General features: G+C 34.3%; 2 protein-coding genes, 1 long non-coding RNA gene, 1 other non-coding gene and 2 pseudogenes across 4 annotated transcripts; 3 read left to right on the top strand and 3 right to left on the bottom strand.

The window, feature by feature from the left end:
• Positions 1 to 1,148: 1,148 nt before the first annotated feature.
• On the bottom strand, positions 1,149 to 2,480 carry LOC147555385 (late embryogenesis abundant protein 1-like). Its single transcript, XM_086662906.1, has 3 exons — positions 2,242 to 2,480; positions 1,884 to 2,006; positions 1,149 to 1,498 (listed from the first exon to the last, which is right to left on the bottom strand). Exons 1-3 carry the CDS (start codon positions 2,293 to 2,295, stop codon positions 1,406 to 1,408), a joined length of 270 nt encoding a protein of 89 aa, XP_086519032.1. The 5' UTR covers positions 2,296 to 2,480; the 3' UTR covers positions 1,149 to 1,405.
• Positions 2,481 to 3,113: 633 nt separating this feature from the next.
• TRNAR-UCU (transfer RNA arginine (anticodon UCU)) lies at positions 3,114 to 3,186 on the top strand. Its single transcript has one exon. It is a non-coding gene; the product is annotated as a tRNA-Arg (tRNA).
• A 1,103-nt stretch (positions 3,187 to 4,289) lies between these two features.
• On the bottom strand, positions 4,290 to 5,064 carry LOC147555383 (uncharacterized). Its single transcript, XM_086662907.1, has 3 exons — positions 4,909 to 5,064; positions 4,696 to 4,818; positions 4,290 to 4,598 (listed from the first exon to the last, which is right to left on the bottom strand). The coding sequence occupies exons 1-3, from the start codon at positions 4,960 to 4,962 to the stop codon at positions 4,506 to 4,508; spliced, it is 270 nt and encodes an 89-aa protein (XP_086519033.1). The 5' UTR covers positions 4,963 to 5,064; the 3' UTR covers positions 4,290 to 4,505.
• Positions 5,065 to 20,522: 15,458 nt separating this feature from the next.
• LOC147555380 (uncharacterized) lies at positions 20,523 to 47,232 on the bottom strand (annotated as a pseudogene).
• On the top strand, positions 22,788 to 23,203 carry LOC147555382 (vacuolar protein sorting-associated protein 28 homolog 1 pseudogene; annotated as a pseudogene).
• On the top strand, positions 30,332 to 31,542 carry LOC147555381 (uncharacterized). Its single transcript, XR_015234865.1, has 2 exons — positions 30,332 to 30,795; positions 30,923 to 31,542. It is a non-coding gene; the product is annotated as an uncharacterized LOC147555381 (long non-coding RNA).
• Positions 47,233 to 72,089: the final 24,857 nt, after the last annotated feature.

Raw genomic sequence — 72,089 nt, 5'->3', positions numbered from 1 at the left:
AATCTTCATAAGACTTTCGTGTTTATCTATACAAACTAAGAAACATAATGTCTTAGATCATGTCGTTTTGAATGTCTAAACAATGAAATTCAATCTTAAAACTTCAACTTTACGGCTAAAGTATAGATCTTGATCGAAGAGTCATTTTACCTAAACAATCCGAATTTCGTTCACTTCTAAAATCTGCAAAATTTACTTCAAACTTCGAAAACTAGCACAAGAATATGTTCAAAACTAACGATTTTTCGACTAAGCTCAAAGGATATCAAACACTTTATACTTGTATGAGACCATATCCTCGCTTAACGAACAAAAAAGTAAATGTGGTTTTGAATGTCTAAACAATGGTAGTCGGCCTTAAAAGTAAAAAGTCTTCATGGTGAAGCTACGCATCTTGATTGGAAGGTCATTTTACATGAATCGTTTGAATTTCGTGCGATGCCAAAAATAACGAAGTTCTTTTCAAAATTCGCCATAGTACATGAATTTTGTCAAAAATAACAATTTTTGGACTAAACTCAAAGGATATGAAACACTTAATTCTTACAGGAGTATTGGCCCCAACCTAAATACCAAGGAAGTAAAAAGATTCTTAATGGCAAAGCTACCGAAAGTCATTTTACATGAACCGTCTGAATTTCGCTCAGTTTCAAGATCAGCAAAATTTCCTTTTAAGACTCAAATGATATAGCAGGCGAATATTCTTTAATACTAACAATATTTTGAGTTTTGACTAAACCCAAGGGATAGCAAACATTTTATGCTTCACATAAATACATAACCTCGGCTTAAAAATGAAAAAGAATAATCAATGTGATTTTGAATGTCTAAACAAAGTTATGGATGTTGATCGAAGAATTATTTTCATAAAGGATCCGAACTTTTCTTCCACACTTACGGAAGCTCAAATAAGAATTCATAAACGATCCGAACTTTTAATAAACAAAGTTACAAATGTCTAAACAAAATTTTTTCAAAATTCAAATGTATAGAAACCGACTTTTCTCCCAAACCTCAATCAAATGATAGCGAAAGTTTTTTGCTTCATCTTTTTCATGTATAATTTAAGTTTGTTGAACAACACAAAAAAGAAAGTGAAAAAAAACAGAATGAATATTTGTATATAAATTTGAAAATGAAGAAACTAATTAACACAAAGGATTTCTTATTTTCATTATGAAATTTTTATTACAATCTCAATATATTGAGATAAGATATAATCAAAACCCTACAAAGAATTCAATCTCTTTACACCTCCCTCCCTAATCTTATTCTAATGAAACAAGATATTTAATAAAACAAAGAGAAAAACAAAATAATTACAATTTCCGAATCGAGAGAGAAGAGACATAAGCAAAACAATTGTTGCATCTTAATTATTTGAATCATTTGATTGATGTGAACTTCATTTCTTGTGGGCACTGTCATTACCAACACCAAGAGTGTTCTTCACCCCATCAATTGCACCTTGTGTCATATTAGCTATCTGCTCACCAGTCTATTCCGCAACAACAAAATCAAATCGGTCAACAAAGGACTGATATGTGGTCTGAAAAACTGGATCAATCCAGACCGTAAATTGATGTGGTCGGTTCAGATTGGCCAGACATCTTTTCTCCATAATATTTGGCCAACTTGGGTCGATCCAGGCCAAGAATTGATGTGGCACCGTGGTTGGTTTAGATTGGCCAAACATTGTTTCTCTATTGTGTCTTTCGCCAACCTGGGTCTATCCAGGCTGAGATTTGATGTGGCCGATTCGGATTAGCCAGACATTTTTGGTTATAATTTCTTTGGCCAACCTGGGCCCTCTATATTCACATTTTGACATGAGATCAACCCTATTTTCGAGATGTTTATCATTTTTGTATTAGTAAACTTACCTGTTGGAGAAAGCCATGAGCTTCCTCTTTTTTCTGTTGGGCTGTGTCCCCACTGGATGTTGTCTTGTCTATGGCTGCATTTGCTGTGTCCTTAGCCGACTGGGTCCACTCCTCAGTCTTAGCCTACATAGATAATAATGGAAATTTTTTGACTACCTTATGTAAAAGAACTCAAATAAATGATAAAATAGACAATTAATACTATTTTTGTGAGTCAATCAATGAATAAAAAAAAAAAAATGTTACTATGTCCAAAAAAACAGTCGAATCCGACTGGGATCTAATGTGGGAGGTTGGTTTTCGCCAAATTTCCCCGCTCTTGATGGTTTGGCCTATATCATTTATTAAGTAATCTTACCTGAGCGTGGCCTCTGGTTGAACCAGCATTGAAGTTTTGTTGAGAGTTCGACATTGTATATTGGAATTACTAGAACTGAAATGGGATTGAAACTGATTTTCTTGATTTACTTCTAATTTCTTGATTAGACTCTTTGATTGATCTGCCTTTAGTTCTTAGATAATGAGGGTATATATAGTTTTTCCTCTCTTGTTTGTCTGATTTTTGGGGTGAATTTTTGTCTAAGTTCTTACATGGTGAGGCCGGGTATTTCTGCAATTTCATTTGAAGGTTGGAATTAGATGGATGACTAATTCTACTTTCCTTAATAATTAGACACATATGTATTTGTTCATTTTTCGTGGTAAGGGTGGATCCTATTTTTTCGACCAAACATTGTAGCTGAAAAAGAGGTCAAATGACTACTGCAAAACTCTTGAATTGCAATTGTAAGGACTAAAGAATCGGGAAGACGGCTAATGTGTCTATTTCACACTTTTGTTTTGTGTCTACCGGTAAGGTATTGTTTATTTATTTTTTTTCCATTGTCATAGTCTGAATCTTACTTGTTTCAACCAAATATACAAAAATCGACCACTCACTCAAAATATAATGATTCTAAAGTCTGACTCGAGTCAATTTACATCTTAAATCAGATTTCAGAGCCAACTTCAAAAAATAAGGAAAAACAAATAAGTAGTCGAAGTGTCGAACCTTGACATGGGAATACGAGTAGGGCCTTGCGCGGTCGCATACGAGAGGGGTTTGAGAAGGACCCCCACGCAAAGAGCTTCATGCACCTGGCCAAGGAGGGCAAGAATTGGTGATTCTGGATCAAAGATGGACTTTAGTTCACACACCTATAAAGACAATTGTGTACAGTTAATACAAGAGCACCCGTGGCCTAATGGATAAGGCGTCTGACTTCTAATCAGGCGATTGTGGGTTCGAGTCCCACCGGGTGTGTTCTTTTTTACTTTTTTTGTTCTTACTAAAATGGTTTAATTCTATTTGGCCCCTAGAAAACAACTAACTCGCCAAAATGGTCCCTTAAAATAAGACCAGCTTTGCATTTTTTCTTGTACTTAAAAAAATATATATTTTTTTCTTAATACTTTTTTCTTCGTCCGAGTTGAGGTTGTTGGTGATGTTCCGTCGTAAACTCGTTCACAACCTCATCAACAGAAAAGAAAAAAATTTTCTCCTTCCACCACCTTTACTACTAGCAGTCCACCACCATCACCTTCACCATTATTTATCCATGTCTATCTTATTCTCCACGTTTCTCACATTGTCCTCTTGTTTTTCTCTCTTTCACTCTTCACATCTTTTTTACATTTTCTTTTTCATAAAATGATTAATTCTATTTTGAACCCTAAAAAAGAACTAACTCACCAAAGTGCCCCCTTAAAATTACCAACTTCCAATTTTTTTCCGTTACTTTTTGTCTTCGTCAGAGTTGAGGTTGTTGGTGATGTTCGGTCGTAAACTCGTCAACAACCTCATCAACAGGAAAAAATTATTCCTCTTCCTTTCATTTCCTTCCACCATCATCTCCTTCACCATTGTTTATCATGTCTCTCTTATTCTCCACACTTCTCACATTATCCTCTTCTCCCCCCCCCCATCTCGCTCTCCACCTCCCACTTTCATTTCGTCTGAGAAGGGAAAGAAAAAGAGAAAAGATTTTTCTTTCATGTCAATGGGGTTGGCGACAAGTCGTCAGTCGGACCTTAACTCTGATGAAGACAGGAAAGGATATAGGTGAAATAATTTTTAGAATGAAGGGTAGAAAAGAAGAAAAGTTCAGATACTTTTGAGTTGATTGTTCTCTTGTTCTTCTTGGTTATAATTTACTAGTAAGTCCAATTGTTATGTTGTTTACCTCTATAAACCTCTCACTTGGGACTAAACCAAGTCATATTAAGTTCAAGTAATTAAGTGTCTAATCCCTAATTGTTTTTGCTCGAAAATTATGTTACTTTTCAAGTAATATAATTTTCATAGTGCATCAATATTATATAATGTAACGAAAAAAGTTGAATGTAATTCTTACAAACCAGGCAATCTTTGAATAGGAAAATTATTTGATATTGCATTTTATAGTGCATTATTAGGGCCTTGCCCTTGTTACAATCTCAACAAGTGAGGTCTTATAAGAAAACAAAAAAGATCATAAACAGAGAGAGCTCTATCCAAACCAAACATAAAAGCTCATTTCCAAAACAAAAACCCTAAATGGATAACGAAGAGGGATCAAACAACAAAAATAGATTCATTTTTATTTATTTCTTGTGGGAACTGTCAGTGCCAACACCAAGCGTGTTCTTTACGCCTTCTACTGCACCTTGTGCCATATGTACCATTTGCTCTCCAGTCTACACAATAAGCACAAATATCACAAATTATATATCAATGAAATGCTAGTCTATGATTTATTTATAGTTATTTCTTCTATATATTTATATAATTTACCTGCTGGAGGAAGCCATGAGCCTCTTCTTTTTTTTGTTGGGCCGAGCCACCGCTCGATGCTGTCTTGTCAATGGCTGCATTGGCTGTATCCTTAGCCGATTGGGTCCACTCTTCGGTCTTGGCCTATATTATACATATAAATGACAAAAATAAACTAAGATGATGTAAAATCAAATCAAATGAAAGGGTAAAATAGACAATAATTAATCTAACCTGTGCATGGCCCTTGGTTGAACCAGCATTGAAGGTCTGTTGAGGATTTGACATCTTTCTCTCTCACACAACAAAAAGTGAAACTAGAAATTTGAGATGACAGATGAGTTTAGGGCTGGTTAGGGTTTCTTTCTTCCTCTCTTACTCTTTGTATCTTATGGTTCTCAATGTCTTGGGTATTAATAGTGCTTGGGTAGCTCTATGTGTGCCAAGTGGCTTATTTTCTACTATTTTAAATGCCACATGTCGACTGTTGAAAGGTGATTTTGACCACAAAATATGCTAATTTCTTCCATGTGTTGTGTTTTGAGCTGCTCTCTATGTTTTACTAAAAACAAGGCAAAAAATTACACCTATCCACACAGAGCCCGTTGGATTGCATGTAAAACATCTTATGTTAGTTGGGTTAATTTCATTTTAACCCCCTAAAGTTGACCAACTCACCAAAATGCCCCCTAAAGATGACCTACTTCCATATTGGCCCCCTAAAATCTATTGCCGTCAACTTTTCATCCACATTAACAACTTTATAATATAAATCCCAGCTTTGCCCTTTTTCTTTTCCTACTTTCTCCCACCCATTAATTTCTTTTCTCTCTCTTATTAATTTAGGCGAATGGTAAGGGGAGCTAAGGATTGTTGTTGGAGAACTATTATGGTTGGGGAGCTGCCAAGATTAGTAAAGGGAGATGTAAGTTTTGAGTTATTATTTTAAAGACCTTCTAAGATTCACAATTTAAGGGACTCAAGTGTAATATATGGAAATATACCAGAATTAAAGAAAAGAAAAAAACGATGTCTTCTTCTTTCACTCGACCTCTCTTCAAATCGTCTCTCCTAATCTCTGTCCGACTTCTCTTAAATCTTTGCCGGTCATCAACTACAAAATCCCAACTAATTCTACCCAAGTATTTTCTCTAATGAAGAAGACATGAACCAAAATCTTGTGAGTTTTTCTTCCCCGTTTGATTTCTAGGGTTTTTCTAAGTTTTATATCTAGAGTTTTAGTGAGTTTTATATCTAGGATTTTGCTGAGAATTTGTCATAAGATGATATTAGTTGCTTATTTGTTTTCCCCCTTTTGTTATACTAAAGATGGTTGTGTTAGCTTCAAAACCATATCTAGGATTTTGGTGGGAATTTATCACAACTTCTATCATGCAATTTCTGTATAATTTCTAGGTTCTTTGATTATCTTCACCTTCATCACTTGTTATTGCAGTATGTTCTTTGATTTGGCTCTGGTACTTAGGCGTTTGGTAAGCTAAATCTTTTATCAACTACTGTAAACAAATGTAGAGTACTACAGCATGTTATGTACTTAGAATTTTTATGTTTGTTCTTTGCAAAACAAGCGAATTGGTAAACTCTTAGATAATATGAAAGTTTGTGGTGGTGGAGACACAAATAAACCGATAAGTCCGAAATCGAGGAAGAAAATGCAAGACACCCTCGAAAGCATATATCAAGATTCTGCTGAAAAGGGAAATCAAGTCTCAGACGAAGAAGATGAGGGTGATTCAATCGATGGCGGCGGTTCAAACGATGAGGATGAAGATTATGAGTAAAATTGGCAATAGTATAATTAGATGAATCTTTTTGTGACTATTTTGTAAAGAGAATTGATATGTTACATCTCTAATGTAATCATACTATTACAGTGTGACGAAATCATGAATATGTGGTTTCCTAGACTGTTTTCACTTCTTTTTTTGTCTCATTTCCCTCAACTGGGGGGAAATTTGTTAAAGAAAATATCATGAATATGTGGTTTCCTAGGGAAAACTTACTGTTTTCACATTTGTTTGCATCTCCAGGCAAATATCTGAATGAACCGAACGGTTCTGCCTCTTTTTAGACAAATTTTTAAAGTTGAAGGAAGAAAGAAAAATAAAATTTAACCAAAAATATTTGTCTTGGAAATTTCTTACATCTTGAGATAGATCTTCATTTATAATAACATTGTTTGATTGAGTTGGTGGTTGTTGGTCCAATTGAAAAATATGTTCTTCCTCCATTAAAGAAGCAACATCATAAATATCGTGAGACATAATAAACGTTAGTATCCAATAGAGAAAAGAGTGAGAATCAATAAACTAGTTGCTTATCAGTAATGACTCTTGTATAACTTGATTGTGGGGAAGAAAGAGAGGTATTGTTATTGAAATATTTAGGGTTTAAGGAATAAAAAAAAAGAAAAACTACTATCAAGATTTTGAGTTATATAATTGTTTTTTCTAATCCATCTATATTTCATTATTTAGTTTCAGATAAAAAAAATATCTCCTAATACCAAATTGGTATAGGGAGATGTAGTACAAAAAATTGATTTTGTACTACAGCTCCCCAACAACAATCTCTAGCTCCCCTTACTTCTAGTATCATGATTTTTTCATAAAAACCCATATAAAATAATTACCTCAAAGAATATCTATTTAGTACTCTAGTATCACGATTTTTTAATAAAAAGTTTTACATTTTATTTTAATAGTAATTTAAATACAATTTTATTCAAATGAATAATCAAGCTACGTAATTAGTGTAACACTCTAAATACATTAAAAAAAGCAAATGTTGTGCAAGAAAACAACGACTTTATTTTAGAGAGGAGATAATAAGAAAAAATTGATCTACTCAGTAAATTAAGTTTACTAAGAAACCAAAAAACGGGTCCTAATAGGAAATATAGTCCTCTCTAATCCTATAAAGGGTTTCAAAACCAAAAAAATAATATAAATGGATATATAGTCCATTTGGTCTCATCTAGAGAGAAAACACAAATCCCTAGATTACATATTAATTTATAATACCTATACTAACCTTCTTTATATATAAAATCTTATTTACATTCTAAAATCCAAAATATCTTTTTTCTATTTTTATCTCCACATTCTCTCTCCAATCAGGTGCAGACCCACCAAGGGGCCTGTGAGGGCACGTGACCGCACGGCCCAAAGATGGGTTCCTAGAAACTACGCAAAGGTGTGGTGTGACTCTAGCTCTGGTCATAAGAAAATTATATTAAACTTGATAAGTGAGAATTATAACATAAATAGATGTTAGCCACTTGGTTCCTTAGTTGGTTTTCCACTCTAAAGAAGGTTCGAGTCCAACAAGTTGTGTTTTTTTTGCTAATTCAGTTTTGATTTCTATTTTATTAGATTTCATCTAAGTTATTGGTAATATTATATATTTTTGTCCGAAAATTATCTATGACTTCTATTATGTAGCTAAACCAACAAACATTAAATGGTTAGTTTCATGCATTTGTGTGATGATTCAATCATCCATGAAATTTGCGCAAATCTTGTTTATTCTCGTTCATTTTTATGTGAAGGTCTAAAATTAACTTGTTTTGAATTTAAATTTTAAATATATGCTAGAATAATGATAGAGATAGTATGAACACCAAAAAATGTCTTTGAGTTATAGTTCACAATGCATATATGTGACAAGTGAAAATGTACTCTCTACTAATTTTAGGTTAGCTAGGGTTGACTTAAGATCCAGGGTCCGTCCATGGTCGGTTTCTTTTAGTCAACGGATTTATATTTATTCTAAAGTCAACTCTTTTAGCCCGCTTTTATTTCATGGATAGTTTAACATACACTTACTCTTTTTTTCCTATCACACTCACATCTCTTTAATCAACGAACAATATTTGATAGTATAATTTTCATTGTTTACTTTGTTTGGTTTTTTATTTTTGTTTCTCATTATTTCGGCGAAATAGTATTTTTCATATTCATATTATAATAAATTGGATAAATATACTAAGTTTTTAAAATTTGAGAATGTTCTAAACTAGTTTTGTGTCAAAAAATGAAAATTCCGTGTGGTCGACTCTATATATATATGTTATGAATTTTTTCCAGTTCATTTAGATCTGTTTCTTTTACTACTAAAAGGTGCCCCACATACAAAAATTTCTGGGTTCGCCACTGTCTCCAATCACGTTTAAATTCAAAGTAACCATTATCTTCAATATCTTTCGTAACTGAAATCTGGAAACTTTCTTTTTCTCTAAAAACGAAAGCTCCAATAAACCTCTATTAAACTCACCACCAGCAGTACAAACTTCCATTGTTTCATCTTCATTACAACAACAATCTAAAAACCTCCATTGTTTATCAGATTTTAAACTGTGAAACTCTTTGTTCAAACCATTATTAAGATCTAATAGTGCTTCTCAGGTTAAAGAATCATATTCTCTCTCTCTAAAAACATCAGATTTTGACAGAAATCTTGTTTGAATCTGTTTAACTTTGATTATTATTTTCATTAACATACTCGATTTGCTGTTTATTTTCTCTCTCTAAGATATTCATAACTGTTTATGATCTTGATGTTTAATCTTTCTTTACTGATTCCTTCAAATCGATTATGTTTTGTTTTCATCCGATTATTATATCATTTTTCATTAGATTTAGGTTTAAGCTTCTTGATTTTTTGATATTTCTTCACCTCAGATCTTTGGTTTCGTACAATTTTATGAACCAAGTGTTATTTCGTACCTTTATCATAACAGAATATACAACATAGGTAATTTACAGTAAATTTTCATACTTTCTAGTACATTACGCAAACATTTTCCGAACCATGTTTTTATAAGACTATGTAACATATGCGTAATTTGTTATACATTATATATAATTTATAATAAATTCTAAAATATCGTATAAGTGAACATAAATTATGTATTATTTATTTACCATTACACGTACTTTTCACACAAAACATTAGCCTCGTTAAGCTTACCAAACTACTCAAAACCTTCAAATATTGTCAAAATTTGACAAACAGTTTCCGGGGTGTGAAGACTTGGTCAAAAATTGGTCAATTTTGTTTGACAATTTTATTTAGGGGGAAAGCAAAATAGCTTCTCCACCTCAGCTCTCTCTCTCTCCACCTCAGCTCTCTCTCTCTCTCCACCTCAGCTCTCTCTCTCTCTCTCTCTCTCTCCACCTCATCTTCTCTCTCCCCACCACTATCTCTTCTCCGACGGGAAAATTTTCCGGCCGGCGACCATTAAAAAAAAAAAATTCACTCTATCTCCCTCCTCTCTCTCTCTCTAAATTTTTTTTTTGCTTCTTCTCTGTTCTAGAGAGAGAGAGAGGACCTGTTGAAGGTCCCGAACAGGACCTTCAACAGATCCTCTCTCTAGATTTGTTCTAGAGAGAGAGAGAGAAGAAGAAAAAACAAAAAAAAAGTTTTTTAGAGAGAGAGAGAGAGGAGGGAGAGAGAGTGAAAATACTTTTTTTCTTTTAATGGTCGCCGGCCGGCGACCTTGTCGGAGAAGAGAGAGGGGTGAGGTGGAGAGAGAGTGAGGTGAGGTGGAGTGTTTTTTTTTTAATTTTCCCCGGAAAATTTCTAAAATTCTACATATTCCCTTTAAAATTTCACACCCCGGAAACTATTTAGCTTTCCCCAAAGCGCTGGCCTTATATATAATTTACGAAACTTTACATATAGTTTATAATACAATATATGATTTTTTTAATGTATGTGTATTTACGTGTGTAGATTTGATATAATAAATTTCAAACGGAATCATCAAATCAAAGTAAGTCAACGAAACTAAAACCTGATGGCTCGGATAAAATATTTATTGAAGTTGGTCAGTTGTTTCCTGGTGGTGCAAAAGCATTTGGATACGCTCTTCGACAATATAGTGTAACTGTTGATTGTCCTGCTAAAGACTACAAATGGAGAGTACATGGATGAACTCCATTTTTGAACCAGAGAAGATTTTGTACGTTTTTTTTAGTAACAGAATGTAAACGATGTGTAATGTAAAAGAAATTATGTGTAATTTATTGAACAAGACCCACATACATTTGATAAATTACGTTGTATACATGACAAATGATGGTTTCCTCATCATAAATAACAAATAATTTAAGTATTTGTTTCATAATTTGTATTCGATATGTATTTATGCATGAGTAAAAACGAAAATAAATGGTGCTTTAATGTACCCTGAAAAATAAACTATTTTCAAATCTGAAAGTTAAGTGAGAGAAAGTGATATATATGTTTTGTATATTAACCCCCAAATCACGCTAAATTGATCCCAGAAAATATACTCTTTCTAAATCTGAAAGTTAAGTGAGAGAAAATTGATTTGAATCGAAAAACATTTTACATAGTAAGATAGAGAAAATTGATTTGGTTTTCAAATCTGTAAAGAAGAGAGAGAAAATTGATTTGGAAATATTCGTAGTGATGGCGTTTTGTTTCGGTTAGGATTTTGGTTTTTGATTAATTCGGATAATAGGAAAGAGAAAATTTGATTTCCAAATCTGTTTAGAGGAGATAGAAATTATGATTTGTTTCAATCCATTTTTTGCTAATAAATCCTCCAAATCACGCCCAAATCTATCTTTCCAAAACGCGCGAAATTTGAGCGTGAGACATTGACGTTTCTGTGTTTAGAAAGTGAGGGTTTTTATGTCTATAATGTAAAAAGGACTAAATATCCATATTTTGGGAAGATTGGATCATAAACCTTTTTTGAACATTATTTTGGTCTATATACCCATGGACCCTTTTATTCAAATGAATAATCAAGCTACGTAATTAGTGTAACACTCTAAATACATTAAAAATGCAAATGTTATGCAAAAAAACAACAACTTTATTTTAGAGAAGAGATGATAAGAAAAAATTGATTTACTCAGTAAATTAGGTTTACTAAGAAATTAAATTACAAAAACACACAATGCTATATATCATTTCATATACGAAGAATGAGATTATAATGATGTAGGTAAATAAAAAAAGTGGATTTCTCTTTAATAACTATATGATGGACTTTCCAACAAAAATAGAAAGTACTGTGGACTTTTTACAAAGTTAAAAATAAACAAAACACTAAAAAGTAGAGTTGGAGTAACACTAAAGGTATGGCTTTGTAGCTTGTGGGGGCATCCCCACATGCCCCTTACTGGCCCCGCCCCTGGTCATCTTTAGGGGGCTAAAATGGAATTAACCCTTGTTAATTTGATAGGCCTTGAGATTGGCGCATAAGTCTATGTATGTGCATACTATGTTAGATTTATACATGAAATAAGGTGTATTTAATTTGGTTTTGCAAGTTTTATAGGAATTCCTTCTTTTTTTGTCACTACCAAAAAGAACAGTTTTAGCGACGGGGAAAACTATCACTAATGGAATAAGATCCGTCTCCAGAACTGCCGTCGGAGATATTATTACTGACAATTGGTAATAAAGACATAAATCATACTTAAACGAATTGAATTTAACAAATTAGGTTCACCCGATTGAAATTCAGAATTGCGTTATGGACTATATTGTAGTTAGCTCTATCAGCATACGATTTTTCATGTTGAACACGCCTCGTTTGTGGGTCGTCATGCTACTTGGGCTATTTTTGTATTATCTTTTCGTTGAGGATCGTTTCATAATTTCTGGTAAAGATTAGCATATCTCCTATTCTTGTAACTCACTTAAACTTCATAGGATGAAACATTTTTTAAAAGGGATTCTCAATTATTAAAAAAAGAACCTTCAAAAGTTAAAAAAAAAAAACAGTGAGTAAAATAGAGTAATGAATGTGATGACATAGGAAGATGACAATAGAGTACTAAAATTGGGAATTCTAAAGCATCATTTTCTCATGGACCTGCAAAACTTAGGTAAAGATTCTCCCTTTAATCCCTTTCTGAACTATATATAACATATGAAATCATTACTCATGCATTCATGTCCTCTTATGGGTTTTTTTTAACTATCCACTCAACCCTAATAATTGAAGAGTTCAAGCAATACATATGAAGTGGGAAATAGAAACCTAGAAAAAACAGAACACAAATTGTAGAGGGTAATAGAACTAATCAATTCAAGCTGTCCTTATTATCATTATTGAATCGAGACTAAATTCGTCGAATTAATAGTATTATAAAAACACTTGAGGATAAAGGTTTCAACTACAACTAGTTGTCTCACGACATCAAAATCTTAGTTTATATTGAATTTACTATAAGAAACCAACAAACAGGACAAATCCTCTACTAAACTGGGTTATTTGGAACTTTCTCTTACCACTCATTTCATGGTAATAAACAATTTGGAAAATTTAAACTCAGATCCACACACAGACATATCAAAATATTGCAATATATATTAATTTAAACTCGGATTCTAGCTAACACAATCACATTAGTTACAACATCAACAACTTCGTCTAACCGTAATTTTCTAGGGTTTACACTGCATCAGCTTCATCTCTTTCTCCCTCTGCGTATTTCTCTCTCCCCCCTCCCCCTCGACTAGGCAGACCAGTAGAAACTAGGACAAACGGGAAAGAAGATTCAAACTGTTAGATTTTGAAACACATAACCCCTTAGTAAAACAAGTGCCCCCAGTAATTAGTAATTTTTGCAGACGGTTTTACGAAAAACGTCACTAAACATCGTCATCAGAAGTCTCTATTTATGTAGTGGCAATTCCCGAAAAAATTGAAATTTTTTGGTTTTTGGAGACCAAAACGAACTGCCTAATATTTACTGGGCCAAAACGGCGAGTTAGTCACGAATCAGGGACCACAACAGAATTAACCCTTTAACATGTAATGATGTCTGCAAATTCTTATATCTGAATATTTGGATTTCAAGTTTTCATCAATTTAGAGTACTGAAAATAAAGAGTTTTCATGAATTGAGTTAGTATAGATGGTATAGATGGTGAAGATGAAATTGAGTTAGTACAGAGGGGGAGGGAACCTAGTATTTATGCATATATAATCAATTTTGTTTCTATAATGAATAGATTTACTGTTTTTTATTTTATAAAAAATTATTATTATAATTAATTTAGAATCGCCACTCTTTATATGTATAGATAAGGAATATATTTATGTATGGGTGCGTCTATAAGCGCCTCCCAAAACTACTGTAGGGGCCTCCCCTCTGTAGGCGCCTCCCTAACCGACTATAGGGGCCTCCCGAGCACCTCCCTCTTCTCCTCTTCTTCTTCGTTTTTCTCTTAATCTCTCTCTACTTTCAATCTGAAAATTAACCAACTAAAACTCATTCATCTTCAAAAAGATTAACACAAGATTAAACACAAAACGATAATCCATTTTCTATCTCCTCTGGCTTCTTTCTCTCTCTATCTTAAACCATCTTAAACACAAAACTGAAAACCCTAGATTGACCATTCAATTTCGAAAATTTGGTGCAAAAAACCCTAGATATGTTGTCCAATTTAAAAAATGTGAAGATTTAAAACAAAAAATTAAGCAAAAAAATATCCATTAATCTATAAAAGAGATCAAACCAAATCTCTATATTTGAAAGTGTAAAAAAAAGTGGATTTTGATTGATTTTAACCTAAACGGATTGGTGATGAATCAAAATGCTTTTGGATATTAGAAACAAGTTTTTGGAAGTTGACGACTGTCGGACTCTCCAGTCCGAGACAAAGTTATGGGCCTCGGACTGGTCTACCCGAATGGGGGGCGCCTATAGGTGTGGGGTGTTTGACCAGCTTGACTGCTGGTCAAACAACTACGGGAGGCCCCTATAGCAATTCGGGGAGGCGCCTATAGAGGCGCCCTTTATGTATATATAATGAATTTTGTTTCTATAATGAATAGATCTTACTGTTTTTTATTTTATAGAAAGTATGTTTATAATTAATTTAAAATCGTCACTCTCTATATGTATAGATAAGGAATATATTTATGTATTGTATATATAATGAGTTTTGTTTCTATAATGAACTAGGTTCCCACCGCGTCCTACGGACGCGGTAGATCCCTTTTGGCTGCGCCGTCGTGTTAAGAATATTGTAACAGTTGAATAGTCAATTTACATTTAGAGAAAATAATAATAATAATTATACATTAACAACCAAGAGGAGCAATCAAATACTAAGCTATTTACATTTAAAAAAGAGAATTACATTTTAAAAAGAAAAATAATATTTCATTGAAGCCTGAACTATAAAATAGATGTGAGAGATTGTTTTTTTCTTACAGTAAAAAGATGTCAGTCTGGCAAGAGTCTTATTTATATATTTTTCGAAGTAGTTATTTTGGGAAGTTTTTCATAAAAAAAAATCCGATAAAGAATGTGGAAGAGAGATTGTTTTTTTCTTACAGTGAAAAGATATCAGTCTGGCAAGAGTCTTATTTATATATTTTTCGAAGTAGTTATTTTGAGAAGTTTTTCATAAAAAAAAAAACCGATCAAAGAATGTGAAAGAGAGATTTTCTCTCCACTAATTTCTCATCCTCCCATGTTTTTCTACTCAATAGAAAAAAAAAGAGAGAAATATATGGGTAGTAGTTACTCTAACTAATTTTAGTTGATTTACATAGATACCCTTCTTTTTGTAGTCTATTTACATAAAAAAAATATATCATCCGTCGGATGTGTTCCCAACCAAATCTCTAAAATAAAATGGACGGTCAGACTTATCCTCTGGATAACCGACTGACCTGTTTTAATATAATAGATAGATCTTACAACGAATAGATCTTACTGTATTTTTATTTTATAGAAAGTATTTTTAGAATTAATTTAGATAGTCACTCTCTCTATATATATAAACTAGGTATAGCCCGTGCCCATGGGGCACGGGCATGTGTGATAACACATTACAAAGTTAAATTTTTTTTTTGAAGGACAAAGTTCAAACTTGAAATTAGAAAATTTTACATTTGAAGACATAAAGATTACGGTTTCAACTAAAAGAATCAACATAAATTCAAATTTGTTGAAAAGGAATTGAGTAATGGTTGAAACTACACATTCAATAAGAATATTAGATGAACAAAAAATGCCAATCTTTTCAAATAAACAGAACCAAACATTTATATATTATTAGCGAATCGCATTCCTTACATATAGGCCATTTTCGACTTATTTTCGCTTCTCCACTCTTTAGAATTTTTGTAAAAACATCATCAGACGAAATTGAGATAATAAACAACTCGTAATTTAAATACCAATAACAATTTAAATAATTTCTTGCGGTATTTGGAATTGATTCATCAATCTAAAACAACTCTAAAATATTTCAAATAAATCAACTTTCAAGTTCGGTCATAGTTTTTATCATATAGATAATTTTTTTTAGATTATAGATTGTATATTGTGATTTTTATTACAATTTGAACTTAGTAAGAACATGATTACACTCTTGAGATTAAAATTCATTAAGATTTCACAATTATGCAGAAAAAAAAAAATCTGATGATCAGAATTGTGCAAATATATAGAACTCTAAGAAATTACAATATAGATGGATAATTTGGGAAATGAAACATTTGAAACAAATTCGAAAATTACAGACTCACATGTAGATATAAAAGAAAATACTTTGCAACTCAAAATATAGAAGAATAGACTTTACATAGAATTAGATGACAGTGACGACCACTACTCAACTTTGGCATAACATATACTATGTTGAGTTTATTGAGATTTTACCGAAAAGTGCATAGTTTTTTGAACAAATTATGAATGTAATAATGAGTTTATTGAGATGTTCAGTCATTTTTTTTAATCTTATTATATTGATACATAGATTTTAATCATTTAAGGAACACAAAAGATTTCCAAGCAACAACCACTCCTTTTTACTCAGTTCCTTCTTTATACAGTTATACTATACTTCCCTACAAACTATAACCCAACATCTTGCTTCATCTCCTCCTGCCGTACACGGTGGTAAAGATGCAATGTCATTAACATTTCCGAATTTTCCATACAAGCGTTGGAAATATACCTAAAGTCATTGATCTTAAGCAACTTCTAAAAAAACTTCTCTTATAAACTGGATCTATATTGTCAGATTTCGGTGACTAAATATTTGTAACCTATATTGAATATTGATCTATGACTTGTTTACATGAGTTCAAGTGATTAAAAGCGGTAATGGAATGTAACGCTTCTGCAAGGACATTTTATAATTTGCATGACCAATTAGGTTAAAATAAGTTCCAATACTTACCTCAACATTTCCCTCGTACCCAACATCCAATTTTAGTGTTTTTAAGACAACTACTGGTACTAAGATGAAGTGTCCAACTGTCCATAATTATTGTCAGAATGCACAAGAAATTCTTTCAAACAAATAAGAACGATTACAATATCTATACATATGACATAGTGTGTAAGCCGAACTTCAACGCCATAACAGGGAAGCAGATATGACTTTTGCAATAGTGTTTGTCTGCACAAATCACCAATACGCTAAAGAAATTGGAAAACGAATCATCCGCAAAACACATGCTTTAAGATACAACCTACTACAACACACACCGATACACAGACACTCGTAAGGTCTAATGGTGTCAATAACCCTACATTTAGTAGCAGGGCCGTGCCTGAGAAATCGGAGGTCCCGTGCCAAATTTGAGTTGAGGCCCCTTGTATAATCAAAGCTACAAAAATGTACTTTAAAAGCAAAAAATAACAAACAAACTCAAAATAATTTGACAATGACTATGTAGAGTTTGTAAATTAGAGAAAATTATTGAATTTTTTTTGTTTTGTCGAAATTAACTATGATAGTCATTAGAATGACATTGATACATCAAATAAGATGTGATAAACACAATAACTGCCAAATTTTAAACTCTTACATGACCGACTTAAAGTCCATTTTAAACTAATTTATTTGTAGACTACTTTATTTAAAACTTTAATTACACAAATTCAATATAACATGGATTTCACCTCCAGAGTTTTGGAGTATATGCACCTACGACAGAACTATCAGTTGTTGGCGGAGACTAGTCAATTTCAAGATTGAGAGAACTATTTTACATATAATAAATTCAAACTTATTTTTTTGAGGAAAAAGGAATAAAGATTTAAATAAAGAAATTCCCCCAAAACAAAATAAAAATAAGTTAAATATAGTAGAGAGAAAAATAAAAGATGAGAGTTTTAATGTTTAAGGAAAGTGAAAATATTAACTTAAAGAGAGAAACAAATAGAAGGTAGTAGAGAGAGAATGAAATCAATTGAAATTTTAGCTAATATGAGAGAAAAGAGTTTTTTGAAAATCAAGGCACACGTGGCCACGTGCGCCAACACTAACGGGCAGTTAATAAAAATTCTTTATCTCCTCCTTTGCTAATATCTCCCCATTTCAACCTACTTTGACTGTCATTGGCTCTTTATTAATTAATTATGACGTGTTTGTAGGCCCCATTAATTGGGGGGCCCAGTGCGGGCGCCCTGCCCGCACTGGGTCATGCACGGCCCTGTTTAGTAGAAAATAATACCGAAAGCAGCCAAAAGTTTTATGCGGGACAAACCGAAGAGTGCTCTGTAATCGGTCTTTCCGTCTTTTGAAGTAATTGAGAAAAGAGTAATAAAAAATTTATCAAACTCAATCTATTAATTTGTAACTGTGCAAGAATTTTCTGTTTTGTTTCGAAACAAAATCTATTATACAATTACCTATACAAATCTATTACCTAGACAAATCTATTAACACAGATGTATTAAACAATTACCTAGCTAAATGAAGAAAAAAGCCATACCTTCAAAGAAGGAGATGAAGATGAAATAAGATCAAATTCGAAAAAAAAAATGATATCTGGGGGGACGAAGATGGAGATGAAATACGGGAAGTGGAGAACTTTGTAGAGGGGGAAAGTCGCATCTTCAGGAGATATATAATAACGAAACTGGAGTAGTTAATGAGGGGAATGAAGTTGAAGAAAACTGAAGATAGAGATGGGGAAGAGGCATTAGGGTTTTCGGGAGAAGAAGAACGGTATAGGAGCTAGATGGAGATGATAACCGAAGGAATCACTCTTTCTTCTATACTCTCTCGACTAATATTAGCAGTAATGGTTCAATAACGTTTGTATGAATGAGGGCAGAGAGGCGTTTTTTATTTGGCCATAACTTTAACAATTAATTTTGTGTCAAAGGCTGAGATTTAAATTGGTTTTAAGATGGGTTTACTCACTGGTGGTAAGACTCCCTCTCTCCACTATTTTTTAGCACTAATGGTTCAATATTGATTGTGAGAAGGTACGTTTTTTATTTGGCTATAACTTTTGACAACTAATTTTGTTTCAAAGGCTGGGATTTAATTTTGTTTTAAGATTTGGATGGTTAAGATTTATGAGGGTGAATAAATAATCTTGTTTACTTACTTACATTGAGTGGGTTAACAGATTTTCATTTTTTAAGGGAGGTAATAGATCTAGTGGTCAAGATTTGTAGAAAAACACAACGAACGACCGGATTTGTCTTTCGACTTGTCCCCGTCAGCAAAAAACTTTGTGTGGGTTAACAAATTTGGATGGTTAAGATTTATGAGGGTGAATAAATAATCTTATTTACTTACTTACATTGAATGGGTTAACAGATTTTTAATTTTTAAGGGAGGTAATAGATCTAGTGGTCAAGATTTGTAGAAAAACACAACGAACGACCGGATTTGTCTTTCGACTTGTCCCAGTCAGCAAAAAACTTTGCGTTTTATATAATAGATTAGGTATAGCCCGTGCCCATAGGGCACGGGTAAGTGTGTCTATCACACCATTCGACGTAGAATAAGAAAGCAATTGACTAACAACATAATGTAATTTTTTTTTCGGGATTGAATAGTTTCTCTTTTACATACAAAAGAGATTCATCAATTACAAAAACTTTATTGCAACAAAATTCAAGCTAGGAAAAAGGGGGAAAACTCACAAACTCACTTCATTCATCAAACCTAAAAAAAACACCCATTTTTACAACCTCTATAAATGAATCAACCAATATCCTACCTTACATAAATGTTTAAAAGAAGAATCACTACAAAAATCCGGCCCTTTTGTAACGCCTATTTATAACGGCTTTAAGGAAAGCCGTTACAAATAAGTCTGATGTAACGGCTATCAGCTTGCCGTTATAAAAATTGGCTTATATATAACGGCTCCTCCCTTAGGTAGCCGTTATGAAAAATCCAATTGAGTTGGCGCGGAAGTTGGCGCGTACATGTCATCATCCGAGTCTGGTTCACCCATTCCTAGTATGCCTCTTGAGAATGGGGTTCTCGTCTGCTGAGACCCAAAGAATAAATTATCTGTGAACTATTGGTTGAACCCTTCATTGGATGGGTTGTGGCCAGAGCCGTGGCTGAGGGGGGGCGAGCAGGGCGTCCGCCCTGGGCCCCCACCTCAGCGGGGCCCATTTATTCTCAAGGTCTTTCTTTTATATATTGGTAACAGCATATATCATAACATGAATACCTAGTTAGCCCTACTAGTACTAGTCATGGGCTTCCAAGGAAATCACCCAGGTTCTAGTACCATTGTCTTCAACTTTCCTTGGTTTTTTTCCTTTTTTTTTTTAATCGAGAGTTCAGTTGCTAAATGGGCCTCTCTTTTTGCTCAATTATACTTTTACTTATAATGTTATCATTTTTTGAGGTTTTTTAAAAAAAAATATAAATCTAGGTGTTTTTTTTAAATCCAACAATATATAAATACATATGAGATAATCATGATGTAAAAGCTACCATATTCAAAAAATTGTACGAAAAAATTATTAGTTTTTTATCATTTTGTTCGTAATTTTTTTATTGTAAAAAAGACCGAAAATCAAATTTCGCCCAGGGCCCTCAAATTGTCAGCCACGACTCTGGTTGTGGCTGCTAGAATCTACCAGTGGAAGGGCCCGTGGATGTACGAGCACTTCCAAGGATAAGAGAGCACGGGCACAGAATTCAGCAAGCTTTGTTCCCGTTTCTTGCTTTACTGCAACATCAGATTCAAGATTAGGGTCAGACCGCATTAAGGCCAACAAATAGTTCTTACTATCTCTCTAGAATGAAACATAGTTTAGAGACTGGGGGGAGCTAACTTAGGAAAGCTAGAAAGGATCATTCGGAAAGCTTAGAAAATTACCTGTACGAAAAAGGTAAAGACCTGGAGATAAATATGGGGGGTGAACACGAGCTGGAGAGAGAAATGATGCTCACGGTGCACTCAAGGCTGCAAGTTGGAAATCAGCCCAAGTTGATGTTTGCTCATTATAAGTGACAGGAAGCATTCTTTTCTTCGTTGGCCCAACCTCCTTCCCAGACATTGTTGCCACATTATTTATTAGAAGAAAATCAACATTTGAGCGCCAACACTCTGATTTCAAGGCACCTCCCTACAAATGTTCATATAAGTTACTCAGTCAAGCAGAGATAATCCATCAAAGGATCTGATAGTTTGAAAACAAAATTATACGAAGAAATGAAAATCTTAACTTTCTATGTTTCCTTCTTTATAAATGAGTTAATTCCTATATGGCTCCCTACTTTGTGACCAGCTTCCTTTATGGCCCTTTTTTTTCGTAAATTCAAATATGGCCCCCTATTTTCAAGTAAATGTCAATACTACCCTTCTTAATTCTAAATTTAAAACATTTAAAAAAACTTATTTCCACCTCACCCCTCTCTCTCCACCTCATCTCTCTCTACAACTCACCCCTCTCTCTCTCTCTCCAATTCACCTCTCTCTTTTTCCAACTCACTCCTCTCTCTCTCCAACTCACCTTCATCTTCTCCGATTAAAGTCGCCGGCCGGCGACCTCCAAAAAAAAAAAAAAATTTTCCTCTCATCTCTCTCTCTCTAAAAACTCCAGCGAAGGGGGTTTCCCTTCGCCGGAGCCGTGAACAGACCGATCTGGTCTGTTCACGGCAGACCTTTGAAGGTCTGCTCGTAAACATACCAGATCTGGTCTGCTCGTGAACAGACCAGATCTGGTCTGTTCTTGGCTCCGGCGAAGGGAAACCACCTTCGCCGGAGTTTTTAGAGAGAGACGAGAGGAAAATTTTTTTTTTTTTTTTAGGAGGTTGCCGACCGGAAAAATTTTCCGGCCGCCAACATTAATCGGAGAAGATGAAGGTGAGTTGGAGAGATAGAGGAGTGAGTTAGAGAGAGAGAGAGGTGAGTTGGAAGAGAGAGAGGTGAATTGGAGAGAGAGAGAGAGGTGAGTTGTAGAGAGAGATGAGGTGGAGAGAGAGAGAGAGAGGGGTGAGGTGGAAATAAGTTTTTTGAAATATTTTAAATTTAGAATTAGGAAGGGTAGTATTGACATATACTTGAAAATAGGGGGCTATATTTGAATTTACGAAAAAAAGGGAGCCATAAAGGAAGCTGGTCACAAAGTAGGGGGCCATATAGGAATTAACTCTTTATAAATTATACACATCAGTTTTTCAGGTAGAAATAAATAGAGTTAATTCCTATTTGGCCCTCTACTTTGTGACCAGCTTCCTTTATGGCCCCCTAATATCTGTATATTCAAATATGGCTCCCCGTTGTCATGTAATTGCCATAACTACCCCTCCATTAATATATTTTCAAAAATAAAAAAATCCTAATTCCACCTCATTTCCCTCTCCACCTCACCTATCTTTCCAACTCATCTCTCTCTCTCGAACTCACCCCCCTCTCTCCAACTCACCATTACTTCTCCGGCGACCTTCAAAAAAAAAAAAAATTTGTTTTTCTCTCGTCTCTCTCTCTAAAAACTCCGGCGAAGGAGGTTTCCCTTCGCCGGAGTTATGGTCTGTTGAAGAACAGACCAGATCCGGTCTGTTCTTCAACAGATCTGTTCTTCAACAGATCTGTTCGTGTAGTTATGGTTTCCTTTCAATCAATCTCAATTCTTTAACCCTAATAAAGTCCGACTCATACTTCCAAAAGCAGAATTACTTTTAGGGTTTTCAATTTTATTTGTGTACTTTCATCTCAAACTTTGATTCAATTAAGATCCAAGCTTTACAAATCTTCTTATTTTAGGTCTTCTTTTGGGGAAATTTGTGTACACTCAATTGGTTCAGATTTATTGATTCTTGTAGGAAAAGGGGTTCTTTGATTAGGAGAAAATTTAGAGAGAGAAAGCTCAGAATTGTATTCTAATGGAGGTGAAATTATGCAACGACAAAAGAGAAAGAGAGATGTATGAAAACTTCGATGATCTCTACGCAATCATTAAAGCAACAGAAAAGCTTGAAAAAGCTCATGTTCGTGATATAATAACTTCATCAGAATTTCATCACAGCTATGGGTACTTTGAGTTGAATATGGTTGTTGTTGATCAAGTTCATCCAATACTTTATGACCTATCTGGATCTCTTAATAAGCTTAATATATTACCACCTGATTTTGAAGGGAAAGTTAAGATGAAAGAATGGATTTCTAGGTTATCTAATATGAGTGCTTCTGATGAATTAAGTGAAACAACAATCTAGACAACTTCACTTTGATCTTGAATCATCTTATAACTTGTTCAGCTGCTTTTTTGATTTTTAAACCTAATAGTTCATGTTGAATTTGATTTGGGTGATCATTACTTTCTCCATTTTGTTAGAGTTTGCTTCATATTTGATCTCTGTTTAGGAGTTGATGACTTGATGCTAAAGCAATTTTAGAAATATTGGATGTGGATTATCAATATATTTTGCTTGTTATATGGATAGTAAAAATAAACCTGGTTTGGGTGTTCAAAAGAGGAGTAGAAGAATCTCATCCTGAAGGTCGAACATACTGATTTCCCTTCACCGGAGTTTTTAGAGAGAGAGAGAGGTGAGAGAAAAAAAATATTTGAAGGTCGGTTGCCGACCGGAAAATTATCCGCCGGCGACCTTTGTCGGAGAAGGTAATGGTGAGTTGGAGAGAGAGAGAGAAGTGAGTGGAGAGCCATGTGTGGTGGAGAGGGATGTGAGGTGGAAGTGAGGTGGAGAGAGAGATATTTACTAATTAAGTTTATTTTGAAAATACATTAATAGGAGGGGTAGTTATGGCATTTACATGAAAATGGGGGGTCATATTTGAATTTACAGATATTTGGGGGCCATAAAGGAAGCTGGTCACAAAGTAGGGGGTCAAATAAGAATTAACTCAAATAAATATTATCATGTTTATAAATATTGTACCACTGTAAGAAGAGCTTCGAGGGCGGATAAAGCAGCAATTTGAACATAAATTGGAGTAGGCCGTTTGTTATTAAGCATTTCCACTTCCAAATCAATTCCAGTCCGGTGATCCGCACTTGTAGTTGCATGTTTCCTTTTTTTGATGCCGAAAGGCTTCAGTGAGTAAGTTGCAGATTTTGACATGCTGGAAGATGCAACATAACTTCCCTGGAAAATAGATTCTAAATCAACATGTGCATTGTTGATTACTTCCTGGGCAAGGTATAGAGCCATTCCTGCTCAATATCATACTTCACGAATTAGTCACACCAACTAACATGAATAGAATGAAAGGATTATCAAGGTGTATATATAAAATTTAGTTGAATCTCTTGGTTATTGAATTGTTGTTTTTCGAAGTTGGATGCACAAGAAACTTATCCAAGTACTCTTTCTGCTCTCTATTTAAGTTCAAACAAAAAAGCTTTTGCAACTCGGGTGGTTCACTCGGTAATGGTCATGGTGGAAGTTGCACAGAAAAAAATTACACACACAAATCATATAACAGATTTTAGTTTTGAAAAAAATAAAATCCTACTGTCCTAGTTAGTTGATTGCCTAAGATGCAGCTTTGGTGTTGAAATATAAGAAAATAAAAAGGCTCTATAGGGAAGTCATTTCATACCGACCCCCATGGACAACAGCAAAGTCTGCATTATTGAGTAAACCTTTATTCTCAGTGCAGGGAATCCACATTTTCTGAAATACTCTGTAAGAAGTCGGACCACATCTGCAACATAGGGTAATAGTTGACTGCGAAAGAAACCCAGAAAGGCGATTAGAATACGAAAATATTTTCTTCTTTTGGTTTATTTACTTATCTGTTTACTTATTTTTATTTAATATATTTTCCTGCACACATCGTACGAAACTACGAATATCATGAGGACAAATAGAAGATTATGTGGAGATGTGATTTTGTATTTTGGTTACCTGCGTACTCCCTTAATTACAGTGAACCATCCACCAAATAAACTGGAAGCACTGAACAAATTGTTGGAAAATTGTTTATATAATAAATAATTTTTTATTTGAGTGAAATTAAATGTAATGGTTACTTGTGAAAAGACACAAGTTATGGGAAGTCACAACCCAAATGGAGGGACATCTTGTGGATTTGTAGAGTCATGAGTAACTCTATAAATACTCAATTTGATTTCTCTTTTGTATATATAAGTTTTTTGGACAGCTTTTAGTAAATTTTAAAGACAATAGTTGAGTCGTCTAGAGTCGCGTTTGAGAGCATAGTAATTGGAAAGTTCGATGGAGCGTATAGAATTGTAGTGCTTCTTTCTATACGACGCGATCGTTGTATCTTGGGAGACAAATGTCCATAGAACCGTTAGCACCAATGCGGGGACATGATTGTCTTAAGGAAAGAGTGACCACTCGCCTCGATCAAACAAGATAAGTTTTTCGTTTTTATATTTATATTATAGTATAATAGTGTTATTTAATTTTCAAGAATCCGAATCCGTAAACCCGAATCCAACAATCTTAAGACAATCATGTTAAGTGTTTTATACTCGATTCTTGAAACTTAAATTCTGCCACAATTAGAGCCTTGCTAATCTGACTAATTTCACTGCCATATTCATAGACTATTCGGAATGCCATATTCATGGAGAAATTCAGATAATGGTGTATGGTGGTTAATTTAAAGGTCTTAACCATGTGAAATAGTGAAACTATTATCTAATTTCTCGTTGGAAGGGGTACTTGTTCTGTTGTCTAACCCCCTCATCCCTTGACCACAAGTTGTTCGATTGTTTTTCCTTGGTCTTCCCACAAGCATTGGGATGTGTCTGTACACAAAAAGATATGACCGAGACACCCAAATGAAGTGCACCCTCTCAAAAAGTTTTAGTAAAGATTCACAGTAAAGATCATAATCGGATGAGGAACAAGAGAAGGAACTACAATCTTCAGCAAGACAAGTATTTCTTTTCGTCTATATCTATTCTAATAGAAATTTGATTTGTTTTAATCCCGATGAGCCAACAACATAAAGCAATCTCTTTGTCGAAAAGTGGAAGCCCTCCTTGGTGGATTAATTTCCAGATAGTACAATGGCTTCTTGTACGAAGCTGAAGCAGTACGTAGATGCATTGGAATGCACCAATCCAATAGTCAAATTGATTTTCAAATCGACAAAATAAATCATAGATTTATTATTGCGCTTTGTGCATCTATCTATGGATTTCAACATTTTCGACATGTTATATATGTTGATGAAACCTTCGCGAAGACCATATTCAATTGTTGCATCTTGTTGTCGTTGCAAAGGATGACATCAATGGTATATTTGCATTTATAGTATCTCTGTCAGCATTTAAAAATTTGCGGGCACGTTATTTATTTTAAAAAAAAAAATATTGTGGTGGATGTACAAAGAAGATACACCTACCAGATCGACATGTTGAAATTATCAATGAAGTTAGGAGTGTGTTCCCCACTGCCCATGACTCCTATCGTGCATGACATTTAAGGTGCAAAATTTGAACAAATTATAATTTCTTTCTTAAAATGTATTCTTTCTTTGTACAAGATATAGTTTAGAATCTAAAAGTGGGTTTTTGGATGTAGCATTTTTGTATCATGATTTTCACATACATACCTTCGAGTTTTTTTTTGGATAAATGACTTGTTAGGATGAAAATATTATCAAAATAACCAAAAAAGTCTAGATTATTTTCTATTAGGTAGAAGTTACCAAAATTTTGTATGTAATAAGAGGTAAAGTTTGAAATAATATTGATAATTATCAATAAGGTCACTTTCTTTTATTTTCATTCCCAAAATAACCCCACCCTCTAAAATAGTTCTCTCTCTAAAAAAAATAAGAAATTTGGTTTCTTCTTGTTCCACTTTCTCCGATTCTTCTGCGAGTCTTCTTCTTCTTCGATGCATCTTGTTCTTCGAATTCGACAAAACTTAAGTTCAGATTCGTTTATGATGTCAATGATTCAAACTCTAGAAAAACGATGACCAAAATTTGATGACGAACAAGGGCTATGTACATGAATGCTCGTGGGAAGCTAAATTTAGCTTCTTTTGGTGTTGAAATCCACCGTGTGATCGTTGTCGTGGGAAATGTTTTGAAATCCACACACCTGCTCATTAAGCAAGCATCACATGGGCACTAAGCTTGTCTGAAAAACATAATCATAAAATAATAATCGATGTAAAAACCATAAAATATTGAAAGATGTAGAGAAGTAGAATCTTCACATTGATGTAGAAATAAATAATAATAGATACAAAGAAGTAGAACCATTAGAGAAGAATATTGTATTCGACAACGATCAGCGATGGAAAAAACAATAAAAAAAACATAAAATAGAAATAGATATTCATTTATTTATTCAATTAAAATTAACCATTGTTCAACAAAAAACTAAAATAAAATAAACCATAAGGAAAGACCTAAAGAATCAAATCTTCATATTTTTCTAGTTCTTATCCTATCACCATTTTCTACTAATACTAATAAATTGATAACTTACTAATACTAATAAATTGATAGCGAAACAAGTACCTCTTTCTCTTTCTCTCATCCCTAGTCTCTCTAGTCGTTCCTAATAGAGAAGTAAAAACGAGAATTCTTAACATTCCAAACCATTCTAAAGAATTGACCTTTTTCAAAATTCTTGATATGATTGAGTGCCATTCCTTCAGTTTTCCTCAAATGATACGTGTTATATTCATTAGTTAATGTCATATCATATGGAGTACCATCATCGTAATCATATATAACAAGTTTAACATTGTTTTCTTCTGTAGTACCCAAGAAGGGCAAGATCTGTGACCTAACAAGATTCATTGGTAATCCAACACGATTGTTTTGTATCTCATGAAGTGATAATTTCTTTTGTATTGGCCAATCACTTGGTCTAAGTAGAGTAAGTTCACTGCCTGTTGCTGAAATCCCTGTTGCCGAACTACCTGTTGTTGAACTACCTGTTGTTGAACTACCTGTTGCTGAAATCCCTGTTGCCGAACTACCTGCTGTTGAACTACCTGCTGCTGAACCACTCATTATCGATTCTTTTTTGCTTCTCTAACTTTGTTTTGCTTCTTATTCGTGTTGAATAATGCTGGAAGTATTAGGTGTATATATATTATATTATGTAGTGTGGAAGTTGGAAATATTTGATTAAAATTAAGAATCTTTCTAAAACAAAATTTACCATATTTGAATTAATTCTATTGTTCATGATGAAATTATAGAAACTATAAAAAATACTTATACGAATCTTTATAGAAAGTATTTGAGTTAATTCTTGTTTGGCCCCCTACTTTGTGACCATATTTGAATTTATGAAAAATAGGGTGCCATAAAAGAAGCTGGTCACAAAGTAGGTGGCCAAGTAGAAATTAACTCAAACTATTTTTTGAATTAATACAAAATCGTCACTTTTTATACGTATAGATAAGGAATATATTTATGCACATATAATCAATTTTGTTTCTATAATGAATAGATTTACTGTTTTTTATTTTATAGAAAGTATTATTATAATTAATTTAGAATTGCCACTCTTTATATGTATAGATAAGAAATGTATTTATGTATATATTATATTATGAATTTTGTTTCTATAATGAATAGATCTTACTGTTTTTATTTTATAGAAAATATGTTTATAATTAATTTAAAATCGTCACTCTCTATATGTATAGATAAGGAATATATTTATGTATTGTATATATAATGAGTTTTGTTTCTATAATAAGTAGATCTTACAATGAATAGATCTTACTGTGTTTTTTATTTTATAGAAAGTATTTTTAGAATTAATTTGGATAGTCACTCTCTATATATATATATAGAAGGAATATATTTATGTATATATAATGAATTTTTTTTTCTTTAATGAATAGATCTTACTGTCTTTTATTTTAATCTTTAAGATTGGAAAGTTTCATTTTATCATGAAAATAGTAATTTATTACTGCCCTATGTGATATCATATGTCTTCTTCCTAGTTCTTACGTACAATTTATTTTAATACTGCACTATATCACGTGGAACGTAAGGAGCTATCTAAATTCTAAAGTTAAATCTCTTATTGCTCCGAGATCAAAACATTTGACCCTTGTGTTTGTAGATTTACAGACACTATTATATCTTTTTGAACATAAGTGAAATAGCTTGGATCTTTTTGATATTTCAACAAAAAGAAAAAGGTCGCGCAGATGTTATTATTAAGCCTAGTGAACCCAAATTGTCTATTTAATTGACCGATAATTTCATCGGTCAAGATATTAGAAAACATTCACATAAGAGTACATCAGACGTTACAGAGAAGTTTCTCGAAGACTACGGTATCGATCAAAGCTAACACCATACTTACGGAGTAAAAAGTTTGCCAAGAAAACAATTTTGTTCAAGAAGACATATTCTTGTACGAAGCTGAAGCAGTACGTAGATGCATTGGAATGCACCAATCCAATAGTCAAATTGATTTTCAAATCGACAAAATAAATCATAGATTTATTATTGCTCTTTGTGCATCTATCTATGGATTTCAACATTTTCGACATGTTATATATGTTGATGAAACCTTCGCGAAGACCATATTCAATAGTTGCATCTTGTTGTCGTTGCAAAGGATGACATCAATGGTATATTTGCATTTATAGTATCTCTGTCAGCATTTAAAAATTTGCGGGCACGTTATTTATTTAAAAAAAAAAAAAAACATTGTGGTGGATGTACAAAGAAGATACACCTACCAGATCGACATGTTGAAATTATCAATGAAGTTAGGAGTGTGTTCCCCACTGCCCATGACTCCTATCGTGCATGACATTTAAGGTGCAAAATTTGAACAAATTATAATTTCTTTCTTAAAATGTATTCTTTCTTTGTACAAGATATAGTTTAGAATCTAAAAGTGGGTTTTTGGATGTAGCATTTTTGTATCATGATTTTCACATACATACCTTCGAGTTTTTTTGGATAAATGACTTGTTAGGATGAAAATATTATCAAAATAACCAAAAAAGTCTAGATTATTTTCTATTAGGTAGAAGTTACCAAAATTTTGTATGTAATAAGAGGTAAAGTTTGAAATAATATTGATAATTATCAATAAGGTCACTTTCTTTTATTTTCATTCCCAAAATAACCCCACCCTCTAAAATAGTTCTCTCTCTAAAAAAAATAAGAAATTTGGTTTCTTCTTGTTCCACTTTCTCCGATTCTTCTGCGAGTCTTCTTCTTCTTCGATGCATCTTGTTCTTCGAATTCGACAAAACTTAAGTTCAGATTCGTTTCTGATGTCAATGATTCAAACTCTAGAAAAACGATGACCAAAATTTGATGACGAACAAGGGCTATGTACATGAATGCTCGTGGGAAGCTAAATTTAGCTTCTTTTGTGTTGAAATCCATGCCCAACCTATGAAAACTGGTTTAGATGATGAAGTTTTTATAGCTACAACTCTTACAGGTATGTACATGAAAGTTAATCTTTTAAAGAATGGTCAAAGTTAATCTTTTAAAGAATGGTCTTAAGTTGTTTGATAAAATGCCTTAAAGAAATGTTTCTTCTGTTAATGCTGTAATTTCTGGGTTATCACAAAATGGGTGTTGTAGAGATGCTTTCTTAGTGTTTAAGTACTTAGGAGTTGTAGGGTTTCGACCAATTTCCGTTATGTTAGCTAGTGTTTACCCGCTTGTGAAAGTGTATCGGAGGGGGTGCAATTACATGGTTTTGTGGTGAAATTGGGAGTTGAGATGAATATTTATGTTGCTGCTTCTACTTCTGTACTTACTACGTACTTGACTTTTCAAGCATAGCAAAATTACCTTTGATAGATTTGGAGTCCGAAACTCCAAAAGAGATTGAGCTGGGATTACTGTCATCTCTCGACATGTTAAGAATTAAAGATAAGAAGGATCGTGGAACTATAACCATAACGGTAAGTCGGTCTTCATCATCCTTATTTGAAATAGTTTTTCAAGTTAAACAAGTAGCATAAACCATCTTATTTTCGAAAATGATTTCTGTCCAAATATTTCCTCTTATATATCTATCAACTTGTGAAGGAGAGACAAATTTGGTATGCGGGTCTTGTACCACGAATTCAATAAGGAAGAGCAGATGCAAGCCTTCGAAGAAGAAAAAAGAATCCTAGAAGAGAGGCAAAAATTGAAAGACGCAGGTGTGATAGGGAACACGATGGATGCACTTGGTTCTGGAGTCGGACTGGTAGGGTCTGGTATTGGAGCTGGTGTTAGGCTTGTTGGTAGTGGACTTGGGGTTGGTGTCGGGCTTGGTGGTAGCGGAATTGGAGCTGGTGCAGGAATTGTTGGGTCGGGTTTTGGTGTTGTTGGAAGCGGCTTCAACAAAGCAGGGAAGTTCATGGGCAGGACCATTACAGAGCATTCTAGCTCGAAAAGAAATGGCAGTACCACTCCAGGTGCCCCCGAAAATGGGGATCCAAAACAAGCCTGATCTTTTTGTATATACTAAAACTTCAGTCAATACCACTTCAACCTTCGTAGTTTTTACGCTTATGAATGTTTGCCAGAGATACAATTCTGACTTCTGGTTTTAATATACAATCTTAAAACCTTAGTTATGCTACATTGTAGTTTCCACTTAACAGTATGACATAATTCATCAACAGTTGTTGATATGAACCATTTATCACCTTCTACTTGGTTATGCTTGAAGTGCAACTTTTTTTGTTCCTAATATAGTTGAGAAATAGGAGACTGTTATATGGATCGAAAAGGAAAATGACGGTTCCTTCTCCTTGGTAATTGATACTTATGAGTGTTTCTGTTGTAGATGGTACGCGTGGTGGGAAAAATCAGGTTTAATTGTCGCAGATGCTAATAGTTCGAAACCTCCTTTTGCGATTGTGAGTTTCTGGAAGAAAACCTATATATTGGACTTGATTTTATCGCGTTTGTCAATTTGTCATGCATTTATAGGTGTTATTTTTTGTATTTAATCATTGAATAACAGGGATATGGGGCTTCTTGTACTAGTAAATTGCGCTTTTAAGATTCAGTAAAAATTGCAAATTGTTCTGAATCATAGTTGGTTTGCTTTTCAATTGGAAATCATCTATTGGTCAATTAGATGGGATTATGATTTTCATATATTATATGGTGGATGACACTGGTTTTGTTGCTAGATATGAGGTTGTGTGGGATTATGATTTTAATGTCGATGTGATTCTAGAACTCAACAACTAGTTGCAGTTGACTTATACGAGAACTCTTTACTGTAACATTAGATATTCGATTAACATAGTAAAATGGTGCTGAATAGTGAATGTTACGTGGTAGTGACAAGATAAGTTATTCTTTCTCGTAGCAGTAGTATCAAGTATGTATATCTAGTTTTTATTGTATTAATTTTCTGATTCGAAGAATGATACTTTTGTCTGTAAGAATTTAGTTTATCAATATATTTCTTGTTACTTTGTCGAATCATCAAAACAACTTCGATAGCTTGTTCTTTTGCAGTGAAAATTTTGAATAATTTGATGCATCAACCAATTGAGTTGGACCGAGTGGTTCGAACATACCAATAGTTTATATTCTCGATTTGCAAAACGAGTTCGCAAGATATGCAAATCATGTTTGCAATCGATATTCTGCAAACACAGTTTTGCAGTTTACATTATGCAAACACATGTTTGCAGTTTACATTATGCAAACACATGTTTGCAGATCAGATTGTTGCAAACACGTTTGCAGAACAGATTGTTGCAACCACGTTTGCATAACAGATTGTTGCAAACACGTTTGCATAACAGATTGTTGCAAACACGTTTGCAGAAAAACGTAAAGAAAAAAACGTCGTTTTTTCTGGGGTTTTTTTTTTGAAAAAAAGTATTGAAAGTGGATCTTGTTAAAAAGCTAATGAAATATAATTTCTAAATATATAATTTTTATAGAAATCCGACATCTCAAACAAAAATTATATCGATTTAAAGTTTACAGAAAAATAAAAGAATTTAGTTACACAAAATGACAAAAAAGGGTATTTTAGTATTTGCACACTTTTTGACCTGAATAATAATTTTCAAATGTTTTGTGCTTTTCTACTCATTTTCAATATTATTTTGACCTTTTTAGAAATTACCTCTTTTTTTTTTTACAAATTTTAGAATATCTATTTCTAAAAATAATTAATGTACCATGAACATTAATTTGCAAGAAGTGGGTTTCGAACCCTCGCCTAACGGATGGAATAAGGCACTTCCAACCAGCCCCGCTAAGAGATGTTTTATGTACGTGCGTGTATCTATATTTTATAAACAATAGCTATAAGGATATTATTGCAAATGGGCCCTTGTCGGTGGGAGGCACTGTGCGGCCGCCCTGCCGGCACGGGCCCAAGCACGGCCCTGTCTAAATCCGGTAAAATGACTTTGGTTTTTCTTGCAAGTCACTATAGTTCGCCATCATATACATTTTGTGATGTTAACATATTTTACCGTGCAAACAGATTTAAATGTAATTCACTTCATTTAATGCTACATATAATATTCACTTACAAACAACAAATTATATTTTGCAACTAATTTTCTGTAAAAGTTTTCACATAAGTCAAATCGATGTTGTCAAGATTATAATTTTGCTAACTATCTGTACTTAAATTCTTGGTGGGCAATACGTGGACAACTGTTTTTTTTATATGGACAATTATTTTTGGGCCCGGTGCGAGTCAATTATGCTTGACGTAGTTGACTTTGATTTAATAAGGGGAGAACTCCATAAAGTCTTAAATACTAACAGTTACTAACTTGTGGACCATTAACAAAATAATAGTTCAAAATTGAAAACCTAAGTTGTCTTCTTCTTCTTCATCATCTTCTTCTTAGTCTTATTCTTATTCTTGTACTGCTACTAAAAGTAAACTATAGTTTCTACCACTTTCTTTTGTTTTTTTATCATACCCTAGATGAATGAAGAAGATAAAACTCATCAATTTCCACTTCCCTTATTTTTTAGTAAACTATAGTTTCTACCACTTCTCTTTGTTTTTAGTGAACTATAGTTTCTACTACTTCCCTTTGTTTTTTTTATCAAACTCTAGATATGTTTTAATCAAACCCTACATTGTTGAGGAAAAACTCTAACTTTTTTAATTTTATTTTGTATTTTCGTTTTGGTAGTTTGAAAGAATTCAAAACAATTTCAAGGCAAAAAATCGAAGTGAAGAAGAAATTCCCAGAATTTCGTGAGAAATCTACGAAAATATGCTAGATTTTCGTGGCAAGTTTCCTTCTGTCTTGCCAAATTTTCGTAGGAAATCTACGAAATTGGCAAGTCAGATTTTTTTTTTTTTTTACAAAAACTCAGAAATTAAGATCTCTTGTGTTTTGTCGATTTTTCACGAAGCACGAGCAACTCTACTTGTTTGTACAAAATTTAGGGTTTTGAAATTTTTAATTTCTAAGTTTTAAAAGTTTAACGGGTTTTAGGGTTTTTAGATCTGATCTTTCTGGTTAGGAATATTCTTCAACAATTCCCTTCCCTTTGTTTGATGTCATAATATTTTCCAAAAAAAAAATTCTCTCTCTAGAATTTTGGGTTGATGATGAAGATGAAGTAGTAGAAGAAGACCAAACTTACTTAGGATTTATGAAAAAAGAGGGAGGTGTTAAAATAATACATCCAATTTTAAGAGGACTTGAGTGAAAATAATAGATAGTTGTCCCTTTAGAAACTGGTGTCCATATAAAAAAATTAATTATTTTGGTTGTCCACATAAGATAGTTGTCCATATAAGAAAAACGGTTGTCCACGTATTGGCCACCAAATTCTTTATCTAATAGGTACGAAAATATTTCTTCTTAACTTTCTGAAAGCTTCATTGAATGATTAAAAAGGTCCGGAAACTTCCAATTACGACAATGTTAGACGTCATTCAAAAAATAGATTATGCACAAGATGAGAAAGCATATGAAAATAACTACAGGATAGACTACCTTTATTTGTCCATCCATTAGCGACGAATAAGATGCAAAATTCAAAATATTAAACCGGGAGGTACGTCGAGGGTGCCCCATCAATTTATGAAGTTTATTCAGATCCACGTCATTTTGTTGTTAAATTCACGATTATATAATAATCGGATATATGGACATTAAGTAAAGACATGATAATTTAACGCGGTTCGGTCGGATACTCAAGACCTACATCCACGGAGAAATAACTCTTTATTAATAATCTCCACATACAATTGTATGTGGTTTTGATCGGTTACATCGGTCAGACAGAACTCGATGAGTTTGATTCCTAGAAACCTCTCCTATTACCATTAGATAGTTACAAGAGATATTCTTAATATATTATACTAAATATTACATATCTTCAAATATATTCTGAATTCTTCTTGATCTGGAATCTCGTATTCTCGATCCGTTACGTACATACACGTGTTACACACATATATTATTTCTGGAACTCATTTTGACCGTCAGATCTCTTATTTTCGATCTGTGTCCGACTTGGAGAGAGAAAAATACTTGTTGATTCTTTGTATTCGTCTTCTTGCAATTCTCATATTGTGGATGCGTTGTGAAGATGATTGACGGATTAAGTCGCAACTAAAACGTTTGTAAATGCGGTCAAAGATTGAACGAATATCAATGACAACGAATTACATGTATTATTATCATGTATATAAAATTGGTCATTGTAGGAACAATGGGAAAGAAAATGTCAACAAAAATGTTGTGAAGGTGAATGTCGACAAGAGAATCATTGTCGGGTGAAAATGGTCAAGAAGTGACCTAATGAGTAACAAAATAATATTGTTTTGTTTAAAATCGACAAGAAATCATTGTCGTAATGCCAAAAAATGTTGGAGAAGGAACAACCAAAACAATGGTCGACATGAATTTCATTGCCAAAAAAATGCAACATCACGGATATAATGCCGGAATTAAAAATAGAGATATTCTATTCGTTGAAGAGATAATCTATTCGTTGAAGAGATTCTATTAGGTGAAAGGAATTTCAAAAAATAGAACTTGGAAAGAAATAAAAGTTAGAGGCATGATTTAGTGAGCTCGAGCTCACACGGTGATTTGTGAGCTCGAGCTCCACAGCCGTCCATCTCCATAGATTGACCCCACGGTTGTAATTTTCCTTAATATAAGGAAGTGTAATATTGACATATTTTTAAAGACGCAAATGTCCTCTGATTTTGGTGCTGGTATTATTCGACTGTCTTCTCTTTCTCTCTCTCTCTCTCTCTCTCTCTCTGTTTTTTGATAAAATTTGGCGTTGGCCTTATTTATTCATTCCAATATTCAGCTACATGAGAGTAGCTCCAATTCTAACACTCTTACAATGCATTGTGGGGGATTGAATTCCTCCCATTGTTTACATAGTTTAAGCATGAAAGCCTCTTTTACTAGATAATGAGCAATCTCATTGTGTTCTCTAGGAATGGCATAAAATTTCACCTCATCAAACAGTTGTGCTTCATCATGTATATCATTGATTATATTTCGAATTTGCCAAGGAATATTAGTATTCTTCGACTCACAAGCTGTTATAATCGATTTCGAATCTCCTTCTATCACCACTCTTCTGTGTGAATGGTTCTTTGCTAACCTCAGTCCCTTTATCTAAAACTCTCTCTCTAAATCTTCTTTATCTAAAACTCAAAAATATCAACACCTTTGGTGAGGTTGTGAAACTGAAACTTGGAGATAAGTTTGAAAAGTTTACAATGGACGAATTCTTTCCCGTATTTCAAACAAAGATTGATTAATAAAAACCTTATCAGATTCGGCAAAAAGGTGGTTTTTTTTTGTTGGATTTGAGCCGCAAAAGCTAATTCTTTTCATTCATGAACTTTGACATTGATCAGATTAAACAAAAAAATAACAAACCCAAGCATCAAGAAAGCGATTGAGAGAGAAAAAATTGTTGAAGCACAAACCCTATAGAGAAAGTAAAAGATTGTGCTTATGCATATGGGGAAGAAGGAAGAAGACGGCAGTGTTGATTGAATAGTTAATTTGGTTGAAGAAGATGATGTGGTATGAATTCACCACATTTATGTCACTTAGTTTAAATAAGTTAGTCCATTTTATACTTTTATTTTGATTAGTTATAAAATTCTTTTGATTAGGTACTATCTATGGAGTTGAACAAGAAAAACGGATAAAAATGGAAGAAAGGCGCTTGAAGGGCAAATTGGTCATTTGGACCAATGGAAAGTAGAGTCAATGATGAACGCAACGGTGAAGACGAGAATCGAATCGGAGTTCGGATGAAGAAATGGTGAGCATAAGAAGTCGATGGATATTTCGGTCTTTGCTAAAAGCTAGATGTAGAGAATGATGAGGGCACCCAATTTGATTTCTTAATGAGAAGCAATAACCCAAACCCAAGCCCACTTGTGTAAAGAAGATGAGCAATTAGAGATTTTATGAACACCCCCATGAAGAGTTAGCCCAAGTCAAAGAGTATGACCAAGAAGTTTTTCTAGGGTTTTGGAGTGAAAATAGAAAAAGAAAGAAGGGGGCTGGAGGAGGGGATTTTGCTGGAGGTGCAAGGGGCAGGCGAGGTGAGAGGGAGAGAGAAAGAGAACCAGGCGGGATTTGACAACAGGTCTTCACGATTTTTGGGTGGCTGGTGACTTTGGGGGAAGGCTGTTTGGAAGAATTAAAAAGGGTAGTTTTGGTTTAGTGGTGTGGCATTGGTGGTTTTCTTGAAAGAAGAAATCAGGAAGGAGGGAGCTAGGTGGTATTGGTGAGTATTAATTATTGGTAGTAGTTTTAGTGGGATTAAAATAGGCGGTTTGTGCTAATGAGAAAGGTGGTTTGAATGGGTTTTAATAAGTAGTTTTAGAGAATTAAGGGGCGGTTTCAAAGTATTGGTGGCTGGATTTGAAAAGGAGTAAACATTAGCTTGTTGGAAGGAGATTGGGGTCCGTTTGGAAAGTGTTCTTGGCTGGAAATTTCTTCTTCTTGGAGGAACTGTTTGGCTGCACAGTGGAACCCAAATCTCAGCTGGAAAAACCCATTTTCTACTACTTTCTCTCTTGTTCTTCCATTTTTCTACTTATTTTCCATCTTGTCAAGTACTTCAAAAGCATATTAACTTAGTGTTAAGTTACTTTTATCAACTCATTTTGTGATTCTTAGTGTTTCAAATTATAAAATCATGTGTGTGGTTTCTTCTCTAACTTTGAATCTCGATATTTGCTTGAACATGAGTAGCTAATTAACTTGTTGAGGTCTAGGGATGAAATCTTGATGAATTTGTGATTGTGTTTGTGATAATTTAATGTGTTTGATAATAAATTGATCTTCTCTTATTTCGACTACTTGTTTCAATCGTTTTTTCATGTGTCTTATCAAGTACTTCGCATAGTTAATCAATTAGGCAATGTGATCGATGATTCGGTTTTATTCGTTTAGGAAGTTTATTTGACTAAGTATTATATCCGGACATACGTAGTGCTTATGAACATCCACCTTAGGAATCGAGACTAGGTTTGTATCAATCCATTCGATTAGACCGTGCATAGTTGTAAGTTCACCACATCGGATTCCCGGACCTCGACACTTCTCTCACTTGTTGTTCCCGACTCTTGTTCCTCCGAACTCTTCTCTCAAATATCTCTCGCCATCTTACATTGATATTTTAGTTTGTTTTACTTACTTAATTTTCTTATTGCTTATTCGATTATAAACCTCACATTATCTTTGTTTATTCCCACTTTTGTCGAAGTAAGCCTTTGATATCTAAACTGACGAATAAGACCATTCGATATCCAAGATACATTCCTATCCTTGGATCGATCCCGGCTTCGCCGGATTACTACTTGATACCTCCGCTTGGGTGTGCAACCTTTTCGGGTGCATCAGAAGACGGGCAAAAGAAAACCCTAGAACTCGTTAATTAGGCCGAAGAAGATTTATCTTTGTATTGTATTTTTGTAATTATAAATATGAACTAGGGGTTATTTGTTATTGGCTTTAACAACCCCTTGTTTTAAGGAATATACAACTGGCTTTTTAAGGGCATGTGGAGATGGACGACTCTTTTTAAGAGCATCTGGAGATGGACGGTCGTGGAGCTCGAGCTCACAAACCACCGTGTGAGCTCGAGCTCAATGAATCATGCCTCAACATAGTTATCATAAACAAAGTATGATATTGAAATTATTACGGGTGAATCCGTAATTAAAAATCAAAATAGAAAATATTCTATTTGTCGTGGAAAAAGTCCAAAATATAATTGGTAAGAAAGAGAAGTCATCATACAGAAAGTATGGTTTTGAAAATTTGTCGGGTGAATCCGAATTAAAGATCAAAATAGATATATTCTATTTATGATAAGGAAAGTCCAAAATATAATTGGTATATAAGAAAGAAAATCATCATAATATATTTTATTTCGCGGGTTGGATCCCCGAATTAAAAGCCAAAATAGGAATTCTTTCTCCGTTGAAGGGAAAATCTAAAACTTTGGTAGAGAGGTAAAGTCGTCATAAACAAGGTATGACTTTGGAAATGTCATGGATGAATTCGGAAAGAAAAATAGATGAAATTAATCTATCTTGGTGTCACATATTGAATGGAAAGTGAGAGAAAAATTGTCACAACAGAAATAGGTGGATATAAGGTGACACTCACACTCTGTCGCAAAGAAAAATATTCTAACAGCAAGAAACTGTGGCAAAAGACTGTCACAAAATAGTGGTAAGAGAAGCTGCCACAAATAAATAACTTGTGGAATTTGAAATCTCTAACAAGAAATTAGGGTTTTCTGCAAACTCAATTTGGGATGAAATAAAAAAAAATTGTTTGTAGTGTGTGTGGAAGTCCCCAATCGATGAATGTTATGGTCCTAAATCAATTTCAGCAAAGAATCGACAATGATGGTTCGGTTTGTAGAGAGAGAAAATTGGTGATCCTAAAGAAACAAGGAGCCCTTGGTTTCGTTAGAGCAAGGGCGGTCTTGGTAAGGTCGGACGCCGGTTAATCTTCATGATCTTCATGAAATAACTCAAGACCTACCTCCACGGAGAAATGACTCGTTATTTTTTTTTGATGAAATTCGGCTTTCGCCTATTATTGACCATTCGAATTAGGAATTACATGAATTTCTTTTTCTGAAATTAAAAGACTACCAATGCAAGGTGGTATTTAACACTCCGCCCCATTGTTTACAAAGCTTCGATTCTATAGCAGTTTTCACTAATTTGTGTGCAACACCATTTGCTTTTCTGCATACATGCCGAAATACAACTGAGTTCAGTTTTGCCGATTCATTTCGAATCTCAGATATTATGTTCTTGATTCTCCATGGAATTGTGTTCTTTTTCTCACAAGCTTGCATCACATTCATTGCATCTCCCTCCAATATCACTGTTGTTAAGTTTAGTTGCTAGTCGTATTCCTAGTAATACTGCTTTTGCTTCAGTAACTATTGGGCTATTAGTGTTGAAGCATTCAGATATTGCTGCGATATAATCCCCATTTTCGTTTCTCATAACAGCAGCGGCAGCTCCCCTATTATCGATATGTGAGCCATCAACATTTATTTTATACTTACCAGGAGGTGGTGGACTCCAATTCTCACTTTGTCTATTACAATGTGTTTGATCCACTCTATTGTTTTCAGTGCCTTTGTTTGGATGGAAATTCGACCACATATCAATCGTTCCTTTTATCACCTTCAAACTGTCAGGGGATGTGTTTTCAAATACTTGAAGGGTCCTAGTCTTCCATATGTACCGGAGAAAGTAGAAGCTTAACCAAACTCCTTCATCTTCAGCCTTTTCTACGATCCAATCTCTAATTAACTCAACAATCGTATTTCCTGACTACACTCTGAAGCCAAGTGGAGATTGTACCCATACTTCTTTAGCAAACCTACAGTCTTTAAATAGATGGTTTATAACTTCTTCCTCCTCGTTGCACATTGAGCAGATTTTTTATTCGACTTGATTAAACTTCGGCGCCTTCACTTTTGTAGGTAGTGCATCATTTAGTAGCCTCCAAACAAACATCAGTATCCTCGGTGCTATCTCAATGTTATTCCAAAATTTATGCCATGGAAATTCATTTAAGACAGTATTGTTTCCGTTAGAGGAAGAGGGTGTTTCATTTTTTAATAATTTATACAGAGATTTGGATGTGAAGTTTCCTTGTTCTGTATAGATCCAAATCATTTCGTCTTCGTCTCTCATGCCTCCAAACTGAATTTTTTGAATCTCCCACGCAGAAAGTTCGTCAAACACTTCCATTATTAAGTCACTCTTCCACTGTTTCCTATTTTGGTCAATTAGTTCGCATACCCGATACAACTGGTACTTCTCCACTTCTTGTTTCTTTGCTGGTCGGAATCCTCTAATGGAGGGGACCCAAGGGTCTTCCCAGATTCGAATTTTTTCGCCATTTCCAACGGAGTAACATCTACCTTTTTCAATGAATCTTCCCATCTCTAGCATACTCTTCCAAGTTGCTGCAGCTGGACCATTGTTGTTGTGTGTCCAGAAATCTCTATGTTTCACATATTTGGCCACCAGTACACGCAGCCATAATGCTTCTTTTTCATACTGAAATCGCCAAACAAGCTTTCCAATTAATGACTAGTTCACTAGGTTCATGTCTCTGATGCCTAATCCTCCTTGTTTCATATCTTTCTGTAATTTCTGCCACCCTATATAGTGATCTTTCTTTGTATTTACTTCATGCCCCCACCAAAAAGTTCCTTTGGTATCGTTCAAAACTTTTTTCGGAACCAAATTTGTAGACAAGAAGAAGGTAGGCAGAGATGCTAATTCGTTCTTTAGGAGTATTGTTCTACCTGCATGCGACAACGAATTCCTCTTCCACCCTGACAATTTTGATGACATCTTTTGTACCAAGAACTCGTACGAATTGCATTTGTATTTAGGCTTCAGAAGGTAATTACCCAGGTATTTGTCATCTATTTTCATCTCCTTGACCCCCATCGTTTGCATAATGGTTCCTTTTCTTCCCACGGAGCAATTACGACTAAACTGAATCGATGACTTGTTATAATTGATTTGCTGCCCAGTGAAATTAGCATACTGCTCCAGAAGTGCCTTCAGTTGGTTTATATTTATCTCCGTACCCTTTCCGAAGAAGAACAGATCATCGGCAAACATGAGATGGATCACACTAGGGGCATGTCGATTCACTCGCAACCCATTATATAGTCCTGCTTCTTCATCTTGATTTACTAATCTTGTTAGCGATTCCGAACATAGAATAAACAAGTATGGGCTAAGGGGGCAGCCTTGTCTAAGCCCTCTTCCACTTCTGAAATTTCCTTTCGGCCTGCCATTAATCAATATAGAGTAGGATGTTGTAGTGACACAGTTCATAATGAGCTCGTGAGTTTTGCCTATTATTCCGAATTTGATTAATACTTCGCTCAAGAATTTCCAATTTACCCGATCATACGCTTTTGCCATGTCAACTTTGAGTGCAAAAGCTCCTTGATTTACTGATGTATTTCTCAAGAAGTGGAACATCTCTTGTGCTATAATAATGTTATCTGTAATCTGTCTACCAGGCACAAATGCATTATGAACCGGAGATACTAGACCAGATAATAATGGACTGATTCGGTTAGTTAAAATTTTGGTAACAACTCTATACAACACATTACACATAGCTATTGGTCTAAAATCAATTGGGTTCTCTGGGTTTTGAATCTTCGGTACAAGAACAATATGGGTGTGGTTTATTGTACCTGGTATTTCCCTGTCTCAAATATATATTTGATTTGTCTTGTTACCTCATCTCCAATAACATTCCAACACTTCTTATAAAATAGGGCTGAGTATCCGTCCGGACCTGGGGCTTTGTACGACTTCATATTTCTAAAAATGTTGTAGATTTCTTCCTGAGATGGTGCTCGACTTAGGTTTGTACTCTGTTCTTCTAATAATGGGTGCTCGGATAAACTCATGGATATTGGGAGATTAGTTACTACTTCATCTCTTGAAAACCTGCAAAAGTAATCAATAAATCTGTTAGCTATTTTTTCTTGATCCGTTGTCCATGTTTGATTTTCTATTCTAATAGCAAATATGTTATTTTTCTTTCTTCGGCTCAGTACTCAAAGGTGAAAGAATTTAGTGTTACGGTCGTTGTCTTGTATCTAATGTTACTTCGCTCTCTGACTCTAGAACTTTTCCTCCATTTTATACAACTCCCTGAGCTTTGCTTGTACTGCATTCTCTTCCTCGATAGACTCATTTGATGGTATCCTTTCTTGTATTTGTAACAATATTTTCTTATTCTCTTCTATCTGATGAAATAGTTGACCCACAGATTTCTTGCTCCATGCTTTTAGTTTACCGGCGAGTATTGGTAATTTTTCTACTACTTCCCCTTCAATTTTCCCCCATTCATTCTTAATTACTTCATCGAATTCAGAGTGTTCAAGCCAGAATGATTCAAAGCGGAATGGGGGCTTCCCTTTGGGTCTGCTTTTATTTAGTCGTAAGATAATTGGTGCATGATCGCTATTGAATCTAGGTAAAAGTTTGACATGTGCATCTGAAAATCGGACTCGCCAATCTGATGTAACTAATACTCTATCCAACCTTTCCCGAATGTGTGTGTTCTCTTCTCTTCCATTGACCCATGTGTATGCGGGCCCTGAGTATCCCAAATCCATAAGATCGCAGTCCAAGATCATGTCACTAAACAGGTTTGCTGCTTTCATGCTAAATCCACCAAATAAACTGGAAGCACTGAACAAATAAACTCTTGTTGCGTTACTGTCAAGAAGGCCATTAAGGAATCTGACAGTGAACCATCCACCAATAGCACTCTCCTAATGAGCGCTAGTAAAGGGCGAACAAGAATAGTCACCTGGAAGGCAATTACGAATTTACGAGACATTTTTATGCTGACTCACTTAAATCAAAATGTTCTAAACTAAGAATAAGTTAAAATGCAAACCATAAGATACTATCAATCTGTACCTGGACAGGATAAGGAACAGTCAGCATTTTACAACAGCAAACCATTAATGGAGATACTCTGGATAGTACCAACTTCTTAGACTTGTTTGCAGCTTGATTTGAGGTCTCGACTGACGCATTTCCTCTTAAGAGAGGAGGGGGTTCCTATCCTGGAGGAACCAACAGTCTACTAACTTCTCTTGATTTTATTTCTACAACATATAACCATAGACGGAAATTTTAATGGCGCTGATATGAGAAACCTAACTTGGTTGTGGTGTATCATGTGTTGCGTTCCGTTGCAGAGAGCAGGGCTCTATCCTTGGTCATGAGGTTCTTGGTACTCGTTAATAACCACAATGAGATTCTAAGGAAAAAAAAGAGCAAAGAAGAAATCCAACATAGTCGAGAAATTCCTACTATATACCTTCTTCTAGACCCTGAAAGACATCAGTAAGATGACTATTGAGTGATATTAACACTTTTTGCATCATCAGAGACCAGTTTTCCTCGTCTCCTCTTGCCTTTGGGAGTTTAACAGTAAAACAATTGGAATGCTCAATTCATTCATAATGAAAAAAAAATGGTGAAGTCCAAAATAACAATCTAAAAAACAAATACAAGGTAAAGAACCCATATTTCCCTGGATGGGCTTTAGGAACCTTTTCTCTAATACAAGTTGCCCGGATAATTTAGGTGATTCTATAAAAATCAAACCCCACATTTCATTTTCAGCTTTTTGCTAAGGATTGAAAGAGAAGAATTAAGGCACCTAAAGAATCAGTATTTTATTTTTTTCAATTGAAGTAATCCGATTGAAAAATCATTCTCAATTGAAGCAATCCGATTGAAATAATCAATCTCAATTGAAGCAATCTGATTGAAATAATCATTCTGAATAACTCGAACAACAAAAACAGTAACGACCATGAAAATTTTCTCTTAAACAAAAAAAAAATCTAGAGAATTAGTAAAATGTTGAAAACTCTTACAACTTTAAAGGAAGCTTGATCGCTGCCTTATTTTCGGATATTCATATTAGAGTGCTTAATTCGGTCAGGTCTGGTTTTTCTTCTTTGATTTGTGAAGCCCTTATGTGAATTTCGATTTCTTCGTTGATAAGGCGAGAGAAGTTGAAAAATCATGTCCCTTCAGTTGAAAGAGGACTTAAATGTTTGCTCTTCTGTTTTTTTTTTTCTTTATTTTCTATTTTAAAACCCTAAAACTGAAGAAGATTGAAGAAGCAGGCGTTAGGGTATCGGGAAAACGGATGGTTGCATTGATATGGTTTCGAGGATGACTCGCTAGATATTAATTTCCACTTTTGTCGGCCCCTTTTGGTTTCTCATGTCACAGATCATTTTTTGTCGATTACTTTTGTCTTCGGTCATCGAATAGATTTAACACTTTATCCAAATTCCTTAACATTTTCACTTCCACCTTTATGCGTAATTCATTTGCGATCATTTGTTGGATTAGCTTTGTATTTATACCCATGCTATGAAGGCGATCCCCAGTACCAGGTCTATTCATCAGAACTCGAGTTGATATGGTTTTTGTGTTTGGAGAGTACTAGCGAGATAAATCAGAGTCATTTTTTAGTTCCTTCTTGCAGAAATCACCGTTTCTTCTTGGAACTTTGGGTGTCTGTTTAATCCATCTTCTATGTTACAGGAAGTTAGGTACAAGTTTTATCTTTCAATCAACCAGGAGGACTCCTAGGATCAATTTCCATATCATTCACAGGATGAGTTGTCGACCTCGCAGGATACAAAATGAAGAATGCTATGCAAATCAAAATTATATCATGCAATTCTTTGGTTCTGTAATTTTGTTTTTCTATATTGTTTGTTGTAAACTGCTTTGATGTTTAATGTATTCTATTTCAAAAAAATAGAGTTGTAGAGAATCACTTCTCTTCTGGTACATCACATAAATGTAAAGTGCAAAACGCAATATTACTTCCATAGGCTATGCATTTATAAATGTCCTCAGTATTTCGCTTAGTTTAAGAGTTTGTGAACGCTGAAATTTTGTTTATATAATATGATATTTTACGCATGTGCAATACATATAATTTACAATTTTACCAAATGTGGCATATCACATTTGAAATTAACTTTAGTCATTCCAAATTTGATGTTTCCGTCTTTTTTTTGGAAAGACGACTACGATCTACGTAAGTCGTGATATTTGGCATTTGATATATCATGGATGTGATAAACTCGATAACCGCCCACTCAAACACTAACGAGACCGGGTCTATAGCCCAACAAGACAATGGCCTGAAGCCCAACAACATTATTTATACCCTCATAATCCCAATTCAAATAACCTAGTAGGACCTCCAGGGCTTTCTGGAATTTATGTCAACACTTTGGAATCACTTGGGCTACCAACTGTTGACTGATGTTTCCGTCTTAAACTTAAGGTTCAGCCTGATTTCATACACACTTTTTTAGGCTGATTTCCTCAGGGGAAATGTTTTGAAATCCACACACCTGCTCATTAAGCAAGCATCACATGGGCACTAAGCTTGTCTGAAAAACATAATCATAAAATAATAATCGATGTAGAAACCATAAAATATTGAAAGATGTAGAGAAGTAGAATCTTCACATTGATGTAGAAATAAATAATAATAGATACAAAGAAGTAGAACCATTAGAGAAGAATATTGTATTCGACAACGATCAGCGATGGAAAAAACAATAAAAAAAACATAAAATAGAAATAGATATTCATTTATTTATTCAATTAAAATTAACCATTGTTCAACACAAAAATAAAATAAAATAAACCATAAGGAAAGACCTAAAGAATCAAATCTTCAAATTTTTCTAGTTCTGATCCTATCACCATTTTCTACTAATACTAATAAATTGATAACTTACTAATACTAATAAATTGATAGCGAAAGAAGTACCTCTTTCTCTTTCTCTCATCCCTAGTCTCTCTAGTCGTTCCTAATAGAGAAGTAAAAACGAGAATTCTTAACATTCCAAACCATTCTAAAGAATTGACCTTTTTCAAAATTCTTGATATGATTGAGTGCCATTCCTTCAGTTTTCCTCAAATGATACAAGTTATATTCATTAGTTAATGTCATATCATATGGAGTACCATCATCGTAATCATATATAACAAGTTTAACATTGTTTTCTTCTGTAGTACCCAAGAAGGGCAAGATCTGTGACCTAACAAGATTCATTGGTAATCCAACACGATTGTTTTGTATCTCATGAAGTGATAATTTCTTTTGTATTGGCCAATCACTTGGTCTAAGTAGAGTAAGTTCACTGCCTGTTGCTGAAATCCCTGTTGCCGAACTACCTGCTGTTGAACTACCTGTTGCTGAAATCCCTGTTGCCGAACTACCTGCTGTTGAACTACCTGCTGCTGAACCACTCATTATCGATTCTTTTTGCTTCTCTAACTTTGTTTTGCTTCTTATTCGTGTTGAATAATGCTGGAAGTATTAGGTGTATATATATTATATTATGTCGTGTGGAAGTTGGAAATATTTGATTAAAATTAAGAATCTTTCTAAAACAAAATTTACCATATTTGAATTAATTCTATTGTTCATGATGAAATTATAGAAACTATAAAAAATACTTATACGAATCTTTATAGAAAGTATTTGAGTTAATTCTTGTTTGGCCCCCTACTTTGTGACCATATTTGAATTTATGAAAAATAGGGTGCCATAAAGGAAGCTGGTCACAAAGTAGGTGGCCAAGTAGAAATTAACTCAAACTATTTTTAGAACTAATACAAAATCGTCACTTTTTATACGTATAGATAAGGAATATATTTATGCACATATAATCAATTTTGTTTCTATAATGAATAGATTTACTGTTTTTTATTTTATAGAAAGTATTATTATAATTAATTTAGAATTGCCACTCTTTATATGTATAGGTAAGAAATGTATTTATGTATATATTATATTATGAATTTTGTTTCTATAATGAATAGATCTTACTGTTTTTATTTTATAGAAAGTATGTTTATAATTAATTTAAAATCGTCACTCTCTATATGTATAGATAAGGAATATATTTATGTATTGTATATATAAGGGTCGGTGGGTATATAGACCAAAATAATGTTCAAAAAAGGTTTATGATCCAATCTTCTCAAAATATGGATATTTAGTCCTTTTACATTATGGACATAAAAACCCTCACTTTCTAAACACATTACCGTCTATGTCCCACGCTCAAATTTGACGTGGAGATTTATTAGCAAAAATTGTGGAGATTTATTAGCAAAAAATATGGAGATTTATTAGAAAAAAAATGGATAGAAACAAATCATAATTTCTCTCTCCTCTAAACAGATTTGGAAAACAAATTTTCTCTTTCCTATTATCCGAATCAATCAGAAACAAAAATCCTAACCAAAACGAAACGTCATCACCACGGATATTTTCAAATCAATTTTCTCTCTCTTCTTTACAGATTTAGAAACCAAATCAATTTTCTCTTTCCTATTATCCGAATCAATCAGAAACAAAAATCCTAACCAAAACTACTGTAAAGTATGTATAATTTCTTCACAAGTTTTTTTTGCATGGTTATTTTTCATCATAAAGAAGATTGTTTCAACGTTATGGTGAGATTTTGGGTTGATTTTTATGGTTTTTTCTGTTGTGACATAGTTGTTCAAAGCTTCGTCATAAATCAATTTTTAGAGATCTGTTTGATAAATTATGTCAATTTCTGTCTGGTATAACTTAAACTACCGTAAAGTATGTATAATTTATTCACAAGTATCCGTGATTTACCACAGGATTTGGTAATTTTTGATAAATAACCAATGATAACAGCAAAAATTTAAAAGTTTTTAATTGATCAAACCTTGTAATTTCTGATAGTGGTCATTTATATGAAGGAATTTATATTGTATACTGATATACAATAAGTATGTTTTACAATGGGATTTAATGATGTACAACAAATTCTGATATACTAATGATAAAGTATAATTTTAAACGTTATATACCTAAACTGTAAATACGATATTATGCATAATTTACAATAAATTATGCAAACTTTATGAAAAATAATGAGACATTTATCACAAATAATGAAATCATGTTTCCTTTCCATGTCTTTCAATATGAACATGGAATCGCATTTCAATGGTGCCCATCCATGCACTATCCATTTGCAATCTTCAACAGGACACACAGCAGTAACACGCTTAGAATCATTCTTTATGAATTTGAAATCATGCCCGGTGTTGATGCTATATTGCCTAAGAGCATATCGAAAAGCTTTTGCACTCCCAGGAAATAACTGTCCTAGTTCTGTAAATATCTTATCCCAACCATCTGATTTCAGTTTGATTTTCTTATTTTGATTTGAAGATTCTGCCTGGAACTCCATCTGTGATAACAAAGTGAGATAGATTAATTCAAATAAATTATATATACAAGTATATTATTTGCAGTAAATTATATGAACATTTGAATAAATTACATGTACTTTACAAAAAAGTACACAGGATTTACATATGTAAATCAAAGATGTTATAATAATGAAACGAGAACTGTTTTGATATTAAATCATACATAATGTTCCATAAATTACGTATGATTTACACAAAATAATATAATGTTAATGTTATTCGTGAAAAATTAGCAGAACCAGAACATATATCATGTTCTCAATTTGATATACATCGCAGGGAAAAGTTTATATAATTTACGTTACATTATGGTAATTTATTCTAAAGTATATATAATGTTAATTCTGTTACGAGTAACCGTGTGACAGAATCACGTTTCATCAATCTGTACGGAAAAAAATCAGATCTGGAGAAAATTTGAATATCATACTTTGCATAAACTCCAAATCTATTGATAACTGATATGACGATTGATTGAAAACAATAAGTAAACTCGATTTGTAAGATTTAGAAATGAAGTATTAATCTCATGAAGATCGTGATCATTATACAAACTTTAGAGAGAGAAAGACAATAATAACTTTCTTGATCTGAAACAAATCATCAAATAAGAAAATTGTTTACCTGATTAACAATTAAGATGATGATTTTGAATAGCTCTAATGATAATGAAACAAGTTAATGGAAGATTTTCAATCGAAACATAATCAGAAAACATAAAATTTGGTTTGAGTTTTACCTGAACTTAGAAACTCAGTTTTCTGTTTTAATGGAGGATAGTTTCAGAAGATGAAGATGTAGAGAGAGAGAGAAAGATAGGACGAGAAGGTTTCGGTTACAAAGTTTTTTGTTTTAATGGAGGATAGTTTCAGAAGATGAAGATGTAGAGAGAGAGAGAAAGATAGGAAGAGAAGGTTTCGGTTACAAATTTAAGGAAGATAAAGATTTCTTTCTTCCTTTAGAGTCGATAATTGGAGAGAGAAACAGGGAGATAAAATAGGAAAACGAATATTGGTTGATTTGAGCTTAAATTAGATTTTATATATATGGAAGGTTAGTTTAGGTATTATAAACTATTTGGTATTCTAGGGATTTGTGTTTTCTCTCTAGATGACACCAAATGGACTAGATATCCATTTGTATTATTTTTTTGGTTTTTAAACCCTTTATAGGATTAGAGAGGACTAAAAGTCCTATTAGGGCCCGTTTTTTGGAATATAAGCCCAAAAATTCTATATATAATGAGTTTTGTTTCTATAATAAGTAGATCTTACAATGAATAGATGTTACTGTGTTTTTTATTTTATAGAAAATATTTTTAGAATTAATTTAGATAGTCACTCTCTATATATATATAGAAGGAATATATTTATGTATATATAATGAATTTTTTTTTCTTTAATGAATAGATCTTACTGTCTTTTATTTTAATCTTTAAGATTGGAAAGTTTCATTTTATCGTGAAAATAGTAATTTATTACTGCCCTATGTGATATCATATGTCTTCTTCCTAGTTCTTACGTACAATTTATTTTAATACTGCACTATATCACGTGGAACGTAAGGAGCTATCTAAATTCTAAAGTTAAATCTCTTATTGCTCCGAGATCAAAACATTTGACCCTTATGTTTGTAGATTTACAGACACTGTTATATCTTTTTGAACATAAGTGAAATAGCTTGGATCTTTTTGATATTTCAACAAAAAGAAAAAGGTCGCGCAGATGTTATTATTAAGCCTAGTGAACCCAAATTGTCTATTTAATTGACCGATAATTTCATCGGTCAAGATATTAGAAAACATTCACATAAGAGTACATCAGACGTTACAGAGAAGTTTCTCGAAGACTACGGTATCGATCAAAGCTAACACCATACTTACGGAGTAAAAAGTTTGCCAAGAAAACAAATTTGTTCAAGAAGACATATTCTTGTACGAAGCTGAAACAGTACGTAGCTGCATTGGAATGCACCAATCCAATAGTCAAATTGATTTTCAAATCGACAAAATAAATCATAGATTTATTATTGGTCTTTGTGCATCTATCTATGGATTTCAACATTTTCGACATGTTATATATGTTGATGAAACCTTCGCGAAGACCATATTCAATAGTTGCATCTTGTTGTCGTTGCAAAGGATGACATCAATGGTATATTTGCATTTATAGTATCTCTGTCAGCATTTAAAAATTTGCGGGCACGTTATTTATTTAAAAAAAAAAAAACATTGTGGTGGATGTACAAAGAAGATACACCTACCAGATCGACATGTTGAAATTATCAATGAAGTTAGGAGTGTGTTCCCCGCTGCCCATGACTCCTATCGTGCATGACATTTAAGGTGCAAAATTTGAACAAATTATAATTTCTTTCTTAAAATGTATTCTTTCTTTGTACAAGATATAGTTTAGAATCTAAAAGTGGGTTTTTGGATGTAGCATTTTTGTATCATGATTTTCACATACATACCTTCGAATTTTTTTTACGAATTTTAGAATATCTATTTCTAAAAATAATTAATGTACCATGAACATTAATTTGCAAGCAATGGGTTTCGAACCCTCGCCTAACGGATGGAATAAGGCACTTCCAACCAGCACCGCTAAGAGATGTTTTATGTACGTGCGTGTATCTATATTTTATAAACAATAGCTATAAGGATATTATTGCAAATGGGCCCTTGTCGGTGGGGGGCACTGTGCGGCCGCCCTGCCGGCACGGGCCCAAGCACGGCCCTGTCTAAATCCGGGAAAATGACTTTGGTTTTTCTTGCAAGTCACTATAGTTCGCCATCATATACATTTTGTGATGTTAACATATTTTACCGTGCAAACAGATTTAAATGTAATTCACTTCATTTAATGCTACATATAATATTCACTTACAAACAACAAATTATATTTTGCAACTAATTTTCTGTAAAAGTTTTCACATAAGTCAAATCGATGTTGTCAAGATTATAATTTTGCTAACTATCTGTACTTAAATTCTTTATCTAATAGGTACGAAAATATTTCTTCTTAACTTTCTGAAAGCTTCATTGAATGATTAAAAAGGTCCGGAAACTTCCAATTACGACAATGTTAGACGTCATTCAAAAAATAGATTATGCACAAGATGAGAAAGCATATGAAAATAACTACAGGATAAACTACCTTTATTTGTCCATCCATTAGCGACGAATAAGATGCAAAATTCCAAATATTAAACCGGGAGGTACGTCGAGGGTGCCCCATCAATTTATGAAGTTTATTCAGATCCACGTCATTTTGTTGTTAAATTCACGATTATATAATAATCGGAGATATGGACATTAAGTAAAGACATGATAATTTAACGCGGTTCGGTCGGATACTCAAGACCTACATCCACGGAGAAATAACTCTTTATTAATAATCACCACATACAATTGTATGTGGCTTTGATCGGTTACATCGGTCAGACAGAACTCGATGAGTTTGATTCCTAGAACCCTCTCCTATTACCATTAGATAGTTACAAGAGATATTCTTAATATATTATACTAAATATTACATATCTTCAAATATATTCTGAATTCTTCTTGATCTGGAATCTCGTATTCTCGATCCGTTACGTACATACACGTGTTACACACATATATTATTTCTGAAACTCATTTTGACCGTCAGATCTCTTATTTTCGATCTGTGTCCGACTTGGAGAGAGAAAAATACTTGTTGATTCTTTGTATTCGTCTTCTTGCAATTCTCATATTGTGGATGCGTTGTGAAGATGATTGACGGATTAAGTCACAACTAAAATGTTTGTAAATGCGGTCAAAGATTGAACGAATATCAATGACAACGAATTACATGTATTATTATCATGTATATAAAATTGGTCATTGTAGGAACAATGGGAAAGAAAATGTCAACAAAAATGTTGTGAAGGTGAATGTCGACAAGAGAATCATTGTCGGGTGAAAATGGTCAAGAAGTGACCTAATGAGTAACAAAATAATATTGTTTTGTTTAAAATCGACAAGAAATCATTGTCGTAATGCCAAAAAATTTTGGAGAAGGAACAACCAAAACAATGGTCGACATGAATTTCATTGCCAAAAAAATGCAACATCACGGATATAATGCCGGAATTAAAAATAGAGATATTCTATTCGTTGAAGAGATAATCTATTCGTTGAAGAGATTCTATTAGGTGAAAGGAATTTCAAAAAATAGAACTTGGAAAGAAATAAAAGTTAGAGGCATGATTTAGTGAGCTCGAGCTCACACGGTGATTTGTGAGCTCGAGCTCCACAGCCGTCCATCTCCATAGATTGACCCCACGGTTGTAATTTTCCTTAATATAAGGAAGTGTAATATTGACATATTTTTAAAGACGCAAATGTCCTCTGATTTTGGTGCTGGTATTATTCGACTGTCTTCTCTTTCTCTCTCTCTGTTTTCTGATAAAATTTGGCGTTGGCCTTATTTATTCATTCCAATATTCAGCTACATGAGAGTATCTCCAATTCTAACACTCTTACAATGCATTATGGGGGATTGAATTCCTCCCATTGTTTACATAGTTTAAGCATGAAAGCCTCTTTTACTAGATAATGAGCAATCTCATTGTGTTCTCTAGGAATGGCATAAAATTTCACCTCATCAAACAGTTGTGCTTCATCATGTATATCATTGATTATATTTCGAATTTGCCAAGGAATATTAGTATTCTTCGACTCACAAGCTGTTATAATCGATTTCGAATCTCCTTCTATCACCACTCTTCTGTGTGAATGGTTCTTTGCTAACCTCAGTCCCTTTATCTAAAACTCTCTCTAAATCTTCTTTATCTAAAACTCAAAAATATCAACACCTTTGGTGAGGCTGTGAAACTGAAACTTGGAGATAAGTGTGAAAAGTTTACAATAGACGAATTCTTTCCCGTATTTCAAACAAAGATTGATTAATAAAAACCTTATCAGATTCGGCAAAAAGGTGGTTTTTTTTTTTGTTGGATTTGAGCCGCGAAAGCTAATTCTTTTCATTCATGAATTTTGACATTGATCAGATTAAACAAAAAAATAACAAACCCAAGCATCAAGAAAGCGATTGAGAGAGAAAAAATTGTTGAAGCACAAACCCTATAGAGAAAGTAAAAGATTGTGCTTATGCATATGGGGAAGAAGGAAGAAGACGGCAGTGTTGATTGAATAGTTAATTTGGTAGAAGAAGACGGGCAAAAGAAAACCCTAGAACTCGTTAATTAGGCCGACGAAGATTTATCTTTGTATTGTATTTTTGTAATTATAAAGGCATGATTCATTGAGCTCGAGCTCACACGGTGGTTTGTGAGCTCGAGCTCCACGACCGTCCATCTCCAGATGCTCTTAAAAAGAGCCGTCCATCTCCACATGCCCTTAAAAAGCCAGTTGTATATTCCTTAAAACAAGGGGTTGTTAAAGCCAATAACAAATAACCCCTAGTTCATATTTATAATTACAAAAATACAATACAAAGATAAATCTTCTTCGGCCTAATTAACGAGTTCTAGGGTTTTCTTTTGCCCGTCTTCTTCAACCAAATTAACTATTCAACCAACACTGCCGTCTTCTTCCTTCTTCCCCATATGCATAAGCACAATCTTTTACTTTCTCTATAGGGTTTGTGCTTCAACAATTTTTTCTCTCTCAATCGCTTTCTTGATGCTTGGGTTTGTTATTTTTTTGTTTAATCTGATCAATGTCAAAATTCATGAATGAAAAGAATTAGCTTTCGCGGCTCAAATCCAACAAAAAAAAAACCACCTTTTTGCCAAATCTGATAAGGTTTTTATTAATCAATCTTTGTTTGAAATACGGGAAAGAATTCGTCTATTGTAAACTTTTCACACTTATCTCCAAGTTTCAGTTTCACAGCCTCACCAAAGGTGTTGATATTTTTGAGTTTTAGATAAAGAAGATTTAGAGAGAGTTTTAGATAAAGGGACTGAGGTTAGCAAAGAACCATTCACACAGAAGAGTGGTGATAGAAGGAGATTCGAAATCGATTATAACAGCTTGTGAGTCGAAGAATACTAATATTCCTTGGCAAATTCGAAATATAATCAATGATATACATGATGAAGCACAACTGTTTGATGAGGTGAAATTTTATGCCATTCCTAGAGAACACAATGAGATTGCTCATTATCTAGTAAAATAGGCTTTCATGCTTAAACTATGTAAACAATGGGAGGAATTCAATCCCCCATAATGCATTGTAAGAGTGTTAGAATTGGAGCTACTCTCATGTAGCTGAATATTGGAATGAATAAATAAGGCCAACGCCAAATTTTATCAAAAAACAGAGAGAGAGAGAGAGAGAGAGAGAGAGAGAAAGAGAAGACAGTCGAATAATACCAGCACCAAAATCAGAGGACATTTGCGTCTTTAAAAATATGTCAATATTACACTTCCTTATATTAAGGAAAATTACAACCGTGGGGTCAATCTATGGAGATGGACGGCTGTGGAGCTCGAGCTCACAAATCACCGTGTGAGCTCGAGCTCACTAAATCATGCCTCTAACTTTTATTTCTTTCCAAGTTCTATTTTTTGAAATTCCTTTCACCTAATAGAATCTCTTCAACGAATAGATTATCTCTTCAACGAATAGAATATCTCTATTTTTAATTCCGGCATTATATCCGTGATGTTGCATTTTTTTGGCAATGAAATTCATGTCGACCATTGTTTTGGTTGTTCCTTCTCTAACATTTTTTGGCATTACGACAATGATTTCTTGTCGATTTTAAACAAAACAATATTATTTTGTTACTCATTAGGTCACTTCTTGACCATTTTCACCCGACAATGATTCTCTTGTCGACATTCACCTTCACAACATTTTTGTTGACATTTTCTTTCCCATTGTTCCTACAATGACCAATTTTATATACATGATAATAATACATGTAATTCGTTGTCATTGATATTCGTTCAATCTTTGACCGCATTTACAAACATTTTAGTTGTGACTTAATCCGTCAATTATCTTCACAACGCATCCACAATATGAGAATTGCAAGAAGACGAATACAAAGAATCAACAAGTATTTTTCTCTCTCCAAGTCGGACACAGATCGAAAATAAGAGATCTGACGGTCAAAATGAGTTTCAGAAATAATATATGTGTGTAACACGTGTATGTACGTAACGGATCGAGAATACGAGATTCCAGATCAAGAAGAATTCAGAATATATTTGAAGATATGTAATATTTAGTATAATATATTAAGAATATCTCTTGTAACTATCTAATGGTAATAGGAGAGGGTTCTAGGAATCAAACTCATCGAGTTCTGTCTGACCGATGTAACCGATCAAAGCCACATACAATTGTATGTGGTGATTATTAATAAAGAGTTATTTCTCCGTGGATGTAGGTCTTGAGTATCCGACCGAACCGCGTTTAATTATCATGTCTTTACTTAATGTCCATATCTCCGATTATTATATAATCGTGAATTTAACAACAAAATGACGTGGATCTGAATAAACTTCATAAATTGATGGAACACCCTCGACGTACCTCCCGGTTTAATATTTTGAATTTTGCATCTTATTCGTCGCTAATGGATGGACAAATAAAGGTAGTCTATCCTGTAGTTATTTTCATATGCTTTCTCATCTTGTGCATAATCTATTTTTTGAATGACGTCTAACATTGTCGTAATTGGAAGTTTCCGGACCTTTTTAATCATTCAATGAAGCTTTCAGAAAGTTAAGAAGAAATATTTTCGTACCTATTAGATAAAGAATTTAAGTACAGATAGTTAGCAAAATTATAATCTTGACAACATCGATTTGACTTATGTGAAAACTTTTACAGAAAATTAGTTGCAAAATATAATTTGTTGTTTGTAAGAGAATATTATATGTAACATTAAATGAAGTGAATTACATTTAAATCTGTTTGCACGGTAAAATATGTTAACATCACAAAATGCATATGATGGCGAACTATAGTGACTTGCAAGAAAAATGATGTCGAAACGCAGCGGAATTAAAAGATACGAATAATTAAATAAGAACAATGAAACTAAAGATCAAATAACTCTAAATACTAAACTTTATTAAAACTTCAATGGGGGTTTTCTCTCAAATCTGAGAATAATAGACAAACTAGACATCCTTTTATAGGATTCTGGACTTTCCTAGATAGACTTGAATTAGACTTCCTAAATAATTAAATACTGCAACTGCCTAAATAACTTGGACTCAAATATGAACCTTTCCAATTATTGGAAATATTAAAATAGCATAATTCCTAAACCTAAATTAATTAATAATCATACTAAAATAAGGACTTCCTAATTATACTCTCTTTGGCCGGTTGGTCCATGACCGGATCCGGTCATGGAAATAGTCTCCACGCCGGGTGCCCCTGCATCAACATCCCCTTCCCTCAAGAGGTTCGTCCCGAACCGTTTGTGAAGAGAATGTAGTTCTTCCGATCCATCTTCAATTGGCAATAACGTCACAATCTTCTTCTTCCACGGAAATTCATAAACATTCAAACGACCACGGTAAGTGGCATCAACATCAGATTGCCATGGTCGTCCTAATATGATGTGGCATAAATCCATATCGGTGACATCACAATTAACTGTAGACATATAAGAAGAACCAATAGAAAGATTAATAGTACACATGTGATCAACCCGTGTAGTAGTTCCTGACTGAATCGAAGCGGTTTTATATGGGTTTGATTTAATCATTGTAGGAATTCCCAAAAATTTGACCAGTTTTGAAGAAATCAAATTCTCTACACAACCATTGTCAATCACAATAGTACAAACTTTATTCAGTACTGTTCCTCTTGTAACGAACAAATTCTTTCGTTGAGATAAATTCCTCTTGAAAGGTGTGAAAAGAACTCGTCGAGTGAGTAACATAACCCGATCACCGTTGTCGGGAATAGTATCAATTCGTTCCGATTGATCTTCATCTGTATCTGAATCAGCTTTCTTTTCCACCAAATTAGCTTTACCGCGAGAGGGGCAAGCATTAGAATAGTGGCCTGTTTCAAAACAACGATAACACTTAACTGGTGGAGGTTTTTTATAAGGATTTTCTGTTAGTGATTTAGTACCGTCCTCCGCCTGCTTTGATTGATCTAATTCATCTGGTAGAGTTCTGACTGATTGACTTCTCGTACTATGTCCCCAAAAAATGGAACGTGAATCTGATTCAAAAGACCGAGCTACACTAATACATTCAGAAACCGAATTAAAAGCTCTCAAATTAACCAAATCTTTAATATCATTACGAAGTCCGTCCTTGAATTTTTCTACTTTCATTGACTCTGAATCTGGGAGATTAAGTCTTGTTATTAGTCTTTGGAATTCCGAAGCATATTCCTCAACGGAACGTCTTCCTTGGCGGCAACGTAAATAATCAACACATAGTTGGTTCTCATAATCCGGAGGGAGGAACCGGGAAAACATTAAAGGTTTCAATTCCAACCATGAAGAAATAGGAGGAAGGTGTAATAAACGACGATTCTCAGATTCCTGTTTCCACCAAGTAAGAGCAGTTTTAGATAAATAACCAGTAACACAACGTACCTGTTCAGGACCTTCCACTTGCATAACATCAAAAAAAATTTCTAAACGGGAGATATAATCCAAAAATTCCTCAATATTTATTGATCCGTCATAAGAAGGAACATCCATTCGTATACGATAAGCGGGACTTGACGTTGACGAAGAACCCGATTGGTTAAGTTCGGTATTTGCCGTTGGAGGTAGTTGTACGGTTGCAATTTGTTGATGTGGGTTAATGGTTAATTGCCGATGGGTCGGGTTGTGGGTAGCTGGTCGAGTGAAGTTGTGGTCTGGTTCTCGATAACGCGGGAGAATAGATTGCTCGGGTGGACGATAGGAGGGGTTGTTGAGGTGTTCGGTTTCTCGAGTTCGGTTGAATGGGTTGGCTTGGTGACGTGGGTTAGTGGTGTTGTCGGGTTGGAGAGGGAGGTTGATGTTTGGTTCGGTTTCATGTGGACGACGGAGTTGTGGAGGTGGTGTAATCGGATCAATAGCCAAGGTGGTTGATCGTGTTTCGGTAAGGGGGTTGGGGTGGTTGTGATGTTGTTGGTATATTGGGTGGGTTTCGATTTGGTTGGTAGTGAATGAAGGATATCGGGTATACGGGTATGGGAGACGTGGGTCTTGATAGGTTGTGATGGTTCCTAAAGGAGGTTGGCTAGTGGTGGTTCGGTTGTTGGTTTGGTGGTTGGTGAGGAGGTTGTGGTCGGCCGAGGAGTGGCTCTCGGGTGGTGGTCGGTGTTGTGTTGTTGTTGGTTCGGTGAAGGAAAACGATGGTGGGGTTGACGTGTGGGTATAGGGGGGTACGGGGGTGTTTGAAAAGGTGTGTTCGGGGAATAGGAGGTGATGAATGGTGGTGTGATAACCGGTGGAGGGTGGCTAATGGTGTGACCAAATAGTGGTGTTGTTGGCTCGGGGGGGAAACCGAGAGGAGGAACACGTGTGGTGATGGTGGTACCCGATAGTTGTGTGGGATGTTGATGTGTGATAGTAGTGGGAGATGGAGTTTGGTTTTTACACATACCTTCTAGTTGTTTGGAGATGACGGAGATGGAGTCATTGAGTTAATTGAATCTTTGATCGATTTTATCAAATTTTTCTGTTGTTTCTTTCTTGTACTCATTGAACCCTTCTTCCAACTTTTTACCTGCAGATAGCCCTTCTTTAATGTTATCCCATTCAGAGGAGAAAGTTGGTGTTCTCTCCTTAGTTGGTGTAGTTGAGATAGTAGTATTAACCATGATGATAAAAGTGATGAAGACCGGAAAGAGAAAAAAAAATTTATGGCTCTAGATACCACTTGATGTAGAAACGCAGCGGAATTAAAAGATACGAATAATTAAATAAGAACAATGAAACTAAAGATCAAATAACTCTAAATACTAAACTTTATTAAAACTTCAATGGGGTTTTTCTCTCAAATCTGAGAATAATAGACAAACTAGACATCCTTTTATAGGATTCTGGACTTTCCTAGATAGACTTGAATTAGACTTCCTACATAATTAAATACTGCAACTGCCTAAATAACTTGGACTCAAATATGAACCTTTCCAATTATTGGAAATATTAAAATAGCATAATTCCTAAACCTAAATTAATTAATAATCATACTAAAATAAGGACTTCCTAATTCTACTCTCTTTGGCCGGTTGGTCCATGACCGGGTCCGGTCATGGAAATAGTCTCCACGCCGGGTGCCCCTGCATCAAAAAACCAAAGTCATTTTACCGGATTTAGACAGGGCCGTGCTTGGGCCCGTGCCGGCAGGGCGGCCGCACAGTGCCCCCCACCGACAAGGGCCCATTTGCAATAATATCCTTATAGCTATTGTTTATAAAATATAGATACACGCATGTAACATAAAACATCTCTTAGCTGGGCTGGTTGGAAGTGCCTTATTCCATCCGTTAGGCGAGGGTTCGAAACCCACTGCTTGCAAATTAATGTTCATGGTACATTAATTATTTTTAGAAATAGATATTCTAAAATTCGTAAAAAGAAAAACTCGAAGGTATGTATGTGAAAATCATGATACAAAAATGCTACATCCAAAAACCCACTTTTAGATTCTAAACTATATCTTGTACAAAGAAAGAATACATTTTAAGAAAGAAATTATAATTTGTTCAAATTTTGCACCTTAAATGTCATGCACGATAGGAGTCATGGGCAGTGGGGAACACACTCCTAACTTCATTGATAATTTCAACATGTCGATCTGGTAGGTGTATCTTCTTTGTACATCCACCACAATTTTTTTTTTTTTTTTTAAATAAATAACGTGCCCGCAAATTTTTAAATGCTGACAGAGATACTATAAATGCAAATATACCATTGATGTCATCCTTTGCAACGACAACAAGATGCAACTATTGAATATGGTCTTCGCGAAGGTTTCATCAACATATATAACATGTCGAAAATGTTGAAATCCATAGATAGATGCACAAAGAGCAATAATAAATCTATGATTTATTTTGTCGATTTGAAAATCAATTTGACTATTGGATTGGTGCATTCCAATGCATCTACGTACTTCTTCAGCTTCGTACAAGAATATGTCTTCTTGAACAAAATTGTTTTCTTGGCAAACTTTTTACTCCGTAAGTATGGTGTTAGCTTTGATCGATACCGTAGTCTTCGAGAAACTTCTCTGTAACGTCTGATGTACTCTTATGTGAATGTTTTCTAATATCTTGACCGATGAAATTATCGGTCAATTAAATAGACAATTTGGGTTCACTAGGCTTAATAATAACATCTGCGCGACCTTTTTCTTTTTGTTGAAATATCAAAAAGATCCAAGCTATTTCACTTATGTTCAAAAAGATATAACAGTGTCTGTAAATCTACAAACATAAGGGTCAAATGTTTTGATCTCGGAGCAATAAGAGATTTAACTTTAGAATTTAGATAGCTCATTACGTTCCACGTGATATAGTGCAATATTAAAATAAATTGTACGTAAGAACTAGGAAGAAGACATATGATATCACATAGGACAGTAATAAATTACTATTTTCACGATAAAATGAAACTTTCCAATCTTAAAGATTAAAATAAAAGACAGTAAGATCTATTCATTAAAGAAAAAAAAATTCATTATATATACATAAATATATTCCTTCTATATATATATATAGAGAGTGACTATCTAAATTAATTCTAAAAATACTTTCTATAAAATAAAAAACGCAGTAAGATCTATTCATTGTAAGATCTACTTACTATAGAAACAAAACTCATTATATATACAATACATAAATATATTCCTTATCTATACATATAGAGAGTGACGATTTTAAATTAATTATAAACATACTTTCTATAAAATAAAAACAGTAAGATCTATTCATTATAGAAACAAAATTCATAATATAATATATACATAAATACATTTCTTATCTATACATATAAAGAGTGGCAATTCTAAATTAATTATAATAATACTTTCTATAAAATAAAAAACAGTAAATCTATTCATTATAGAAACAAAATTGATTATATGTGCATAAATATATTCCTTATCTATACGTATAAAAAGTGACGATTTTATATTAATTCTAAAAATAGTTTGAGTTAATTTCTACTTGGCCACCTGCTTTGTGACCAGCTTCTTTTATGGCACCTTATTTTTCATAAATTCAAATATGGTCACAAAGTAGGGGGCCAAACAAGAATTAACTCAAATACTTTCTATAAAGATTCGTATAAGTAATTTTTATAGTTTCTATAATTTCATCATGAACAATAGAATTAATTCAAATATGGTAAATTTTGTTTTAGAAAGATTCTTAATTTTAATCAAATATTTCCAACTTCCACAAGACATAATATAATATATATACACCTAATACTTCCAGCATTATTCAACACGAATAAGAAGCAAAACAAAGTTAGAGAAGCAAAAAGAATCGATAATGAGTGGTTCAGCAGCAGGTAGTTCAACAGCAGGTAGTTCGGCAACAGGGATTTCAGCAACAGGTAGTTCAACAGCAGGTAGTTCGGCAACAGGGATTTCAGCAACAGGCAGTGAACTTACTCTACTTAGACCAAGTGATTGGCCAATACAAAAGAAATTATCACTTCATGAGATACAAAACAATCGTGTTGGATTACCAATGAATCTTGTTAGGTCACAGATCTTGCCCTTCTTGGGTACTACAGAAGAAAACAATGTTAAACTTGTTATTTATGATTACGATGATGGTACTCCATATGATATGACATTAACTAATGAATATAACTTGTATCATTTGAGGAAAACTGAAGGAATGGCACTCAATCATATCAAGAATTTTGAAAAAGGTCAATTCTTTAGAATGGTTTGGAATGTTAAGAATTCTCGTTTTTACTTCTCTATTAGGAACGACTAGAGAGACTAGGGATGAGAGAAAGAGAAAGAGGTACTTGTTTCGCTATCAATTTATTAGTATTAGTAAGTTATCAATTTATTAGTATTAGTAGAAAATGGTGATAGGATAAGAACTAGAAAAATATGAAGATTTGATTCTTTAGGTCTTTCCTTATGGTTTATTTTATTTTAGTTTTTTGTTGAACAATGGTTAATTTTAATTGAATAAATAAATGAATATCTATTTCTATTTTATGTTTTTTTTATTGTTTTTTCCATCGCTGATCGTTGTCGAATACAATATTCTTCTCTAATGGTTCTACTTCTTTGTATCTATTATTATTTATTTCTACATCAATGTGAAGATTCTACTTCTCTACATCTTTCAATATTTTATGGTTTCTACATCGATTATTATTTTATGATTATGTTTATCAGACAAGCTTAGTGCCCATGTGATGCTTGCTTAATGAGCAGGTGTGTGGATTTCAAAACATTTCCCCTGAGGAAATCAGCCTAAAAAAGTGTATATGAAATCAGGCTGAACCTTAAGTTTAAGACGGAAACATCAGTCAACAGTTGGTAGCCCAAGTGATTCCAAAGTGTTGACATAAATTCCAGAAAGCCCTGGAGGTCCTACTAGGTTATTTGAATTGGGATTATGAGGGTATAAATAATGTTGTTGGGCTTCAGGCCATTGTCTTGTTGGGCTATAGACCCGGTCTCGTTAGTGTTTGAGTGGGCGGTTATCGAGTTTATCACATCCATGATGTATCAAATGCCAAATATCACGACTTACGTAGATCGTAGTCGTCTTTCCAAAAAAAAGACGGAAACATCAAATTTGGAATGACTAAAGTTAATTTCAAATGTGATATGCCACATTTGGTAAAATTGTAAATTATATGTATTGCACATGCGTAAAATATCATATTATATAAACAAAATTTCAAAATATATCGTTCACAAACTCTTAAACTAAGCGAAATACTGAGGACATTTATAAATGCATAGCCTATGGAAGTAATATTGCGTTTTGCACTTTACATTTATGTGATGTACCAGAAGAGAAGTGATTCTCTACAACTCTATTTTTTTGAAATAGAATACATTAAACATCAAAGCAGTTTACAACAAACAATATAGAAAAACAAAATTACAGAACCAAAGAATTGCATGATATAATTTTGATTTGCATAGCATTCTTCATTTTGTATCCTGCGAGGTCGACAACTCATCCTGTGAATGATATGAAAATTGATCCTAGGAGTCCTCCTGGTTGATTGAAAGATAAAACTTGTACCTAGCTTCCTGTAACGTAGAAGATGGATTAAACAGACACCCAAAGTTCCAAGAAGAAACGGTGATTTCTGCAAGAAGGAACTAAAAAATGACTCTGATTTATCTCGCTAGTACTCTCCAAACACAAAAACCATATCAACTCGAGTTCTGATGAATAGACCTGGTACTGGGGATCGCCTTCATAGCATGGGTATAAATACAAAGCTAATCCAACAAATGATCGCAAATGAATTACGCATAAAGGTGGAAGTGAAAATGTTAAGGAATTTGGATAAAGTGTTAAATCTATTCGATGACCGAAGACAAAAGTAATCGACAAAAAATGATCTGTGACATGAGAAACCAAAAGGGGCCGACAAAAGTGGAAATTAATATCTAGCGAGTCATCCTCGAAACCATATCAATGCAACCATCCGTTTTCCCGATACCCTAACGCCTGCTTCTTCAATCTTCTTCAGTTTTAGGGTTTTAAAATAGAAAATAAAGAAAAAAAAAAACAGAAGAGCAAACATTTAAGTCCTCTTTCAACTGAAGGGACATGATTTTTCAACTTCTCTCGCCTTATCAACGAAGAAATCGAAATTCACATAAGGGCTTCACAAATCAAAGAAGAAAAACCAGACCTGACCGAATTAAGCACTCTAATATGAATATCCGAAAATAAGGCAGCGATCAAGCTTCCTTTAAAGTTGTAAGAGTTTTCAACATTTTACTAATTCTCTAGATTTTTTTTTTGTTTAAGAGAAAATTTTCATGGTCGTTACTGTTTTTGTTGTTCGAGTTATTCAGAATGATTATTTCAATCAGATTGCTTCAATTGAGATTGATTATTTCAATCGGATTGCTTCAATTGAGAATGATTTTTCAATCGGATTACTTCAATTGAAAAAAATAAAATACTGATTCTTTAGGTGCCTTAATTCTTCTCTTTCAATCCTTAGCAAAAAGCTGAAAATGAAATGTGGGGTTTGATTTTTATAGAATCACCTAAATTATCCGGGCAACTTGTATTAGAGAAAAGGTTCCTAAAGCCCATCCAGGGAAATATGGGTTCTTTACCTTGTATTTGTTTTTTAGATTGTTATTTTGGACTTCACCATTTTTTTTTCATTATGAATGAATTGAGCATTCCAATTGTTTTACTGTTAAACTCCCAAAGGCAAGAGGAGACGAGGAAAACTGGTCTCTGATGATGCAAAAAGTGTTAATATCACTCAATAGTCATCTTACTGATGTCTTTCAGGGTCTAGAAGAAGGTATATAGTAGGAATTTCTCGACTATGTTGGATTTCTTCTTTGCTCTTTTTTTTCCTTAGAATCTCATTGTGGTTATTAACGAGTACCAAGAACCTCATGACCAAGGATAGAGCCCTGCTCTCTGCAACGGAACGCAACACATGATACACCACAACCAAGTTAGGTTTCTCATATCAGCGCCATTAAAATTTCCGTCTATGGTTATATGTTGTAGAAATAAAATCAAGAGAAGTTAGTAGACTGTTGGTTCCTCCAGGATAGGAACCCCCTCCTCTCTTAAGAGGAAATGCGTCAGTCGAGACCTCAAATCAAGCTGCAAACAAGTCTAAGAAGTTGGTACTATCCAGAGTATCTCCATTAATGGTTTGCTGTTGTAAAATGCTGACTGTTCCTTATCCTGTCCAGGTACAGATTGATAGTATCTTATGGTTTGCATTTTAACTTATTCTTAGTTTAGAACATTTTGATTTAAGTGAGTCAGCATAAAAATGTCTCGTAAATTCGTAATTGCCTTCCAGGTGACTATTCTTGTTCGCCCTTTACTAGCGCTCATTAGGAGAGTGCTATTGGTGGATGGTTCACTGTCAGATTCCTTAATGGCCTTCTTGACAGTAACGCAACAAGAGTTTATTTGTTCAGTGCTTCCAGTTTATTTGGTGGATTTAGCATGAAAGCAGCAAACCTGTTTAGTGACATGATCTTGGACTGCGATCTTATGGATTTGGGATACTCAGGGCCCGCATACACATGGGTCAATGGAAGAGAAGAGAACACACACATTCGGGAAAGGTTGGATAGAGTATTAGTTACATCAGATTGGCGAGTCCGATTTTCAGATACACATGTCAAACTTTTACCTAGATTCAATAGCGATCATGCACCAATTATCTTACGACTAAATAAAAGCAGACCCAAAGGGAAGCCCCCATTCCGCTTTGAATCATTCTGGCTTGAACACTCTGAATTCGATGAAGTAATTAAGAATGAATGGGGGAAAATTGAAGGGGAAGTAGTAGAAAAATTACCAATACTCGCCGGTAAACTAAAAGCATGGAGCAAGAAATCTGTGGGTCAACTATTTCATCAGATAGAAGAGAATAAGAAAATATTGTTACAAATACAAGAAAGGATACCATCAAATGAGTCTATCGAGGAAGAGAATGCAGTACAAGCAAAGCTCAGGGAGTTGTATAAAATGGAGGAAAAGTTCTAGAGTCAGAGAGCGAAGTAACATTAGATACAAGACAACGACCGTAACACTAAATTCTTTCACCTTTGAGTACTGAGCCGAAGAAAGAAAAATAACATATTTGCTATTAGAATAGAAAATCAAACATGGACAACGGATCAAGAAAAAATACCTAACAGATTTATTGATTACTTTTGCAGGTTTTCAAGGGATGAAGCAGTAACTAATCTCCCAATATCCATGAGTTTATCCGAGCACCCATTATTAGAAGAACAGAGTACAAACCTAAGTCGAGCACCATCTCAGGAAGAAATCAACAACATTTTTAGAAATATGAAGTCGTACAAAGCCCCAGGTCCGGACGGATACTCAGCCCTATTTTATAAGAAGTGTTGGGATGTTATTGGAGATGAGGTAACAAGACAAATCAAATATATATTTGAGACAGGGAAATTACCAGGTACAATAAACCACACCCATATTTTTCTTGTACCGAAGATTCAAAACCCAGAGAACCCAATTGATTTTAGACCAATAGCTATGTGTAATGTGTTGTATAGAGTTGTTACCAAAATTTTAACTAACCGAATCAGTCCATTATTATCTGGTCTAGTATCTCCGGTTCAGAATGCATTTGTGCCTGGTAGACAGATTACAGATAACATTATTATAGCACAAGAGATGTTCCACTTCTTGAGAAATACATCAGTAAATCAAGGAGCTTTTGCACTCAAAGTTGACATGGCAAAAGCGTTTGATCCGGTAAATTGGAAATTCTTGAGCGAAGTATTAATCAAATTCGGAATAATAGGCAAAACTCACGAGCTCATTATGAACTGTGTCACTACAACATCCTACTCTATATTGATTAATGGCAGGCCGAAAGGAAATTTCAGAAGTGGAAGAGGGCTTAGACAAGGCTGCCCCCTTAGCCCATACTTGTTTATTCTATGTTCGGAATCGCTAACAAGATTAGTAAATCAAGATGAAGAAGCAGGACTATATAATGGGTTGCGAGTGAATCGACATGCCCCTAGTGTGATCCATCTCATGTTTGCCGATGATCTATTCTTCTTCGGAAAGGGTACGGAGATAAATATAAACCAACTGAAGGCACTTCTGGAGCAGTATGCTAATTTCACTGGGCAGCAAATCAATTATAACAAGTCATCGATTCAGTTTAGTCGTAATTGCTCCGTGGGAAGAAAAGGAACCATTATGCAAACGATGGGGGTCAAGGAGATGAAAATAGATGACAAATATCTGGGTAATTACCTTCTGAAGCCTAAATACAAATGCAATTCGTACGAGTTCTTGGTACAAAAGATGTCATCAAAATTGTCAGGGTGGAAGAGAAATTCGTTGTCGCATGCAGGTAGAACAATACTCCTAAAGAACGAATTAGCATCTCTGCCTACCTTCTTCTTGTCTACAAATTTGGTTCCGAAAAAAGTTTTGAACGATGCCAAAGGAACTTTTTGGTGGGGGCATGAAGTAAATACAAAGAAAGCTCACTATATAGGGTGGCAGAAATTACAGAAAGATATGAAACAAGGAGGATTAGGCATCAGAGACATGAACCTAGTGAACCAGTCATTAATTGGAAAGCTTGTTTGGCGATTTCAGTATGAAAAATAAGCATTATGGCTGCGTGTACTGGTGGCCAAATATGTGAAACACAAAGATTTCTGGACACACAACAACAATGGTCCAGCTACAGCAAATTGGAAGTGTATGCTAGAGATGAGAAGATTCATTGAAAAAGGTAGATGTTACTCCGTTGGAAATGGCGAAAAAATTCGAATCTGGGAAGACCCTTGGGTCCCCTCCATTAGAGGATTCCGACCAGCAAAGAAACAAGAAGTGGAGAAGTACCAGTTGTATCGGGTATGCGAACTAATTGACCAACTGGTACTTCTCCACTTCTTGTTTCTTTGCTGGTCGGAATCCTCTAATGGAGGGGACCCAAGGGTCTTTCCAGATTCGAATTTTTTTGCCATTTCCAACGGAGTAACATCTACCTTTTTCAATGAATCTTCTCATCTCTAGCATACACTTCCAAGTTGCTGTAGCTGGACCATTGTTGTTGTGTGTCCAGAAATCTTTGTGTTTCACATATTTGGCCACCAGTACACGCAGCCATAATGCTTCTTTTTCATACTGAAATCGCCAAACAAGCTTTCCAATTAATGACTGGTTCACTAGGTTCATGTCTCTGATGCCTAATCCTCCTTGTTTCATATCTTTCTGTAATTTCTGCCACCCTATATAGTGAGCTTTCTTTGTATTTACTTCATGCCCCCACAAAAAAGTTCCTTTGGCATCGTTCAAAACTTTTTTCGGAACCAAATTTGTAGACAAGAAGAAGGTAGGTAGAGATGCTAATTCGTTCTTTAGGAGTATTGTTCTACCTGCATGCGACAACGAATTCCTCTTCCACCCTGACAATTTTGATGACATCTTTTGTACCAAGAACTCGTACGAATTGCATTTGTATTTAGGCTTCAGAAGGTAATTACCCAGATATTTGTCATCTATTTTCATCTCCTTGACCCCCATCGTTTGCATAATGGTTCCTTTTCTTCCCACGGAGCAATTACGACTAAACTGAATCGATGACTTGTTATAATTGATTTGCTGCCCAGTGAAATTAGCATACTGCTCCAGAAGTGCCTTCAGTTGGTTTATATTTATCTCCGTACCCTTTCCGAAGAAGAATAGATCATCGGCAAACATGAGATGGATCACACTAGGGGCATGTCGATTCACTCGCAACCCATTATATAGTCCTGCTTCTTCATCTTGATTTACTAATCTTGTTAGCGATTCCGAACATAGAATAAACAAGTATGGGCTAAGGGGGCAGCCTTGTCTAAGCCCTCTTCCACTTCTGAAATTTCCTTTCGGCCTGCCATTAATCAATATAGAGTAGGATGTTGTAGTGACACAGTTCATAATGAGCTCGTGAGTTTTGCCTATTATTCTGAATTTGATTAATACTTCGCTCAAGAATTTCCAATTTACCCGATCAAACGCTTTTGCCATGTCAACTTTGAGTGCAAAAGCTCCTTGATTTACTGATGTATTTCTCAAGAAGTGGAACATCTCTTGTGCTATAATAATGTTATCTGTAATCTGTCTACCAGGCACAAATGCATTCTGAACCGGAGATACTAGACCAGATAATAATGGACTGATTCGGTTAGTTAAAATTTTGGTAACAACTCTATACAACACATTACACATAGCTATTGGTCTAAAATCAATTGGGTTCTCTGGGTTTTGAATCTTCGGTACAAGAAAAATATGGGTGTGGTTTATTGTACCTGGTAATTTCCCTGTCTCAAATATATATTTGATTTGTCTTGTTACCTCATCTCCAATAACATCCCAACACTTCTTATAAAATAGGGCTGAGTATCCGTCCGGACCTGGGGCTTTGTACGACTTCATATTTCTAAAAATGTTGTAGATTTCTTCCTGAGATGGTGCTCGACTTAGGTTTGTACTCTGTTCTTCTAATAATGGGTGCTCGGATAAACTCATGGATATTGGGAGATTAGTTACTGCTTCATCCCTTGAAAACCTGCAAAAGTAATCAATAAATCTGTTAGCTATTTTTTCTTGATCCGTTGTCCATGTTTGATTTTCTATTCTGATAGCAAATATGATATTTTTCTTTCTTCGGCTCAGTACTCAAAGGTGAAAGAATTTAGTGTTACGGTCGTTGTCTTGTATCCAATGTTACTTCGCTCTCTGACTCTAGAACTTTTCCTCCATTTTATACAACTCCCTGAGCTTTGCTTGTACTGCATTCTCTTCCTCGATAGACTCATTTGATGGCATCCTTTCTTGTATTTGTAACAATATTCTCTTATTCTCTTCTATCTGATGAAATAGTTGACCCACAGATTTCTTGCTCCATGCTTTTAGTTTACCGGCGAGTATTGGTAATTTTTCTACTACTTCCCCTTCAATTTTCCCCCATTCATTCTTAATTACTTCATCGAATTCAGAGTGTTCAAGCCAGAATGATTCAAAGCGGAATGGGGGCTTCCCTTTGGGTCTGCTTTTCTTTAGTCGTAAGATAATTGGTGCATGATCGCTATTGAATCTAGGTAAAAGTTTGACATGTGCATCTGAAAACCGGACTCGCCAATCTGATGTAACTAATACTCTATCCAACCTTTCCCGAATGTGTGTATTCTCTTCTCTTCCATTGACCCATGTGTATGCGGGCCCTGAGTATCCCAAATCCATAAGATCGCAGTCCAAGATCATGTCACTAAACAGGTTTGCTGCTTTCATGCTAAATCCATTTCCGCCCCATTTTTCTTTACTGTTTCTAACTGCATTGAAATCCCCTATTGCACAACATGGGTCGTTCGTTTGTGTATAGAACGCCCTCATAAAATCCAAAAATTTAACTCTTTCATTAGTGTTTGGAGGTCCATACACTCCCAAAAGACTCCATGGTTGCAATGCGCCTTGTTCATTGATTTGACAGTGAATATGGTTTATCGAACTACTTCGTATATCTATGTCCATCGTCTCATAGCATCCATAACCCACTACTTAATCCTTCTGCTGGCACAATATGATAGTTTTTACACTTCACTTTAAGAATCCACTTTTCAGATGATTTTTGAGATAGTTTCGTTTCAGACAGAAACACAATGATTGGCTTGACTGCCTGGAGGAATAAATTGAGCGTTTGGGTTGTCGAGTCATTCCCCACTCCTCGACAATTCCAATTGAAAACTATCATTGAGTCTGCGGCCTTATTAGGCTGGCCGTATTAGAGTCAACAATATGGATCAGCCACCCGATCCATATACACGACCGACCGACCCGGTCGGGCAAGGGGAACCGGCCCCACCGGGTGGAAAATCCTAGAAGACTCTTATTGTATTTTTTATTAACATCAATCTTTGTAATCTCTATCCTAGATTTACCCTAATATTGTATCCCGTAAGTCTATAAATACTTGTAACCTATATTGTTATCAATACATAAGAGAAACATTAATCCCTACGTAGCTTCTTCTTTACCATTAAGTTATTATCTTTCATTGTTCGACTAACATTCGAACTATCGAAGAGATAGTTCTCACATGGTATAAGAGCCACACGTTTTTTTTACAAAAACGATTTTTTTTCTCTTTTCTTTCTCTCTTTGTTCATCATGT

Source organism: Eschscholzia californica, unplaced genomic scaffold (genome assembly GCF_041429995.1).
Source record: "Eschscholzia californica isolate CP2 unplaced genomic scaffold, dmEscCali1.0.p SCAF_2, whole genome shotgun sequence".
NCBI lineage: Eukaryota > Viridiplantae > Streptophyta > Magnoliopsida > Ranunculales > Papaveraceae > Eschscholzia > Eschscholzia californica.
This window is presented reverse-complemented; position numbering and strand designations above follow the sequence as displayed.

What these genes read in the sequence shown, in the direction of transcription:
- LOC147555385 (XM_086662906.1), bottom strand. Translation starts at nt 2,295, where the DNA reads ATGTCGAACTCTCAACAAAACTTCAATGCTGGTTCAACCAGAGGCCAC. An exon ending in CAACCAGAGGCCACGCTCAG is followed by an intron (nt 2,007 to 2,241) that starts GTAAGATTACTT and finishes TTATCTATGTAG; the next exon opens with GCTAAGACTGAGGAGTGGAC. An exon ending in CTCATGGCTTTCTCCAACAG is followed by an intron (nt 1,499 to 1,883) that starts GTAAGTTTACTA and finishes GTTGCGGAATAG; the next exon opens with ACTGGTGAGCAGATAGCTAA.
- LOC147555383 (XM_086662907.1), bottom strand. Translation starts at nt 4,962, where the DNA reads ATGTCAAATCCTCAACAGACCTTCAATGCTGGTTCAACCAAGGGCCAT. An exon ending in CAACCAAGGGCCATGCACAG is followed by an intron (nt 4,819 to 4,908) that starts GTTAGATTAATT and finishes TGTATAATATAG; the next exon opens with GCCAAGACCGAAGAGTGGAC. An exon ending in CTCATGGCTTCCTCCAGCAG is followed by an intron (nt 4,599 to 4,695) that starts GTAAATTATATA and finishes CTTATTGTGTAG; the next exon opens with ACTGGAGAGCAAATGGTACA.